Consider the following 70,156-nt stretch of genomic DNA (forward strand, 5'->3'; position numbering starts at 1 on the left):
CACCTGCTCATTAACCCAAACAGCCAATCACGTGGCAACAGCGGCATTTAAGCTTGTATGGTGAAGACAAGCCGCGCGCTGAGCATCCCATAAGAAGGAAACAGGAAGTCAAATAAGTACGTTTTACAAGGAAGGTCTGCAAAAGAGCATCTCTGAGCGCACAGCTCCACTGTCACAGATCTCAGCTTTGGGATGTGGAGGGACAGCCGATTCCCATCATGGATGAGGCGGTCATGTGATGATATCATGATGATGTCAACATGGAGGAACGTTTCCAGCAGCCTGTTGAATCTGATGCGTGAAAGACAAAGGTGTACCTAATAAAGTGTCCAGTGTGTGTTCAGTGCAATATGAGGTCTGAGCGTGGAGATGTGAGCTTTCAGGGGGGCGTGATAAACGAGTCCTCGGTCTCCTAAATGGAGTTTTAATGGTGGAGATGGATCTGGATCTCCGACGGGCTGGCTCAGCGCCCGGGAGAAGCACCACCAGCCCCCACCCACCTCCATTACCACACTCCTTTCACCCCCTCCTCATCCTCACTTGTCAAATCGTTATTTAAATGTTCGGTGCTCGACGGGAAAAAGGAGCTCTTTGTGTGATCGGAGAGGAGGAGGAGGGAGGTCTGTTTGACATGATGGTAAAAGGACTCTGGTGTCATCACAGATTCACCTTGCCGTCTCGCCCGCCCCGCAGGTGAACAGTGTGACCCATTATTGAATCAGCCTGACCTCAGTAACACTGCTGATCAGTTTCTGGGCTTACCCAGATTACCCAGGATACGCTCACTGATGGGTGACTGCAGGCAATGAGGGTGTCGTTCCACAGCGAGCCCTCACTCGCCACAGCCTCAAAGCACCGAGGCGGCATCGGCCAGAATATTCACATCCATGCTTCAAAATTTGACTTGAAGTGAGGTGACATCACAGCGGCATAGCTGGACTGGCCATCGGGCATACTGGGCAAATGCTATGATAGTGAACTTTATTTTACTCATAAGGTTAGTTAGTAGAGTTGCCAACCGTCCCCTTAAAAACGGAATTGTCTCGTATTTCATTCAGAGAAAATATTACGCGTTTCGTATTGAGGTGAAAAGGAACAGTTTGTCCCGGACTTCAGCTACAATGAAAAAGACACAAAGCTGGAGTTATTCTGTCTTTGCTGCACAGCTGCCTCTTCTTCTCTCATTCTCCCCCCTCCCTCTCCTGTTTCTACTTCAATCATGAAACTGATCAGTGATCAGCTGATCGGCTCTCTTGCTTATTTATCGCCCACTTTGTGCCAGAAAGAGGAAACCAGCGGATGTCGCGCTAAACAACAGCAGCACGTTTAAGCTTGATCAGCTGTTGTTAGAATTTATTTAATATTAATTTCTAGTATCAGCTGATGTTTGCTGGAGCCACAGCTGTAAAGCTGCTGGTCATGATGTCGGTTTGGATATGTGGTGAGAGGGAAACATGAAGATGAAACCAGGAGATGTCCTTACTGGATCATCAGAGCTGTGATGGAGAAACAGGTTTACCTTTTAGGTGACATGGATGAGTTGAAGTTATGAACTGTTTCTGAGAGACAAATAACACCAGGATCCTTTTCTAAGCAGCTGACAGCTGGTAACTGTGCAGGGGCGGGTCTAGCAAAGTGTTGCCAGGGGGGCATGTAGGGCATTAACAGGGAGAGGGGGGCACAAAGAAATACTTTTCTTTCTTATTCTCATTTAAACTGCTTTTAACAAATAATTATCTGAATCTTTTATCTGATGTACAACGTATAGAAATCATACATATACCAACAAGACAGTACATCACTGTCACAACAGCGTTTGTTTTCATTCAAAGGCTTTTCCTGTAATACCTGGGGGGCCGGTCTCTAGTCAAAATGCCTGGGCCGATTTTCTGTCCCAGTCCAGCCCTGCACAGCGGCCAGCGGGACACTGGTGTGGCTCGGCCATCGCCAAATCCCTCGCTGTGGCTGCTGATGTCTCCAGATTTCTGAAGCAGACAGTTTGCGGTTTGCTTCCTCTACCTTGAGCCTTTGTTGGAAAATAATTTCAAAATAAAAGCTGATCAGAATGTTTGAATGCTTTTAAAGGTTCTTCTTCCCCTCAGTAGCTTTTCCTTCTCACTGTGTCTTTTATTATTATTTTTATTCTTTATCATTGTTACTTCTTTTATACTAACCATATATTTAATTGTTAGATTGCTTTTACGTCAGCTGTGTTTAAATGTGCTACAGAAATGATCTGAGCTCACCGACTCCTTCATGAACTTTGCTGGTCGTCCAGCTTTCATTTGGATTTAAAGCTGTTTTGTTGCTTCTCTTAAAATTTTACATCTTTTGATATTTTAATCTTGTGACAAAGTGGATGAGCAGCTGCAATGCTCTCCATTTGTCCCATATGTGTTTACCTTTTATTTGCACATTATACACATTATTCTGTTTCTATGTATTTGCTATGATTTGCTATTTGTCATGTAACATTGCTGCACTCACTATCCCGGGTTTGTTTGCGGAAGCGTTCTGTTGCCGGCAAATTAAACATTCGGCAAATTAAGGTAAATACTCAGTTACACGCTTCTTTATATTTTATTGTGTTACAGATTAAGTCATTTGTTCATACTTTGTTCTGTCTTCTCAGTCTTCACGTGGGTCAGGTGTGGGGAAACGCCTGCTTAGCATTTCCTCATTTTAAAGTCCTGATGATGTCACACATGACATCAGCAGGTCAAACCAAGTGGAGATGCTTCCTTTTGTTTGTGTCCAGGTCTGAAGGGATTTGTTGAATCTTTTTCTTTTCATTAATACTGCCATTTAGTTGTGTAAACGTGAATATTAGAAGTGAGAGGTTTTGTGTCTTTTTTAATCATCTGTGTAGAGTTTTAGATCCCTCAGTGTGAGTGAGGGGTACTGGCTGGAAATTGATGGCCCTATTTAAAGCCAGTCTCTACCAGACTCAGATGAGAGAGGAGAGGTGAGCTGTGTTAACAGAGCCATGGTCTGTTGAGTTTTGTTAATTAAGTTACTTTGGGGGGAAGTTTTGTTAAGTTGCACATTAAATTGAGTTCACTGTAAATAAATTGCTCACCTCTGGAAACCTGAAATGTCTGCTAGTCTGCTTTCCTACCACCTTCCTTGACGTTCGAGTCTGACTACTTCACAAATCTACTTCTGAACTTTTTCAGTAACCACTGTCCAAAGTGGAGTTTGTATATTTTAAAAGCATGAACAAAAGAAAAAGGATGAAAAATATAAAAAGTCAGGGAGGAGCTGCATTAAATGTGGTTTTCAGGGAAATCTGTGAAACAATAGTAGAAAAGCAGTGATGCGAACCCTGCAGCCCATTCAGAATGTATTAAATCAAGACTACGACAACTTCTAACCTGAGGATGTCCTTCTCTACCTCTGAAGCAAGCCTTCCTCATCCTCCCAGCTGCCTCTTGAGCCTTCAGATATCTACAGTTTTAATAATGCCCTGTAACTGTAAACATCTGAAACAGGGTCATTGCTGTGAGGCAGGAGAGGGCATGCAGACGTGTTCTAACGACGAAGATCTCAGACGTCTGACGTACGTTCACTCGCACCACCGTTAAATGTAAACGAGGGTCTCTGAACCTCCTGACTCAGTCGGCCAGAGGTCAACGCTGTGAGTCAGAGCTGAGTCACGAGTCCATGCCGCTCTGACCAATCAGAGCACAGAGAGACGGAGCTGGAGGGCCTTACAGAGCTGATGGTAAAAACCAGCTGGGGTCTTCTAAAAGATAACCGAACATTTGGAGGTCTGCCAGTTTAAAGTCTTTTAAAATGAATCGAGCTTCTCAGACGCATGATACTCAATCTGTCCATGTTAGCATGCATGCAACTGCTAGCTAACATTAGCTGAGGGTTGGATTTGAACCTCCAAATCAAAGAACTCCTTCACGAATCAAATGTTCACAAAAATCAAATCTGATGGTCTTTGTTTGAGAAAACTGTCTTTGTTCTGGCTAATGTTGGCTAACAGAGTACTTAATACCCAAGATAGCAGCTAGCTGGCTAATACTGTCTCTGTGTGAAGCTACATCAGTGTTAGCGTTTGTCTTCATTTTTCAGGGGTTGCTTCCCCAGAAAGGAAAACGACTCTGAAAGTTTACTTTGTCTTTATAATCGAGATTAAAATCTGAGCACTTAATAAATCTTAGATCATCTTTGCTGATGAAACACTGACACTGGAGTCACACTGATTCATACCTGTTTTGATCATAATTGATTGATCATCTATTAACTGTTGAACCAGTGATGGCAATGAGGCTGAAAAGACGATAATATACATTTGACCGTGCAGGTCAACTGTATATGCAGGCCTCCATGCAGGTCTGGTGTTTATGACGGAGGTTTGTCTCTGTCATCACTGTGGAGGGGTTTTGGTCCACTCGTCCATGCTGCGTTGCTTCAGCTTATTCAGCTTTGCAGCATTCGTGTACGCACAGCCTCTCGCCAGGTTGCATGCAGTTCATGGACCTCTGTCTTGCTGATGACCCAGTTTTCTCCAAGTTCTCTCAGTGACTGCAAGACGCCCAAACCCTGATCCCTCCACCGCCGTGCTGACAGCTATTGTGAGGTGTTTGGTTTCCTCCAAACGTGGTGCTGTGCATTATAAACAAACAGCTCCACTTTGGTCTCATTTCTTCTTCCTTCAGGTGCAGCTCTGCAAAGTGAAGCCGTAATTTTTTTTTTTGCTTTCTCCTGCAACCCAAACAGTCCATCCTCGTTCAGCCTTAGTCTAATTGTGCTGTCATGAACTTTAACCTGCTAACTGTAGAGTCTGGTTTTGGGGTTTTCTGCACACTTAGGAAGATTGTGGAATTGTGTTTACACACCTGAATGTTCCAGACCTTCAAAATGCCAAAAACTTCAGCTTTTACAGAGACGATCACACTGATGGTGATCAGTTAATCAATGCAATTGATTAGCAGCACCTGGCTGCTGCTCATCCTCTTAATTCTTGTGGAAGCAGTAAGGATGGACGCTTTCACAGGACTGCGCAGGCAGTCAGCAGGTCCCTCGGGTCAGGAGAGGTGGGGCCGGTTATTCTCAGTTTCTGTTTCATTTTGCAGTTTTCTCTGGTCTGAGTTTCAGCTCTGTAAATAAGCGACTCACCTGGCAGAGTCACCTCACCTGCCTGACTTCCCTTCACTGATATTTGACTAAGACTACATAAAGCAAGTCGCCTTACATGGTTTTAAATTAACACGTAACACAGTTTCACAATGAAATGCAGAAATTTCCTTCAGCAACACTGGAAATGATGAGTCAGAAACCAGAATTCAAACAGGATTAATCTGCTTGGAAATTTAATACGAGCTCAGCAAAAACAAATAAATGTCCTGCTCAAGGTCAAATATCAGGACTTACAGAAGACTAAAATAGTTAAAAATGGCAGCCAACAGAAAAAAGCAGAAATAAAGTTTCTCCTAATCTGTAGTTCTGATGCTTATCAGATAAAGACGGACTGAAAGCTTCCGTCAGCACTGGGAAGTCTGAGGGATCTTCCAGGAAGGGGGACGCTACTTTCCAGACATCTGATTGGCCAGTGGGTATAGGTTTTGTTCCTGCAGGTCTCTAATCTCAAGCATAACCGACAAACAGACTTCTAAATTCATAACATGACAGGTTGGTGTAATTTCAGCTGATCAGTTATTGTCATTTATTGGTGACGTACTACACTGTCATTGCAAACATGTTGGATTTGTGTTTGTTCCTGTTCTGCTGAGGAGTCTTCAGCAGTGAGTAAGCGACAGTTTACCGCAGCCTGTGTGTCACACTGTCAGCAGTGTGTGTTCGGACTGTTTAACAGTCAGGACTGCTGACAGCGGCTGAAATATTCACCATTTCATTACATCTGTCATCACTGTTTGAGCTCTGTGAGCTTTAAAGTGGAGTTAACACTCTGTAAAATACTCCATCCTGTACTTCTGTCAGTCATTCAGAGGATAAAAAACTTTCTGCACATTTAGAAGGTTTTACTTATGCAGCTGATTCATAAAACCAATTACAACCAAAGGAAATCCACCAAATATCAGCCTGAAGCTCCAACCGTGGGAAGCTTCCCAGCAAACATGGTAGGAACAGCGATGGTATCGTCCCAGTAAAAACTGGTCTCTGTATCACTGCGAGAACCGAAGCACAGATGAATGATTGTGATCAGAACCTGTTTTTATATTTGAACCACACTTTGAGGCCATTAAGCTTACCTTACATCTAAATTCTATCCTACTTGTTGCCATGGTAAACTGACCATGTCTGGACTGTCACAGGTCAAAGGTTATTTGATGTCCAGCAGATGGTGAAATTCCTTCTTTGTCATCAGCACATTTTTCATTTTGGAACCTTTTTCAACCCTGACTGGACAGCAAGAGAAGCTGGGCAGCTGTTCATCGATGTGTTTGCTGGGTTGTATCGATGAAGCTCATTTGGATTTGAAGTTTTGTTGGTGTTCGGGTCATTTTACAACAACCTGCTGGTGAGTTTCCATGATGTGAGCTCATTCTGCTTTGGAGACTTTTGAGAAGTTTAACATCTGGATGCTACGCAGAGGAATAGCTGAAGATTCCCAAACAGCAAACGTTTTGAAGTTCAGTAACCATCAGCTGATCTTTTCTCTGTGTCTGATGTTGGTTCCAAAAGGAAAACTGGGCAGATGTTGAAGATGTTACGTCCTGGACATCTTAGTTGAATGTCCACCTTGAACATAGCTTGATGTCCTTCAGGAATGTTGCTATCGGTTTTTCTCGAGTGCCTTCTGGACATCCTTCTCTGCCTTCGGATTCTGATCTGATATCTTTATTTAATGTCTGCTGAATGTCCTTCTTGGACTTTCTAACAACAGGAAATCTGTGTTAAGTTGTTGTTTTTTAATTTAAACCTTCTTGATTGAGAGAATTGAGCAAAATTCCAACCTTTGGGGATGTTTGTCCCCCCACTGATCTGACAGACTACACACTGCTTAGGTCATATAACAGGTTTCATATCAATGATATCGGGGACAGAGGATGATTCCTGTGACAGTCCAGATATGTTAAATTCACCATACAAATGAGACATTTTACTCATACATCACCATAACTGGTTTCAGTCTTTTCCTCTGGTGATACTGGTCTGCCTGAGATGGCTTTTTGTGGCCAAATTACTCATCAATCAAATTGTATTGGGTTTAAAGAGACAGAAACATGCATTTTATTTCTACATTACAATGAACAAATCAAAGGTTTTGTCCCATCTGTGGGTTGGTGTTGGCGACCGGTATTGAGATAACATCAACATTTCATGCTTGCTTGGATTTTCTTAAATTATTTTGTAATCCATGCACTGCTTTTTCCTCCAGTTTCAGTAACCCTGGTGGTTCTTTGCATATCCCATCACGTCCTGGTAGGTAGGCGAGGGGATGTAGCGCTCGCACAGCGACCCCTCCAGGCTGGGACCGCACACGACAGACAGGCGGACCAGCACTGAGCCGTGCTTCAGCTTGAACTTCTTGTTGATGTTTCGACCCATCGTGGGGATGACAGACACTTTCCCCAGCAGGTCATCGTCCCAGATGCTGTCCCGATCCCAAACCTCGAAAACAACGGGTCTGTGGAGGAAACACAGAAGCACTACATCAGAGATCACCTGATTCTACTTGTGCTTCTCTAAGCTACTGTTTAGGAAATCTTTTATTTTGGTTCTTGAATACCTCACGCTCTTTTTGATTTGGACATTTTAACATGCACATCTATGAGGACTGACTCACTGCTGGAACCTCAAGTGAATGCTAGAGAAACTGCAGGTTTTGGTTTACAGCCCAAAGAGTGGCTGTAAGTCTCAGATCTTGCAGAAACTGAAATTGATTAGTAATAATTAGTGTTGCTCACTTTCGTTCTTTGAGGTTGATGCTTCCAAAAGTAAAGAGGTAGTTCCACTGGGGGAAGTTGTTGTTCCAGATCACTGGCGTCGTGCCTCCTTGGTTGTTGTAGAAAACTTTAACATATCCGTCTGTCTTGCTGAAATAGTCGCCCCACAGTGCCTCAGCTCGGACCACCGTCACGTTCATCTGAGCTACACCTGCCGCGGCAGGACAGCAATGGGAGTCAACCATTCGATGACCTTGACACTGGCACGCGCAGTTCTGCTTCCGGTGGCCAATCTTGCAGTCGACGGGGCAGTGGAGCGGCTTGGCGCTTGTGAGAATGTAGTCACTGATGGCGTCTCGCAGGCTGGCCTTTAGGATGGGATTGTCTCTTATCTAACAAAGAGAATAGAGCTTTTAAATAATCTGGTTGAGGCTGAAAGTAACAGATTAAGAGTAAAACCAAAAGACTGAATGAGGCTCAGACTGATGCTAAAAGGCAGCTAAACTGATGCAAGTTATATTTGGTTAAAAAAAACAACGATGCTCTTAAGTTTCTACTTGATATCTTTAAACTGTACACGTGTCTGTATGCAGACAGAACAAATGTGACCTGAATATTGTGACAGTTTGTGTAAACATTGCTTTGGCCTTTAAAATGTCAGCAGAATATAATGCTTGGGGATTTAACTAGCTATTAAAATCTGTTATTAAAACTATAACCATATTTGTATAAATCGCACATGAAAAACGTAAGCATTAAAAAAACGCCACTTTAATAAGAAAAACTCAAGAGTTGGTTGGGCTTTTCTTCACATGATGCATAGATATATTTTAGAGCAGCAGCACCCTCCAGTTGCTGAAGTAGTTGTGAACATGGCATAAGGAGGAGGTTAGGGTGGAGAGATGGGTCACCCAAACAAACTTTCATTTTTAATTCACAGTCAGCAGTCAGATTTCTTTTAACCGTGACTTTTATGACTCAAACTGCCATGGTTACCCAAACCCTAACCAAAACCATCTGAAGACATTTAAAGGGAAATAATAACTTTATCAGCTCAGTTTACCCTTCATTTGTTCCTCACCAATAAGTGCAGAGGGCTGATCTGGTAGGAAACCACTCCTGGGACACTCTTCAGAGACGCAAGCCATTTCTTATACCCCTCAGACCCTCTGGGATTGAACAGGATGTCCGTTATACCCCCATCTCCGCCCAGCACCTGGGTCTTCCTGTCGGAGAAGGCCGTACTGAAGGTTGAAGCGGTTTTAAGGCTCTTGCTCTTCCGGCGGCAGAACTCACTGGAGGCGTGAACAGGGATGCCCTTAATGGTTGCGCTGGCTTCGGCAGACAGACAGGTGCTGACAGCCTGGATTGACAGTCCAGACATGGAGGTTTGGCAGGTCCGGATTGCGGTCATGGAGTGAACCCGACCCCCGAGTTGAACTCTGCGGATAAAGTGGGTCCCGTAGATGGAGATAAACTGACGGAAGGCGGAGGTGTTTTTGTGATCATAGGTGGAGGGAAGGTTCTTCAGGGAGACCTCAAACTCTTTGCTCAGTGGGGGACGGGAGTGAAGACGGAAGCTGACGGTAAAGAAGGTAAGGGTTGACTGAGGCATGCAAGAATACAGCCACACAGGAGCACAGAGGAGGGACACCTTTTCAGGACCGACACAAGCAGTCACCTGGATAGGTGACGTCAGGACAAGAGAATCAAACTCACGTGTAGTATTTGCATTTGAATTCGTGGCTAGTGAAGCTAAACTTATCACTCCGGCTGCGAGACTCTGCAAACGTTGATGACATGGAGTGAGATCCTCCGATGGCGACACCAGCAATTCCCTTAATGCCGAGGCCCACCTGAGAAGAGGTATACCAGAAACATGAGACATGGTACTCAGAGAGTGTTGCAATCAACATCAACAAGAGAATTTAGCATAAGCAAGGATCGTGTTTAACTTCCAGGGAAGAGCAAAGCGAAGAGTTTGATGTGGTCCCTTTGATCTGATTTACGTGTTGATTCTATGTTTTATTTCAAAATCATAGTCCAATATTTCTGTTAACCATGACCGCAGTGCTGGACTGAGACCATCAGAATTTACTGAGCTCAGAGATCACGTGAGCGGTAGACTCGGAGTTTGTATTCCAGGACAAAGTGAGTGTATTTTGTTCAAAAATGGACCAATATCTATTTCCTAAAGCTTGTCTTACACCATTACCCCCCCCCCCCCACCATAGAATAGATTAAAATTAAAGTGCTCAGTTTGTGATTAATTTGAAAGCTGTTGAAAAAATTAAACTGAGCATTTTGTTAAGAGATTGATGCTGACACGAGTGTTTTATTATAACATAAAAATATAATACTAATAAAAAAAGTGTTGCAGCTCTCTCTTTATTATTATTAATCGCCTAATTCAGTCAGTCAACTGTATGGTTTCCCTGTCAACCGATACAACCAATGTAAAACTAGGAAATCAGTAATTATCATAATAATCTTTATTTCATTTAAAAGTTAAATATATGCCAAACGTTAATACAAGTGTCCATAAAACACTTAAAATTAAAAAATAATTAAGGACTGCTGAAAATATGAGAGAGTGTTATTAAAAAGTTTTGGGATTATATATTATTTTGAATTTGGAAACTTAAACGTTTACAGGATTATAATTTTCTTAAACAGTGTGAATTAGGATGACTGGGACATGAAGTTGAAGCAGCATTTCATCTGATTAATGTAAATCAAATTACTTTAGGGTGGGGTAAATATTCATAGGTGTGTTATCAGTGTTATGTCCTGTCCACCCTGTTACCTGTGGGGGTTTTCCCCCAGGCTCAGGTCGCCCCCTGCTGGACATTAATAGAATGCAAGCTTAATGGGCTTCTGTCCATCTTTTATATGCAGTTTGTGTGTGTTATTTGCTGAAGTCAGAAACTCTTCAACCTTCCAGCTGACTCCCAGCGATGAACTCCTCTCCTTCATCACTGACTGGCTGGACTCAAAGAGCTTGCTGCTGAGGCTGTGCTCGCACTGCACCTGAGGACAGAGAGCACGCTGGGTGATGCTGTTCACATCGACATAAACACCATGTTTACTCTTCAAAGAGGAGAAAAGGGGGTTGGCTAGAACTTCTGTTATGTTATAACTTCTTCAAGTTAGAGAGACAAGTGACTGTAAAGTGGAAACAGCTTGCAGGACAGAAACAACTGGATTACACTGCTAACACATCTGTACAGACACATGCTAACACAAAGCTAGCAAAGAAAACACAGTGAACATAAGAATAAATGCATGCAGACCCGAGCACAGCAGCCAGAGCCTGAAGGTCAACAGGTAACAAAGGCAGTGATGATCAGCCTGCAGCTTCTGTTTCTACCTGTTTAAGTGTTCACTGTAAAATCACCATGGCAACCTCTTTGAAGTCTCTTTGGGCTGATGTTCATCTTTGCTTTGTGCTTTCAGCTTTGAGCTCATATGTAAAAACTAAAAGAAAGCTTGTACACGTGTCCTCATTAGCATTGGGATTTGTGTTGGTCTGCGGGGCAGCAGAAGCTGCTGGTTGGCAATTGTTGATTAGCTCCCACGGAGACGCCGAAGGAACTGAACAAGGTGGCCATGGATTTAGGATTCAGTGGGGCAGGAAGGATGCTTAACAGGGTCAGGACCTTTCATGTACTCCATGGTGAGGATGTTGAAAGATTATAAAGAATGACTTCATCAGTGATGTACTGAAATGGTTGATGACACGGGGTGGCGATGAAGATGGTGTCAGTTGTGTCATCACCTGTAAAGGTCAAACTGAGGCTGGTGATGATTTTAGCACTGTGTGTCCAGTAAGAACTCCAGCAGGCAAAGCAGAAACAGCTGGAGAAAGAAAAGAAACACTCAGCAACCTGCACTTTGTGAAACTCCGTGGCCACGGAATATGAACCACCTCCAAGGAACTTGGTAAGGCACAGGGAAGAATCAGATCTTACTCTGAGCACATCCCAAGGACATCAGCAGACGCTGAACCAAAGTCGAGACAATAGTGATGTTTTACATGTGCTTCACATCAGCTCCCTGACAACGTTTAGTGCAGCCACAAGCCGAGGAGGAAGCATCTGAAGGCATTTTCAAAACGTTACGATTTGAACGGCGTTCCGATGTCTGATGAGAATCTTCTGGGGCATTTGCGTATGGAGGCCAAAGCCAGCAGAGGTGACTGTTTGTACTTTGAGAAGCAGTTCCTGCATATGGATCCTGAACGTGGTTATGATGTGGCAAACGATTATTGCATTACTTTGGTAAGGAGCTCCGGAGTGCTGCTGGCTGGACAGAAAGACCTTTGCTGCCGTCAGTGCTTAAGATGAAGAACCCGAATTTCTGCAGAAGTTGACACCAAATGCAATAAGAGCAGAAATGTGAAAGCTGAGGAAATAAGAATATTTAGAGACATTAACCTAAACTTTGTTTGGTTTTATTGCTTTCATTTAAACATCTATCGATTTAGAAAATAGTTAAGAATGAAATCTGTAAGATTACAACAACAAAAAGGAAGTGTCATCAGACTCTGTGTTGTGTCATATTTTTGTGTTAGCACATGTCGTACATTTTAATTACTTTTTTAACCCTGTTGGAATTATTGTGCGAATTATTTTGAAATATTTAAAACAAAGTTTAAAGAATGAAGTCAGTCATGCAAGCGCATGTTGACAGTGCGAGAATGACATCAAATAGATGTGAATATTATTTTTTCTTTCAAGAAGTCAGTTTTAATAGTTCACATAAGCTGTCTGCATAAATAAAACGTGTGAATGTGCTGACCTTGATGCGCCAGTCGAGCACTGAAACGGGCAGCTTCTGGATCTGTGGGAGGAGGACAGCATTTCTCTGTGAGTGAGCAGAAACAGCAGCGGCACGACTGAAACTGCTGAAAGAGCTTTGGGAGGGGAGGCACCTGGTTGAGGAGGCGGTTGTGGCACACGGTGCAGTTCCCCTGAGCACCCCCCACCATGTAGTCCTTCACGTTGACCACAAGGGCCCCGCTGGTCTGCAGCTTCACCACATCGAAACCCTCGCCGACCAGATTGTGACCCGGCACGAAGGGGACCTTCTGACACTCGGTGAACGAGCTGGTCTGACACCCCAGACAGAGAGGGAGGAAGACGAGGAGGAGGAAGGAGGACAGCATCGCAGCTGGGAGGAAGAAGAAAGTCAATCGCTTACATGTTTCAGATCAGCAAGCACATTTCAACATTAGACAAAGACAACCCGGGCTGGACGGGTCGATCATAATTCATGCTGCAGAATAATTCCAAGTCAACAGGAACCCGGAACACTTAAGGTCAGAGGTCGTCATTCCACAATAAAAAAAGAGAATGCCAGCCCACATGAAGGGTTTGGCCTAGAAGACTGAGATGCTTCGTGTTGGAAAACCCTCCAAGAGTGGGCTAAAAATCCCCCACAGTGACGTGAAAAACTCACTGAAGGAATAACTGACTGCAGCCGCTGCTGCCGCGGGGGGAACAGCCATCGGGGTTGGGGGGCAGTTTGCACACAGGGCAGGTAGGTTTGATATGTTTGTTCCCTTAATGAATGAAATCGTCTTTTAAAACTGCATTTTGTGTTTACTTTGTTATCATTGTTCAATATTACGATGAGTTTGAAGATGTGAAACATAAAAGTGTGAAAAACATACGAAAAATAGGAAATCGAGACTTTCTCACACCATCGTTTCTGCGTGTGTGATCAGCTACGTGTGCAGATGACACACATTTATAATCATTTATTCTATGAGAGCAGGATATGACATCACGTAAAACACGATTCAGATACAAAATCAGCAATTTCATTGATCTCTGACATCTGTGTCGATCTATATATAAATAGATCGTATATATGTGAATGAAATCATTTTATATTTCAGAATTTACATTTTTCATGAGAAAATATTAAAAAAATAATGTTTCTATTTGTTTTAAATGTAAAGTTTTAAACAACATTTAAACATTTTATTTGAATTCATTTTTGTATTTCTGTCTATATCCTGTGTTTTCTGTCACATAAAAGCCAATTTGACATTTTATAACTTTGACATATACGATGCAGATTTTTTAAAAGAAAACAAGTAAAACTAATTCTGTGTTTTTTAGATATTTAAAGTTACATTAGCGTTAAAAACATAAGAAATGAGAAAGGCGGCTGACCTGCTGATGATGGCGATCAGTGAAGTCTGCTGTGCGAGGAGCAGCGTTTAAACCCAGACGTGGCTGCGTGATCACACCTCCACACAGTGAAGAAAGTGTCGCACTTCTTCAGTGTTTGACGTGTTCGACAAAATATCCGTTTGCAGTTTCAGCTTTTCTGGGCTGAAGTGTTTGGTGGTGGACGACCGATCACACTGTCAGAACCACCCAAAGAACCTTTGACTTTGGGACACAGTCTAACCATCGTCCCCTCTTTTGTAAACTTCTGCCTTTTCCATTCTTTTGGGAATCTAATATTTCTGTTAAGCCTACAAGGTGTAAAGTTTTTAGTGAAACATGCGTCTGAACCATATCCGTCCTTTGCCTTTGATCATCGCTGAATGATTTCTGCCTCACTAACCTCCTGAACGTGACGCTTCTACAGTTATTAGTTAGAAAATACTTTGAGATTTGTTCAAGTCATCAGCTGTGGAGTCTCAACCTGCAATAATCATAACATTTATACTCACTTTATTAATTCCCTTCTTACTGGATGATTAATAATTCAATTAAATGACTGAAACATTGCGACCTTTGACCTTTCTGTATTTCTCATAACTAATCATCATTAGAGTGAGTACCTCTGCAGTTTGCAGGTCAGGTGTGTTAAAGCCCAAAGGTCAGCTCCATCTCAGACTCCACAGGCCTCAGTCAAAGGTTAAAGGTTAAAGTTCATGGCAACACAATTAGAAACAGACTGAACAACACAGCTTGTTAGTAAGAGCTCTTCACACACGGCAGCCTTATAGGAGTGAAGGAGACCAGGAGGCTGTGTGTGTGTGTGTGTGTGTGTGTGTACGTGTGTGTACGTGTGTGTACGTGTGTGTACGTGTGTGTGTGTGTGTGTGTACGTGTGTGTGTACGTGTGTGTGTGTGTGTGTGTGTGTGTGTATGTGTGTGTACGTGTGTGTGTACGTGTGTGTACGTGTGTGTGTGTACGTGTGTGTACGTGTGTGTACGTGTGTGTACGTGTGTGTGTGTGTGTATGTGTGTGTACGTGTGTGTGTGTGTGTGTGTGTGTGTATGTATGCACAGACTCAGCAGAAAAGTTGCAGTTGTAGTCAAACTGTTGTCACGACTGTGAAACCACAAAAACAACTTCCTGAAGAAGTGATGACAGTTTCTACACCAATTCACAACAGTCACCTCAGTGTCAATGGCAGAGAGAAACCCACCAATCAGACGATTCCACCCAAGCAGCACTCAGTGACAGTGGGGAGGAAGAACTCCCTTTTAACAGGAACAATCTGGAGATGTTAATTAATTAAATTATTTATTTGTTTTTTTAAATGTAAAGATTAATTTAAAAACTAATTAAATTAATAATATTTATGAAACATCCAACAGGACTTCAAACAACTTCAGAAACAAAAATGTAAAAACATTACAAAAATTACAATTTAACACTGCATCAAAAATATGAAAACACCTTTAAAGATGAGAAGAAACATGAAAGGAAGAAAGAAATTTAAAAAATGTAAAAAACAGACGGAGAAACGTGTAAAATTCTGAATTCAGAAAAAGTAAAAATACTCCAAAGATTACAGTTTTAGGTCCTTTGAAGACTTCCTCCTCCTGATGTCTCTCTGCTGTCTCTTCTGCCCCCTGCTGGTCTGTTGTCACATTGCAGCAGACTTTCACCTTGGAGGAGGCTGAAGGGCAGTGTGTGTGTGTGTGTGTGTGTGTGTGTGTGTGTGTGTGTGTGTGTGTGTGTGTGTGTGTGTGTGTTCTTCCATCTCTGTGAGGACAGCAGCTCCGTAAATGACTTCAAATGACTCATCGTCCCTGTAAGGACTAAAAATGAAACCAGTCCTCACAAAGACAGCCTGACGAGCGCGCACACACACAGTGGGGTTTCCATCCCTTCCTGTGGCCTTCTCTGCACTGATCGTTCCTCTTTTATCTTTTGTTTCACTTCCACAGTTCATGTGTCTGGCAAAGCCAGAAATTTAAAAGCCAGAAATGAAACTGAGTGCGTGAGCTTTGGTCCCAGAGCTCAACTGAGTTTCCTCTCCTTATACTACAGCACTGTTTGACAGTCTGAGAGGAGCAAACACAGCCTCACAGTTCATTAACCAGATGTGTTTTTTATGTTTTAAAATGTTTAAAGATGTTTGAATAGACTTGGAAGAAAAGGTTTTATTATTCCTTTTACTCCTAAAACCATCATAACACTGTAACTTATTTTAATATTTAAAGTAAGTATTAATTAGACGGACCAGATGTCAGCTCTTCCTCATCATTTTAACCCTTCAACAGAATCATCCAGTCGACTGGTTGTAAAATTACAAAACAATTCTCATGTTTTGGGAACAATTTGAGTTTCCTCCCTGGTGTAAACAGTAACGGAGTTACAGCCATTAAAAATGGCCGAGCACCGAGCCAATGGTAACAAAGGCTAACCTCTAAACTTGTTTGGCTCCTGCACTTCATTTTTTCCCGTCTCTGAACATCCGTCACCCGGCGGCTGGTTTCTCCACGCTTCCTCGCGGCCATGAGTCAAAGTTTCGTCTTTCTCTCAGAGTTCATGGCTGATGTGGAGCGAGGGGCCCGCTCCATTTTACGAGGCCTATGTGCGCTCGGCTCCTGTAGTTACAGGGATTTTACTGCGTGTGCCTTGGACACCGGCCCGGGAACGCTCGTCTCAGAGTCAGAAATGATCCGGAGAGAAAAGAGGCCCAAACAGCCTGGCTCCTCCGGGTTTCCGGCTGCTAATGGAGACAATTAAAGGCAAGAGTTCATATGTGAACGCGGCCGGGCAGATAAAGCTGGAGGAAGGAGTCTCCACGAGCCGACCCCGTCCCACCGAGTCCTCTGAGACAAGGCCACTCGTTCACTCTGACCTCGCTCACCATCAGCTACACTATGAATTATGGGATGTCATTATGTCCTCTCTTTTCATAAAGGATGCTCCAGTGTTACCTACCCTAAGGAGGTAATGAAAGAAGCACTGAAGCTCCTTATTCAGTAAAAAAGGGAAAGAAATGTGTCAATAGTCCCAAAGTTTCCTACTTATGTCATGATTCTATTTACCGTCCTTTTGCTTCCTTCTTTCTCTCATGCTTTTCATCTGTCCTTCCATCCTTCCTTCTTCCTGCCCTTCCTTTCTTTTTCTCCTTTCTTGATTCCTTCCTTCTTTAATTCTGCTTTCTGTCCTTTTTTTCTTCTTTGCTAACGTTTCTTCTCTCCTTCCGTCCCTACATCTGTCCTTTCCTTCTCCTTTCTTTCTTCTTTCTTTCATTCGTTCCGTCTCTTTCCTTCCCCTTTTCCTCACTTCCTTTCTACTTTTACTCCTTTCTTTCCTCCCTAATTCTTCCTTCTTTTCCTGTTTTCTAACTTCTTTCCCTTAATCCTTGATTTCCGTCATTCCATTTTCTTATCCTTGTTTCTCTCTTTCTTCCTTCCATCCTTCTTTTCCTCCTTCTGTCCTTCCCTCATTAAACCCACTCTCATTAGGCTGCAGATACTTCAGGAAGTAACTAAACTCAAAGGCAGGAAAAAGTGGGATTACATGGACCGTGAAGTGTTGGTGGGCGCGTTCTTCAATTCTAACTTCCATTCTCAGTTTGTTAGGAATAAATCTGACGAAGCTCCGCCTCCTGAAGTCTGACGCTTGTGGCTTTAATGAAGCTAAAGTCTGACGGTCAGAGGGTTAATTCTCCCTCTGTTGTGTCTGCAGGCGGAGCTGGCGTGCTTGCCTCCTGCACAAACACAAGAGTATCAGATGAAGCACATCTGTCACAGCTGGCATTATGCTGACAAAGAGGAAATTGATTTTTTGTTCCCATCACAGGAGAAAGCAGCAGATGGGTTTGCTTTGAGAAGGACTTATGAATTATTGGTGAGCGCCATCCTCCACCAGCGATCTGAGGAGGTTTCTGTGGTCTCAGAGTGAAGAAGAAACCAGCAGCTCAGAAACAACCTCCATGTTTCTGTGTTAAAGTGATGTTTATAGTTTCATAGACTAACTGTTAATTCAGACTTAAAACCCAATCAGTGGAATAAAAACGTCTCTAAACATTTTGAATTAAAAAAATTTGAATTTCGGTTAATTAATTCTGACTTTAAGCCCTGCTTTGAATTCGTGAGGCTAGTTTTAAGTTAACGTCTGTTTATGGTGCTGATGTTTGTATTCCAAAACAAATTTAACATAAATTAAGTTGTTTGAATTATTATTTATGTTAAGATTTAGAATTAACTATTATCAAAAACAATTTAAAGAAACTGTTTAAAAATTTGACCTTTCACTTTGTTTCTTCCATAATTCTAATTTTAAAAGTTTAATTAAAAAAACAACTAATTTTGACTTCCCCGTCAGTTAGACTGAAGCAGCATTTTTTAACAATAACTTAAGAATTAATTAAAAAATATACTTTTTCTTATGCTCGAAAAATCTCGTCACGAATGAGCTTCCATACTGTGGCTCTGCTACGATGGGGCTCGCGACGTGTTTAAGAGCATTTTCGTGGATCTGAGGCCGGAAGTGAAAGTGCTTCTTCCTGCTCAGATTAAACTGAAGCTCCGACATTAACGCGGCCTTTTCCTCCTTTATGTAAGTGACGCGGTAAACAACACAAATAAGGAGGAAATGATGAAACCACTTCCCGCGGCTCTCCGTCTCACCAACCGAGCCGCCCCTGCCTCTGCAGCCGGCGGAGGGGAGCCCCGCGGCGGCCTGGAGCTCCTGGAGGCCGGGTCGGTAGGACGGAGAGCTGCGGGAGGGGGACAGGTGCAGCTCGGCCTCTCACGACAACAAAGCCGCAGATGATCGACGGGAAGGCCCCGCCCTCTTCTCAAGCAACGATTTTACGTGATTGCCGTAGTAACTCTAGAAGAGGCGCACGAGACTTTAGGGGGCGTGTCGCTTCTCTGCGGCATGCGCTCAATCAGAGAGAGGTGGGGAAGGGGATGGGGGGGGGGACTTATGTTGTAAGTGACGTAATCCCGAAATAAAGGCGCAAAAGCAGCATCCCTGCAGGTCCCTGACACCAGAGCAGGGCCCGCCTGTGGGAGCTGGCCTCACCCAGACCTGCAGACACAGATCACATCTCCCAGCAGCCAATGACAGTTAAATACACCCATCTGCATCAGGTCGTCATGAAAGCATCTGATCCTGAGTCTGTTCTGTTTCAAATCCGTGTTAAGTGTAAAAATCTGTCAGCTGTCTGAGTCAAACCGAGCCTCAGATGTGAGCGGTGAAGTGAGTCACTCCACCTCCTCCCAGCCCTCCAACACACAAATATCCACTGCTTCTGCCTTTAACAGTGAAAATGATATCGACATCGGATCAAAGTCCTGGTTATCTAACACATCGATACACAACAAAGATTCTTCCATCTCTGACGGCACATTAAAGATACCTCAGCAGCACACTTGGATCAGGCTTCAGGTGACTCTGAGTCAAAGCTTTATGAACTCTGTGAAACACGTGTTTGAAAGTGGCTTCGTTGGTCGACAGAAAAGAAAGATGGCTCTTCAATGGGAGTGAGCGTGTCTCTGGTGGACGGGCAGCTCTGTGTACAGAGCTCATGAGCCTACATAAGACTTGTTTTTACTGCACAAACAAAGGCTGACTCATTTCCAATGCAAACCTGCGACGCATGTGGCTCAGAAAACCGACAGAAACCAGGCTCCTGAACACAGCAGGAACCCGGCACGACCTCAGCCTGAACACCTGCAGAGGCACCGAGCTCCTCTGATTTTACTAACTCCTAATTTAAGATGTTTGGGGTGGGGCTCAGGAGGTTGGGGGTTCACTCCCTGCGTCCTCCAACCTGCATGTCGAAGCACCCTTAGGCAAGATACAGAACCCAGAGTTTCCCCGATGCATCCATCAGAGAGTGTGTGTGTCTGTATGTGTTTGTCTTGATGCTTCCTCTCAGAGGTCGATTTGAGTCTAACGAATAAACTTTAACAGTCGTATAAAGGTGCTCTACTTCACCATGGTAACACTGCAGGTGTGAGGCTATGTGCTGTCTCACAGAGCGTGGATCGTGGCCTGCGTGAGGGGACAGTTTGTAAGTAAGTAAGTAAAATTTTATTTATATAGCACATTTCTAGATAGAGATCACAAAGTGCTTTACAAGATATAACAGATTAAAAAGACAAAATACAAACAAAGTTAGCAAAAGGCAGTTTTAAAAAGATGTGTTTTTAGCTGTTTTTTAAAAGTAATCAATGAATCAGCGGATCGTAAGTCCTGAGGAAGGGAATTCCACAGTCTGGCGGCCACAGTAGCAAAAGCTCTATCACCCCTAGTTTTCAGTCTCGTATACTGAATGACAAGTAGGCCCTGACTACTCGACCTCAGAGACCTACTAGGGGCATAGGGCTGTAAAAGTTCAATGATATATGGTGGTGCTTGTTGTTGAAGAGCCTTGAAAGTTAAAACCAAAATCTTAAACTGGACTCTAAATTCAACAGGAAGCCAATGTAACTGCATGAGCAACGGTGTTATATGTGAAAATTTAGAAGCTTTCGTCAAAAGTCTTGCTGCAGCATTCTGAACGATCTGCAGACGCTCCAAAGAACCTTTATTTAAACAAGTAAACAGGGAATTGCAATAGTCCAGTCGTGAAGAGATAAAAGCATGAATAACAATCTCCAGTTCGGTATAGGATATAATAGAGCTCAATTTAGAAATATTTCTTAAATGATAAAAGCAAGACCGAACAAGAGATTTAACATGACTATCTAACGTAAGAGCAGGATCAAGGATAATCCCTAAGTTCCTGACAGATGGTTTTACAAACGTTGAAAGAGGACCAAGAGCATTTATTATACTGGGTATATGTCTATCTGGGGCACATAAGAGGACTTCGGTTTTACTTTCATTTAGTTGGAGGAAGTTTTCAGCCATCCAGCCTTTAATGGTTTCCAAGCACACATTTAAAAGCCGCAGCTTAGAAGCCTCTTCCGGTTTAAAAGATATATAGAGTTGGATATCGTCTGCATAACAATGGTAACAAATATCCTCAAAAGGGCTCAAAATGTGCTGAAGAGGGAGTAAATGAACTAAAAACAGTAATGGCCCTAGCACAGAGCCTTGTGGCACACCAAAAGACAGGGACGCAGAAGATGATCTATACTTAGAAACTGCCACAGAAGAATATCGTTCAGAGAGATACGAGGAGAACCATTTCAATGCAGTCCCAGAGACACCGACCCAGCGTTTCAGCCTGTTAAGTAAAATATAGTGGTCAACAGTATCAAAGGCCGACGTAAGATCCAACATTAAGAGAACAGAACATTTACCTGCATCGCTTTGTAACAAAATGTCATTAGAAACTCTAAGAAGGGCTGTTTCAGTGGAATGAACTTTACGAAAGCCAGATTGAAATTTGTCGAAAATACTATATTTATCTAAAACTGCTGTAAGCTGCTTAGCCACGATCTTCTCTAGAATCTTAGCAATTAACGGAATTTTTGAGATCGGTCTATAATTGCTAGTGAGAGATGGGTCCAGCATAGGCTTTTTTAACAAGGGATGTATAACAGCAGTTTTAAAATAGGCAGGGACTATGCCCGAGGCCAAGGAGGTATTAATTATAGTAAGAATGCAAGGACCAGTAGAGTAAAAGACATTTTTAAATAATGATGCAGGTAAAAAATCAAGAGAGCAAGAGGATAATTTTGTTGCACTAACTATTTTTCCCAGCTCTGGTAGTGAAACAGGTGAAAAACCTTCTAAAACAACAGGCCGAGCTGGCGTGGGAACAGACAGCGCAGACGCTGAAAAAGACAGGTTTTTCCTTATGTTGCTAATTTTTTCTAAAAAGAAAGCAAGAAAAGTTTCACAATCTTCAACAGAAGAAATAATAGCAGCAGGTGGAGCAGGAGTAATAATATTAGTAATAGTATCAAATAAAACTTTAGGATTACCTCTGCTCCTTGCAACCAACTGAGAAAAGTAAGCAGCCCTCGCAACTCTAATAGCATTGTTAAAGGAGGCTAAAAGATCCTTTAAATAAAGGAGATGAACATTTAAGTGAGTTTTCCTCCATAACCGCTCAGTTTTACGACAATTACGTTTTATAAGACGAATGTTGTCATTTAACCAGGGTACAGACTTGGAAACAGGCACAGGTCTCATTTTAATCGGACAGATTTCATCTAAGATTGAAAGACAATGATAATTGAATAGATCTATAGAAAAATCAACATCGTTTTGTGGGGATAATGTTAAATTAAAAACATCAGAGAACTTCTGTGCTGTGGAGGAGTCTAAAGTGCGGGAAATAACTGTCCGATGAACAGGAGACATAGGCTCATAAAAAGACATATTAAAAAAGACACAATAATGGTCAGAAATAAAAATGTCCTTAGAACAGATATAATCAATATTCAGACCCAAAGAAAAAACAAGGTCCAGTGTATGGCCTTTGTTATGTGTGGGGCCAGATACATGTTGGATAAAATGAAAAGAGTCCATGATACTGGTAAAACTCCTAGCAAAGAGGACATTAACACCATGAAAACGAGCTGCTGGCTCATTGTTAGTCAGTGCTGCTGGTTTCAGTTCTGCAGCTGTGCTGTTTATAATGTGTCAGCTGACACTGAGGGACACGCTCAGCAGCAACTTCCTGTTCTGTCTCACCTGGATTACTGAGCATGTGGCAGGAAAATTCCTGTTGGTGTGCAACACTCAGAGATGGCAGCGTTTCAAAGCTAGCACTGCTCAGCAGTTTCAGTCCTCATGGTTATTATTTGTGGATGAGTACACGGTGAGACCTATCCCACTATCCCAGCTGCCAAACAGCAACGGGCGGGAACGCCCCACGGAGGTCGCCCATCTGCACCCTGCAGAAAAAGTTCATGACACATCGGGTTGACCCAGACTGCAGCTACTGCGGTTGGTCTGCAGCATTGCTTCCTAAGGAGCATTTCACCCACTGTTTGAGTTTATCTGTGAATAACAATCAGCACAGAGAACCACAATTACAGCTTCAACGTGAGGAGTCACTAATACCAAAGCAACTTCAGGCAACTGTTGTTGTGATTTGGTGCTAATAAGTAATCCTGAAGTGACTTGAACAGAGAGACTGACGAAGCTGTCGGGAACGTGCAAACTGGAAAACCATGAGGGACAAATATGTTTGACCTGAGAAACCAGAGAGCAAGGACCCAGGAGCAGAGGAAGTCCTATCATTTTATTTTCCATCATCTGATATCGCTTCTAAATCAGCGAGAGAAGACCACACTAACACAGAATGCTAAGCATGAGCAGAAATACCAACAGTGATGCAAAGATTCCCCACAGAAGCCTGAATCCGCCTTTGTATAACGTTGGGATGCTAGCATTAATTAGCATATGTCTGTGTGATGCTCCCTGTGGATCAAGCAGCTTGCACACCTAGCATGCTAGCATAAGTTGATAACTCCACCCTCACTTCGGGCTCCAAGATCCAGCTCGGTGACGGAGGCGAGGCTTCAAAGGACGGAGCTCACCGGCAACAGTAGCCCGTGGCCATCTTTTATATACAGTGTGTGCTGCGGCTCCACTAAATGCATAAGGTCACAGAGTTTAGGATTCACATTAATTAATAATGGTGCTTTTGTGTGCTGGAACACGTCTATGAGCAGCTGCAGCAGATGCTGAGGCTGGTCCCGGGTCAGCTGCAGGCTGCAGTCTGATGTTTGGGAATGACTGATGTTATTTTCTCACAGCCAAAATGGCGTGACTGACTGCAAGGGCGCGAGCGTGGGCCAAGACATGTGGGCGGGAAAATGCTGCTGCGCCTCTACTCGGGTCTTTCCGGCCTCCTCCGGAGCGGCTGAACACGCGCGACTCACAGAGCAGCAGCAACCGCAGCAGCAGCGCCGAAGAGCCGCTGGAGGAGCTCCGCGACCCGCCGCCGATTTTAACCCAGATTTCCGTCGGGAACTCGGGAAGGCGGTGGGCTGGGGGCTCGGGCACAGAAGAATGAGAGAGCCCTCTCACCGCAGGGCGCGCAAACATGAACGGGGCCGTGTATATGTCGTTCTTCCAGGGCCAGCTGGAGTCCGTGCTCGAGCAGGTCGTTCAGCTCGCTGTCCAGGAAATAAGCAAGACGGTGGGCTCCAGCCTGAACGGCCTCCTGCTGGAGACGGCCGTGAAGGAGCAGGAAAACCGCCGGCTCGGGCTCCAGCTCCAGGCGCGGGAGAAACGGGGCCGAGCCTCCGCTTCAGACGACGGAGGAGGAGGAGGCTCCCCGGTGGCTGGTAAGAACAAAGCCGGGGAGAGGGCGGATAGCGGGCGGGCGAAACCCGAGCAGCAGCCCGGGGGACAGGGCACGGGGCCTGGCGTGCCCACCGACACACGCCGTCTGGAGCAGAGAGGACGAGTCGTGGGTAGGCACCCGTTACACAACACACACACACACACACACGTTTCACTTCCTATTAATCCCGTTTTCCAAAAGCAAACAAACAAATATGCCTGCTGGCCAGCAGGAGGCGCTGTGAGGCAGCCCTCGTGCTCCACACTGTTTCACTTTAGTTCTGACAAATTCAACGTAATTATGACGTCATCCATAACTGAACAATCAGCTTCCAAACAATAACGCCGTCCGACACAGTGTTCGGTCTCAGGTGGACGACAAACGACGTGTCGGACGCCACCTCGGCGTCCTTCCAGGTCGACTTACGGTGACCTCGCCTGGACGTCAGCCTTCAACAAGAAACCGTAAAGCACCGTGTGGTGGGACGCCTGAGCGCCCGCTGAGCCCTGATCCAGGAGCCTGCAGTGTTCGGTGGACACGAGTTACTTGATGATTTGTGAACGATTCCACGTGTTTTAGTGGTTTTTTCGTGACATTCGGAAGCTCGCTGGATTTGACATGTATTTCACGGGCTCGAACTGGTTTCCATGGAAACACTGCGACCAGTCTGAGAGCAGCTGGCTGTGGCGTTTGGAGGCGATGCTACGTGTTAGCACGTGCAGGTGTGATGTCATCTTTTCGATGAAAAAAGGTGACGCCTGCAGGTGATTGGACGAGAACTCTCGTGTGCTGGGGGAGCATTTCCATTGGTTCTAATGTGTCTGTGACACAGGTGAAGCTGGACGCAGTGACCCTGCAGAGAAATGTGGACTTTGCGTGTAATCGTCCGTCTGAGCGTCACGTCAGAGACGATAACGCTGCAGCTTCACGAGGAGAAGTCGAGGAACTCGAGTGTGAACGTGGCAGGGCTGAAAATAAAAAGCGAGGTGTGCAGCCGAGGATCGTAAAACAAGCCACGCCCTCCCGCAGGAAAGGAGTTGTGCTGGTGAGGAGGAGGGGGGCATGCAGAAGACCGCAGGAGAAAGGGAGGAGGACATGCTGACTATCAACCTGACGCAGTGACTTGAGTGATGCCTCAGTGACGTTTCATGGATGTCGGGTCAGATTCATCAGCCGGAGCACGACCGCTCCGGGCCACGGGTGTCCGCAAGTGTGGCGTTCCTCATTTGTGGAGGTGGGAGGAGCCTGCCGGAGAATCATGTGGAAAGAAAAGACTTCACAGCACGAAGCTGATTCGGCCGGTGGCACGATTTCAGTACTCTTCCACACAGGTGATGACCGCACAGGTGCCCGTCCTGTCGGGTCATGATCACCCTGCAGGAAGCGGCTCGGCTGGAGTCAGAAGGAGGTCATTACAGACTGGCGTCTCACGCCTACGTGCTCGTTTCAGGCTGAATGTGTCGGCACATTGTCTGTTGGCGCCCTGCGCTCTGACAGAGTCCAGCTGCGTTGGTTCACTCTGAGGTTAGACTCGTAACTGTCACGCTGCTCTGAAATCCTCCTCGGTCAGTGTTTCTCTGTGGATGATTCACCATGACGCTGAAGTCGGACCCGAGTGGACTCGTGGATGCAGAAACTGAACCCACCCCCGCACGGTATGTTCGCCTTACTCGCCATTACAGTCAGGTCCCTGCGGCAGGATCCTCCTGAACGCTCGCTCAGACAGACCCAAAGAGCTCTGAGCTCTGCTCATGCTGTCTTTGCAGGTTTTAAACTGTGAGCACTTTGATTCAATAACATGATTTTTTCCAGATGTTTACATAATGATCTCACTGCACAGCAGGTTGGAAAAATGTCTGACGAGCAAACGTCCGCCCGCTGTTCAGCAGCTGCCGTGTTTAAGGATGAGAAACATTTAATTTATCACACGAGCGGGAAAGACGTCAGGAGTGTGAGGGACTCCACTTTATCCTGAAATTCCCACAAAGACTCAAGGAAAAAACAGGAAATGATTTGAATCGGAGTAACCCCACGATGAGCGCCCGCTGTGCTGAGGTCTTCACGCCACACACACACTCTGTCTCTCACTGCACTGCAGCAGCGTCCACATGCAGGGACATGTGAGCAGGAGATAAAAGACGCTCTCTCGCATGCATGCACACATCTGTCGACTGCAGCACACAAACACGCTGCTGAGCCCCACCCACGCCGAGATTACTAGGTCACCGTCATGCATCACCAGAGTTCAGGATATCAGCGATGGCGGCGTCAGAAAGCATCAGTTCACTTCCTAACGTCCTCATACACACCCCACAGGTCAAAGGTCAAACTGCTGTGTGTGGATAGAAAGGATGACGATGCTGAAGGGAAAAGCTTTGACGGTCAGACGATGCTTGACAGCTGGTGAACCCGGTGAAAGCCTGAGTTTCACAGAGTGTCACTGAAGTATCCCCAAATCGTAGCGTGCTGAAAATCCTCTGATCCGCGACGGCTGCTCGGCTGCAACAGCTTTAATGAAAGTCGTTGTCACTGTGACAGAACCATCAGCCAACCAATCAATCGATCAATCAAAGTTTCAGAAAATAGTTGTTTTAGTTGTGTGAAGCTCTGCCCTGCTGGGCGCTGTTCAGCTGGCCCTGCAACCTGTTTCATCATGAACTGTGATTTCACAGCCAGTCTCTCCAATAATTAGCCCCGCCCCCATCTCTGTTCCACAGACCAGCTGAAGTCCGTCATGGAGCACGTCCTGGACTTCGCCGTGCGTGAGCTGACGAAGATCGTGGAGGCGTCATTCGACGACCTGCTTCTGGAGATCACCAAGATGGAGCGAGAGCAGCAGCTGCTGGAGAAGAGGCTGGGAAAGGGCGCTGAACGAGGAGGCGGGGACAAAGGGAAAGGCGGCGGTAGGGGGAGGAGGGGCTCGGAGAACGACTCTGTGTCCCCGAGCGGCTCAGAAGACGCCCGTGAGGAGGTCGCTGTGGTCACTGCGTCCAAAGAGACGCCGCAGACACACGGTGAGTGATCAGCTGGAAGGAACTGAGTGTCGTACTCTGACCGGCTGGTTGGTTGTGATTGGCTGTCAGTGAGCCTGACTGGGTGTGGCTGGTGTCCTGTTTTGTGTTTCCACAGGTGAGTCAGATCAGGTGTGTGGAGTGACTGTTATTTTAGCTGAAGCTAACCTTCCTCCTCCCCCTCTTTACCCCCCCCCAGTCCCGGAGCGTCCCCCCGTCCTGTCTGTCTCTCAGGACTGGGTTCCCATCCTGGACAAAGTCTTCGGTCAGAAGTGGTGCAGCGACGTCTGGAACGTCAAAGAGGTTGGCGGGGGTGGAGGAGGAGGAAGTGGGCGGGGGTTAGGAGAGAGTGTGACTCATATTGTCCCCGCCCCCACCCCGGCAGTGACCCTGGAGCCCTCCCCCTCCTCCCCACAGCAGGACCCCCGCTGGACTCCTTTGGAGGACATGGAGGTGTTTTCTCCCGATGAAGATGAAGCTGCGGGCAGTCTGATAAGCGCTGCCGCCGCTGTCAGACCTCCACCCGGACCTCCACCCGGACCCCCCCTCAGCCCCACATGTGAGGCACCTGCAGTTTATCCTCAGTGCTTCAGAAAACAATGTAACATTAACAGGTTTATGTGTGATTAAATAAGAAGGAAATACTCAGTAGTAACATTTTAACATCTGAGAGCGTGACAGTGAAGTTTACGCTTCCTAAAGCAGCGTGAATGGAAACAACTGGATCCTATAAAAAGAGCAACATTAATGATCAGTTATATGTACTAATATGTATTTTTCCAGTATGTATATGTTTTCATACATATATGTATGAGTATTGCATGGCTGCGTTTTAGTTTTGGGTGCGACCTGTCCAGGTGTGCCCTGCCTCTCACCCTGTCACAGCCGTGATAGGCTCCACCCCCCATGACCCTGATAAGGAGAAGTGGGCGAAACAGGATGCATGATTTTTAGTTTCATGAATAAAAAGTCAGAAAACTTAGTGTTTGTAAAAATATCTGATGATGTTTTTATTGACACTGAGAGGAATCTGAAACCGTGACCTTTGACCTCGCTCCCTCCTTCAGGTCAACGGTCCTCAGCCTCCATGCTTCATCGCCTCCTCACGCTCCCCTCCCAGCTGCTTGATGACGATGAGGAAGCCACCGCCAAGGAGACGCTCGGCTGTCTGGCGTTTGACGGCTCCATCAGGCCGCAAGACGCCGTCGAGCCGCCTGCTCAGACTGGCAGAGAGGAGGAGGAGGAGGAGGGAGAGGAGGAAGACGAGGAGGATAAAGGGATGAAGGTGAGGAGCGCACAAGAGGGCAGGAAGCAGACAAAGGTTGATTTTTAATGTTTAGATGGCGAGCTGACATCTCTTCCTGTCTTTCAGCGGAAGCGGCGGCGGGTTTGGTCTGAGTGCGAGGAGTGCGGCCGCAGGTTCAGCCGGATAGCCCTCCTGAAGGCTCACCGCCAGACTCACAGCGCTGGAAACGCCGCCACATCATCGCCTTCATCGCCGCCCGCCGGAGCTGCCTCGCCACTCCGCTGCTCCGACTGCGGCAAAAGGTTCTCCTCGGCAACACGTCTCCACAGCCACATCCGGACTCAGCATCACAGCGACCAATCCTGATCTGGGACCAGACGGTACGCAGGCGAGAGCAGCGGGACGTTTTATTCTGTTACACAGACAGTTTGGAAGGCCACAGGAAGTAACTGCAAAACTGACCTCTAATCAGAGCGGCCTGCTCTCATTGGTACCCCCGGAGCAGGATCCCGGGTTCTGAACGATCCGGCTCAGCGACAGGAAACGTTAGAGCGAAAACGTTCTGCCAAAGTTTTTTTTTTTCTAACTTTGATGTTTGTTTCTTCAAATATTTAAAATTCCTGAAAGTTTTCAGGTCTCTAACTTTTTTATTTCTCAACCAGAAAAACTTTAGACAAAACAGAACACAGTCGCGGGCTGCGTCTGAAGTTCGTTTCGATTATTTTCAGATTATTTTTTTAATTCAGTAATTTTTCTGAAATTTGAGCTCAAAACAGAAAGAAATCTAAAATTGTCACGTTTACTAACGTTTGGTCTGGAACAAACTGCTGAAACTGTTTGATTTCAGTTTGACAGGAAGACGAGCGAGGAAAAATCTGACATTTATTTGAAGTTTATTAGAACAATTTCAAAATTAAAGCCTCAAATTCAGGAGGAAGATCGGTGTAAAGTCTGCATGTCTTTGGGTTTATACGGAGGCCAATTCGCACATTTGAGAACCTGGAAACGTTTTTTGGAGGTGACTCGACAGCGTGAATCTGAACCAGTGCAGAAACTTTTGAGGCGGAGGAGGTCAAAGGTCAGGGGTAACTGAGGGAAAACACGCACACATCCTCCTCCTGTAAATTGTAGGCTTGTTTTGGCTTCTTTGCTCACTGCCTGCTGGTTTGTGTCTGTGCGGCGTGCACACGTTTTCTACTCGTTTGGTTTTGAAGTGCCCTTTTTTAGGTTTCTCTTTGGATTATCGTCGAGTCCATGTCTGTGGTTTTATCAGCGTTCCTCGATCAACTCCGAGGACGAAAACACACAGGGAAGGAACAACTTCCTGTCCATCGGAGGGGTCTTCAGTTCCAATGCGAAGCTCAGCGGTGAGCTCCTTCCTCCTTCCATCTCACCAACACAAAATGTGTCACACTTGCAGAATTTCTTTGTTTTCTCATATTTTGTTGTTCAGACATAATTGAACTCCATGAAGCTACGAGTCGCCTCAGCGTTAGCATTTTACCCACAGCTCAGACTGGTTTAACCAGCTGAGCTCACAGCAGTCATATTATGGGGTGAGGTGAAGCTAGCAGCTACAGCCGCCTGTGTCACCAACCACCTATCTGAGGCCACGCCCCTAATAATGCAACCTTTAAACAGGTGAGTTGTGAAAACATTCTGCCCCGTACAGGTTCTACAAAGGAGGAAATGATCCACAGAGACCAACGTGTTTATTTTAACATGGGAGTCTAGGGGGGCTGACTCACTGCTGCCTCTGCTGGGCGTCAGAGGAACTGCAGTCAGTTTTTATCATGAAGGCTGGATTATGAGATTGAAACTTTGACTTATGGTAAATGGTAAATGGCCTGTATTTATATAGCGCTTTTACTAGTCCCTAAGGACCCCAAAGCGCTTTATATATCCAGTCATCCACACATTCACACACTGGTGATGGCAGCTACATTGTAGCCACAGCCACCCTGGGGCGCACTGACAGAGGCGAGGCTGCCGGACACTGGCGCCACCGGGCCCTCTGACCACCACCAGTAAGCAACGGGTGAAGTGTCTTGCCCAAGGACACAACGATCGAGACTGTCCAAGCCGGGGCTCGAACCGGCAACCTTCCGATTACAAGGCGAACTCCCAACTCTTGAGCGACGATCGCCCCCCCTTATTCTTCATTAATTCAGGATTTTGTAGGCTGTGAAACATTTTGATTTTATAAAGGCAAAATCTTCACTTTTCTTGCACAACTGGGCTTCCGTAGGTCATCAGCTGGAACTGATTCTAAGAATTGACCTTTGGTAAGTCTGCTGTGTCCTCTACGGAAGCCCATTCCTACCAAAAAACATAACATTGGGTTTCACTTTGAGTGGCAATTTTTTTCCCCCTGAATTAAATTTTTTTGCTTTAACATTTGCATTCTTACATTTTTCATTATGAATTTCAAATTTTTCACTCTGTCAAATAGTTAAATGCAACGTAAACATCTGTTTTAAGTCTTTTAGTGTTCGCCAAGTCAAACTCTGAATAAGAAAATCTAAAAATTTATTCTGCGTGTCGTTTTCATGTTTTGCTGGAGGAAGAGGATGGAGGGAGGAAGGATCAGGTGACAGGAAGTTATTCATCCTGGGAGTTAGTTTTTATCTCTGAGAAACGTCAGCACGAACAATCACAGAATCCGTTGTTTCACGCTGTGTAAATGTGTGAACCTTTTTTTCAACTCTGAAGCAATACGACGGCGAGCTCTGCAGAGCTCCGTGGTTCAATTTGAACAAGGACCAGAAATGCACAAAATGAAACCGTCTGCGAGCCGGGGCCGTCTGACCGTTGGAGGATCCAGAACTCTGGTCACCTCAGGCGAAAATCAGACTTTTTTTTTTTTTTTTTTTACTGTCCTGTCTCTACTTCACCGACCGCTTCGTCTCGTTTTCGTACCTCATTTTTCAAGTGTTTCTTTGACTTCCTGTTTCCATGAGACCTCATTACCTCAGCTGAAGCGCAGCGGCGAAATCTCACCTGATCAACGAGCAGATTTTAGTTTTTTCCCCAGGCCTGGTCTGACATAAAAACCACTCGACATGAGATGTTTCTTTGTTTTTTAGGACTTTATTCTTTGAAGGTTTGATTCATACGGAATCCAAAATCTGACAAAAAATGTTTGGTTTTTTTGGTTTTTTGATATCAAGTTGAGTAAATAACTGTTTACATTAGTGAAGAATTTAAACGTGTATGTAAACACAGTAAAAATGAAATTCTTTTTATTGTCAAACAGAAGTTTAATTTTCTGTCAGGACTGTGGCTGCTCCGTGTGTACAAAATCAGGTGAAAAGAAAAGCTCGCTTTTGTGGTTTTTACGCACCGGCGGCAGAAGGATCGGACGTTCCGTTAAAGTTCAGAAAATCCTAATCCTGAGCTCAATTTGGCCGATCTCTCTTTAAGGCTTCCTCCTTGTGCGCCTCCTGCAGCCGTCCCTCGCTCTCTCCTGTTCTTCAGCTGACGGATTAACCAGTTTGCCCTATCCCAGCATCCTTCTCTGCAGCAGCCTTTCCATCAACTGTGTTGGCCAATAGGAACGTGGCAGAGCGCCCTCTGGTGGACAGACTCCAACATTGGCACTCCTGACGTGGCTGTGCGGCGTTTCTTTGGTCTCTACTTTAGTTTTCATGTATCAGGGGTGGTTAAAGCTGTAGACAGATGAGGAATGCCAAACACCGGGCGGCGGATAAATCAGGACGTAAAAGCTTTTTTCAGCTGCTCCGTGAATCCTCGGGTCTCCGTGGCCTTCCTGACAGAAGCCCAGAGCTCTCCTTTTACTTCAGATGTGTGAAGCGCTAAATTTGCACTGTTATTATTTTATTTAATATGATTTTAGGGTTCTGGACCTCTAAACTGTGCATATATGAACAAAGCTACAAAACTGCTTTGTTCAAATTTCTACATTTCAGTAAAAACTGAGAACTTGTTGGACTTTTGAAAACCTCGTGTGGCTGCTTGTGCTGACAGAATTAACCGAACCCAGAACCTAAAGTCCAGACTGTATTCTTCCCATCGGTCGGGCCGGATCGCTCCATTCGTCAGATTTTACTTCCTGAGAGTTGAAGCCTGAAGCAGCTTCACTCGGCATAATGGGACAGAACTCTGGGAAAACTGGGCGGAGGTGCCAGAGGAGATGACCTGAATGAGAGATCACAGGTTTATGATGACGTCAGGCCTTTTTTTCTATATGTCACACAGCTGCCATCACAGGCCATAAATAGACTGTATGTAAAAGATGTGCATAAACAGTGGTCAGCGCATTTATGAAGAGTTGAGCTGACGGATTTTACCGTCTCAGCTTTCAGAAAGCAGACGTGATGCAAGACGATGGATTTCTGCACCGACTTCCGTACTTCCTGTCCCTCCGTGACTGATGGGACCAAAATCTCCAAAATAAACTTCCTGTTTTCTTCAGTCAGACCTGAACCATAAACACATCAGAACAGGGTTTGCTGAGCTCAGATCAGCTGAGCAGGATGCTCATTTTCCCATTCGGACCAGAGGAGCCGCCTCCTGCTGGACACTAGAGAACAGCCTTATGTCCATCTTTTATGTACAGTGTGTAGGAGCAAGCTTCGTCTGTTTGACCTTAATGCTGCCCTGAAGAGTCGGACCACTGATCGTTGGAGATATCATGTGACCTGTTTAACCAATGACAACTCCTCCTGTCCTTGTTTACACAGAGGAATGCATCTGCCTAGAAACAAACATGATATTAGAAATAACTTTGAAGAGGAGTGGCGTAACACTTTGTGTTTAAAAACCTGGATATCAACATAAATGCGTGATAATACTGTCATCATTTGTTTATGTGCTGTTTGAGGCCCATGTTGGAGCTCCATTAAATCTGATCTAATCTCAACGCAAAATGCAAACTCTTTCCAGATGGTGAAAATTGAGTGAAACCCTGATCTCTTAAGTTATAATTAATGAGTAACATTTCCCTGCTGGTGGTCTTTATTCATTTGTTATGTTTGCAGCTGACCAGATGCATTTCTCTTCCAGAAGAGGTCCGTGGCTGTAACGCATCGTCGTATCATTTCTAGTACTGAAACATTCATGCAATCTCATTGCAGAGCTCTTTTTTTTTTTTTCTTTTTTGTTAGCAGTGAAAAGTGGTTGTGTGGTACTCGTACTTCAGTCCTTTGTAGTTAAAACTTTGGGTGTGAGCAAAAAACTAATAAAGATCCTTAAAAGTTGGCGAGGAGTTCCTCAGGGAACAGACATGTGAATGAGGGGCGAACGGGTTTGTTTTCTTTTGTTTTTTTCATGTTAATATTTCCAGTTGGAGGTTTTCCTGTAAGTCAGGCTCTTTGTGAAGACATGGGGGAACTTCATTCGGGGGTGGGTTTGTTTTAAACTTTAAATATGGATTTCTACTTCCTGTTTAACCTTGATGAACGCTGTATGTCAAAGAACAGTTCATCTCATTTTTTGGATGTGATGCAATACTTTTTATAAAATGTTCCCTGTTTTTTTTATTTTATTGGTTTTTTTTTTTTAATGGACATCAGCCAAATGGTAGATTGAATGCTTCAGGATTTGTTTTTGTTTTTTTAAAGGTCAGACTTGATGTGACCTTTGACCTTGTGTGACCAGTGTCAGTTCTGAGTGAGTTATCAGACTCTGATGTGTTGGTTGTTTACTTTGTGCCTGGTTTTATCAGCGCTGCATGGGCTGAATGTCATTAAACACCAACTTACAACGGTCTGCCATGATGATGATGATGAAGGCTACGGTGGCTGTTTTAAAAAAAGAAAAAAAAATGTATTGCCTGTTTTAGTCGAGCAGAATGGGTACTTTGTAGTGTTAACATTCAAAGGAAACAAATAAATGTTCATAACTACCGGCTGGAACGCTGACTGTTCTTTAACCTCCTAAGACCCGAACTCTTCCACGGCAGCATTTTTGATTTCTCTTTGATATTTGGGCATATTGGGGGCTGATGAATGTAAAAGCAAAGAATTACCAGATTTTTTTTTTCCTTATTTTTGTTTTTAAGAAAAATAAGAGCCACATATGAGGGTATTCGTTTAAAATTTTGATAGAACAGTAGCAGCATAATGTCCTCGCAAGTGGATATCAGGCCCTTGTAGAGCAAAATTGAGTATTTTGGTCTAAATAACCCCATATGTCCACATATGTGGACGCAGGTCCTAGGAGGTTAATGTTATTTCACAAATGTTCAGCAACTTGACCTGGTTGCTTCAACATTTAAACAAAATGCTGTTTAAACAGATAAAATAAAAAAAAAACCCTCAGAGACAAATGCTGTCTTGAAATATTCGTAGTCCACGTATGTATGAGGTTAAAGTGTTTCCAAATTTAGACTCAAATACAAAATGTTCATAAAGGCTAAAAATACCAAACTTTGACACAAAGCTTCTATAAGCTGCATCGCCTTGTCACAAGGGGGCACCACAGTGGGTAATGGTAAATGGTAAATGGCCTGTATTTATATAGCGCTTTACTAGTCCCTAAGGACCCCAAAGCGCTTTACATATCCAGTCATCCACCCATTCACACACACATTCACACACTGGTGATGGCAAGCTACATTGTAGCCACAGCCACCCTGGGGCGCACTGACAGAGGCGAGGCTGCCGGACACTGGCGCCACCGGGCCCTCTGACCACCACCAGTAGGCAACGGGTGAAGTGTCTTGCCCAAGGACACAACGACCAAGGCTGTCCAAGCCGGGGCTTGAACCGGCAACCTTCCGATTACAAGGCGAACTCCCAACTCTTGAGCCACAATCGCCCCCCAACAGGTGGTAGGTCCACCTGTTTGATTTAAAGTGACCCCTGAAGGGGATTTGGGTCTGTGGAATCAAACCACACTCACTTTCACTTTGCCCTGAAACAAACACCTTGCCACCCCCTTCCTCAGCCAGTATTCACCTGATTGGCAGGTTTAAACAGCAGGTGGGTAGGGTCTCTTAAGATGACCATATAAGGACAGCCAATCTGTGTGACTGTGATCAACATTAACAATGAAAAAAAAAAAGTTCTGCATTAATACAAGGTGTATCAGAAACAGTCATCTGATTTCAAAAGGCTTTGAATAAATTTCAAGTTTTACATACACCAACTGGCAACTATGCGAATGACAGCTGTTTCATACACCTTGAACTTGTTTCTGTAAAATTCTGAACTGGTAGCAGGACAGATGGCGTGCTCTTATTTTTGATATTTTTTGCAGGAAAAAAGTATTTTATTTGAAAGATATTTTCAAACACGCCCACCTGCTTTTGTTCAGCTAGCTGACCCCAGTTTTAGCAGCTGATACCCGCCTTAATAAAAAAAAAAAGACGCCGACCCCATGGACACGTGCTGACGTCACTCGCCTGCACTTGACTGCCTTGACCCGGCTCTGCGGGCGCGTGCTGTTCCCTATTGATTCATATTAACACACCGGCGCGTGCGGATGGAAACAAGCCGAGATCAAAGGGAGCGCGAGGGGACGACGGTGTCTGTGTTGCAACAATGTAGCGAGCGCATACCCGCCCCGCGCGCGCACACACCGAGAGCTGTACCCACCTACTACCGTTGTCATAGTTACCTACATACCCGACTGAACGGGTATGTGCACGAGCGAGAAGGGAGGGAGGGAAGGAAGGAAAGGGGGGGGAGAAGCGAGAGAGGAAGGAGGGAGGAAAGGAAGGTAAGAAGGAGGGAGGGAGCGGAATTAGTCAGTGATAGAGGGGAGGAGAGGAGGCGAGGCGGCGGGTGTTCTGCCGAGGTGGACGTGGCGGGTCCGGCGGAGTGAGCTACGAGTGACGGGCAGCGGAGCCGAACCAAGGTGGACAGCCAGCCGGCCATGAAGCGGACCACCCGCAGGTAACGTCCGGCCGTTATCAGCCGCTTGCTCGGCGTCGCCGCGTCGCTCCGCTCGGTTTCCTGCCGTTTTACCGCGCCGCCGGACGCTCGATGACCGCCGTGCCGCCGCTCGGGCTCCGTAGTTTATTGGCTCCTTTTGTGTTGCGATGTCAGCCGCTCGCCGTAGCGCCGGAACCCCGTGGAGGGGGCCAGGCTAACCGCTGCCCCCGCTGCGCCCTCTCCCCGCCTCACTCTCACTTTCTCCCCCTGCTAGCAGTAGCAGCAGCAGCGCGCTAGTTTAGCAGGCTGCAGACGATAAACAAGATGGCCACTGGCTAGCTGCTAGCTAGCTAGCCAGCCAGCCAGCCAGATAGACATGGCAGCCTGCCCGTCTTTGTAGGGCTGTGAGGCGGCTGCGGAGCGTGTCCTTCCGCTGGCAGCCGTGGGTTTGTGTGTGCGAACCACAGTAAAAGTTGTGCAGAGTTGGCGAAGAATGTGGAGGTGTTAGAGCGAGAGCGGAGAGGAGCAACCTCCGGGGAGAACCACCGCCAGCAGCCCGGGAGGCAGGCAGTGCGGCGGCTGCGTGGCGAGTGGAGGGGCCACCTGAGTGCTCGCGGGGTGACAGGTAATATGGAAGGGAGGAGCAGGTAATGTTCACCTGAGCGGCAGGGAGGCTAGGAAGCTGCAGCACTGTGCACAGAGCGGCTGTTCTACTTTACCTGAAAACTTTTCAGCGCATGTGTGTGGGAGGCCGCTGCATACACACAGCTGCAGCAGCTGACTGTCTCTTCTAATCACATCCTGCTCCTGCAAACAGCGCACCTCTGCAGGCCGACCTGTGCCCCATTTACATCTGCCACCACATCAGCTTTGTCTGCATGATGGCGGTGACCGGCTGACTGCAGTCTTACTGTTGTCATGCACCAGTGCAGAAACGGAACCGCAGCAGCTGTTTATAGGGATGTTCCCAAGAGTCATCTCTAACATTGGCGCTGGTATCTGCTCCCCTGAAAGTGTAAAAATTTTTGCTGTAAAGTTATTCAGACTGAGTTTTTCAGGCGTGCTCATGCTGCAGGTGCAGCCTCAAAACCTCAGTAGAGTCTCACCAGTCGCCACACATTAGGCGCCAGGGCCGGACACTAACGGTGGTGGCCTCAAGCCCCTGGGGGCGGGGGGAATCCCAGGGAATCCTGGTTTCAAACTATGCTTGCATACCTGGCTTTCATGCTCAGAGGTGCTGCAGTGTTGGGGGTTTCCTCATGTCACTCTGATTGGCTTTAGCTGCTGTTGTCATGGTAAGCAACTCCTCTGTCTTCTCTCTACAGGCTCGTGATGGTCAGCCGTACCTGCTGACATCTGGCTGATCTTTCACTACGTCATCGTTTTCCAGAGGACGCTCTCAGGGACTCCCAACCCCCCCCCCCCCCCCCCCAGCCCCTCCTCCTGTGAGGGCCAGCAGACTTCACCAGCAGGAGGGGAGTGGAGGAGGAGGAGGACTTTTACGTGTCATCCTTGCGCAGGGGCCATGCTAATCTTCTCTGTATCGTATCCAATTTAGCGTACGCGCTTGCCGAAGCAAGCACGAGGAGGACTTTTACCAACCTCAGCGATACCTCAGGTGTTGAAACGGAGCAGGTGAGGAGGATTAGCTCCGCCCCCTCACCATGACAGACTTGGAGAGTGAGTGCCTGAGCCTGGGCCTGTCCCCTGAATGCGGCTCGCCTCCCCTGCCGCTGGACTCCTCCCTGCAGGTGGACTGCGGTGCCGGGCCCGTCGGCTCAACCCCGACGCCCACTCTGGCCCTCCTCTCCTCCGACTGTCCCACGCCCACGCTCAGTTCACTGGCGGCGGAGATCGCAGAGCCGCTGGTGATGCTGCCGTGCGTGAAGAGCGAGCCGGAGGACTGTGACCTGGAGCCCATCAGGACCGTGGACCTGTCAGAGATCCAGCCGCTGTCCACCGCCGAGCTGGGCCAGGACCAGATCAAGATGGAGATCAGTGGCCTCGACTACATCAAGTCTGAGCACCACGGGAACCACCACCTGGGGCCGTTTCACCACAGTGACGTAACAGAGCTGGACTACAAGTTGCACTACGAGCCGAGCTCAGTGTTCGACTACATCTCCCAGGTAAAACGCCAGAGGCCGGCAGCTGAGAGCGACGACGCTGTTATTGTGTTATTATCGTTATTGTCATTCGTGCTTTTTCAAAGTATCTTCATAAATTGGGTATAAAGTTTTTCACATTCTGTGAATAAAAGCGCCCACCAGAGTCCATTTAAAGTTCTGCTGATGTAACAGAAACCCTGAGGTTGTTTATCCTGTCAGAGCAGCGTAAAAGGCTCAGTCCAACTCAGACGCCGTCAACGCCAAGCTGTTTTTTTTTTTTTTGTTTTTTTTTTACTTCTGTTGTGTTTGAAAGGTCTGAATATATTATATAAAGATGTGGCGTGTGTTTTGTTGTTGGTGGTATCTTTGTAGAAGTTTTGCGATCCAGCCGAGGTGCGCTGTGAGTGTGCGTCCACTTCATGTTGTTAGTGCGATGGACGCTCTCACCTTTATGGACATCTGAGGTGATGTCGGGCGCTTCACGATTGCAGCTGCTGCCTTGTTTTCCTCGGCCTTCGTGCGGCTGTTATGCTGCAGGTTGTCATGTTTTGTCGGACGGTGCAATCAGTTACGCTCTTTGCGAGTGCTTCACCTTCCGCTGTGGCTTTTGGTTGCGTCCTGTTTGTTTATCTGACTTTAATCTGGTGTGCAGGGGACAGCTGTGATTGGCTCATGTAGGAAGAATGAATTGTCACTATTGGTTGATCGTGTTTAATTAAGTACGGGGAGACAAAATCACGGCAGAGATTAAAATTCAGTAAATCTGCAACCCTGAGAATTTTGCCAAAGCAGGAGGAGCCCAGGGGTCAGCTCAGGGCTCAGGTGTGTGGTTGGCAGGTAACTTGTCGCACACCTGAGGGTCAGAGGAGTGTGAGGAGGCCCTGTGAGTAAACCAAAGCATACAGAGGTTATTAAAAGTGGTAAGAGCAACACAACGAAGTGATAACTGTGACTTGAATAACTGAGTTTAATTTTTGCCATATTTGAGAAGTTGTAGTGTTTTTAGACGTGCTCTCCCTTTATGAGACTCTGGACCTGATCTGACGACAGCTGTACTAAGAGAAGCTCCTGTGATGACGTTCACAGAACTCTGGTGATTTATCCCCAAAGTTGAAACCTGTTAGGACAGCGGTCCCCAACCCCCGGGCCTTGGACCCATCATTTGGTACCGGGCCGTGCGAGTTCAGGCTTAGGTGTGAAATGTCTGGTTTTCAGGGTTTTTATCGGTTTTCAGCGTTATTTTGTTATTGTTTTGATCGTTTACTCGGTTTTCCTGGGTCTTTTCACGTGTGTTATGAATAAATCTTCTTTTTTTCGGTGCCGGTACTAGTTTTATTTTGTTGTATTTATCCGCGACACCTTAAAGGCCGGTCCGTGAAAATATTGTCGGGCATAAACCCGGCCCATGGCGCAAAAAAAGTTGGAGACCGCTGTGTAAGGAGATCAGAGCATTTTGGAGATGACTTGGAGTCAGAGCTGTTTGTATATGAAGGAAAGGGCCTCAGTGCTTCCTTTATGACAGGGATGGGGGGACTCCAGGCCTCGAGGGCCGGTGTCCTCGATCCAACACAGCTCATTTAAATCTCCTGAAGTTGTAATGAACTAATCATGTGATTCAGGTGTGTTGACCCAGGGAGTGATCTAAAACCTGCAGGACACCGGCCCTCGAGGCCTGGAGTTGGACACCCCTGCTTTATGAGCTCCTTTAGTGTAGTAAACACTTGAGGGTTCATTTATGAAAGGAGATATTTCCATTGCATAATTCATAGCAACACTGTCAGACTGAATTGAACCACAATTAATGATAATCTGGGTTTTTATTATCTGACTTTTTACTACAACCCTCATTTACAAACACTCTTTCCTGTGCCTAATCACCTTGTCTAACATTCCCACTCTCGCACTCTGGGTTCAGTATCTTGCCCGAGGGCACTTCAGCCCACTGACCTTCTGATTGGTTGTCTCCCTACCAATCAGAAGGCTGTGGCTCTTGGTCAAAGTGCATAATAGGTTCTCTGCAGTTTAGTAGTGTCTGCTGTTGTGTTGCTGTCTTACATGGTTGTTGTGACTTTTCTCTTTTGTGAGTCGGGTCAGCGATGGAGGAAATCGTAGATGACCCACAACATGAAGTGGCTTCCCTCCGCTGGTGTCCTTCACTGTGTTCATGATGATGTTTTTATGATGAAGGTTCCTTCTTCGTGTAGATGGTTCCACATTTAAGCTGCTCAGTAAGAAAATGCTGTTTTCCTCGGATCAGGAAGAACCTCAGTGAGCCGCTGCAGGTCTGTTGCTGTGGCATGGAGGGAGCTGAGGTTATACCAAACTGTCGTCTAACTGTTGTTAGACGAAGCTGGGAGCCGTCGCTGCGAGGAGCTCCGAGAGGACTCTCAGCTTCTCCTCATCATCGGGCTCACGACTGCAAATCCTTTTAAAGCAAACACCTGAGCTGATCCCACTCCTGTTTATCTCATTTAAACAGCTCAGAGGGACAAACCACACACTGCATCATTCTGAACACTTATTTGAATATGAAGTAGGGGCGATATGGCCTAAAATCCATATCGCGATATAATTTGAAGCATGTGCAGTAACGATATATATCACGATATATTCTTTTCTTCACTATAAGGACTTAAAATCCTTTAATGTTCTCAAAAATCGAGAGTGTGCCTTATGTATGAATTCTGGTTGTGCTTACTGACCTCGAACCGATTTTGGCAGAAATCTGTTAAAAAATGTTTTAGTACAACTTTGGTAAGCAGCACTGTTTGATGGATCGTCAGAGCATTACGCTGCCGTAGTGAGGAGCTGCGCGGAGTAATCTGGGTCCAAAACTCCGTCTTCTTCAGGTCCCAAAGTCAAACGAACACTGAGAGTTAAAAACGTCTAAATTCTTTCATCTTTAATTAAATAATCAGCGTTGCTGCTTTAGCAGGTGTAACAATTAAGTTTAACATCCATGAAAACAGAATTTATTAAATTTAAAGGAGTTAGAAGTTAACAGGAAGTTAGCTCGCTAGTTTCCACCTAAGCATGATATAGCATGTTCTGACTGAGAGATTTCTGAGAAAATTCAAACGTACAGCTCTGCTATCACTTCCAACATAAATGAAGACAGAAAACTAAACAGCAGTGGCGTTTGCAGGGTTACTGAAGTTGGGCTAGCTGCTATATAATGTTGTGCTACGTGATTGCTAGCGACACAGCTATGTTAGCATAACATTAGCACAGTGAAGCTGGAGGATGAACGCCAACTTTTTTCCACTCGATAAAAGTTAACGTGAGGGATTCTGGTGGTTTGGGACAAATGCAGTCGCATAGCAGGATGCTATACACGGGCCAAACTTCAGTCAGGAGAACAACTGAGATCATTCATCCACAATACGAGGTTAGTTATTAATATACTGAAACAACATGGGAACAGAGCAGCTGCGAGAGAATTCAGCATTAATGAATTAATGTTACGGAAGTGGAGGAAGCGCAGTTTTTGGCTTTCCCCATATTTCAAATGTGCTTCATCTCTTTGCTATGACTGTCGCCCGCCATCATTTGCAGATGATAATGGTTGTAACCGCTGCGATGCTTTTGACCAAAACAAGCGCAGCTTGATGACATCATCAACATGTGCTATCGCGATAGAGCGGTATAGTCAAAATTTCTATCGTTGGCCAAATTTATATTGTTTATATCGCCCACCCCTGATATGAAGCAGAGTCTGAGCTTTAGCCCTGAGGCTAGCCATCAGTTTAGTAATCGGGTATTCTATTGATTGAGTAATTGGATACTTTTGTCTTTGAAAATGCAGTGTTATCTATAAAAAACATTTCATTTTGTATTTATCTGCTATGTTTCTTTTAAAGAAAACATCTTCGTAAGAAATTACAAGTACAGTGATGTTAAAATAAGATGCATGCCTTAGTTTTGGCTGTGTGTGTGTGAGCGCCTTTAAAGAAGCACATGGTGGCTGCAATGAAGGAAGTCGAGCGTGTCGGCATTCTCGCTATCGAAGCAAAAACTGTTAGTTTGAATAATCGAGTTATTTGATGAATCGTGGTGAGGCTGCTGCGTCATTGTCCGAGGTCTGAAAGCAGATCAGGGCTGAAACTCTCAGACAGCCTTTCATGGAGGCCGGTCACACAAGACTCTCTCAGTGTGTTTTTATCACAGCCATGTGAAATTTGTCCTTTTAAACAGCTGAATTCACAATAAAGTCATTCTCACACTGTGTGGGCCACGCCTCTGTGAACTCAGGTGTTTTTAAGCCTGAGTGGCACAGGCGTATAAAATCCAGCACCTGCAAACTGGAAGTGCACAAAGAGCCGTCCATGGAGGTATCTCAGGCCCGCGATGTGAACGTCCCACACACACTGACGTCTTGTAGGAAGTCTTCCAAGATCTAGTGGGGGTTCATAAAAGCTGCAGGTCTGTGTGGACAGAAAGGGTGTGATTGAATCCCCGCCCACATTAATGCTGTCTAGTACTGACAGTGATGCTTCCTCTGTAGTCTTTTATCATGCAGTTTACTGTAGAGTCAGTTGAGCAATAGCAACAAAGAGCAGAGAAATGCAAAGATTTGTCTGAGAACAGAGTGCAGACACGCAGCAGTGTGAAAACAGCAGAACAGCATCAAACATGAGTGCATGAACATCTGCTGCATCAGCAGCTGAAGGTCACAGTTCTTGTCTTCCTTGAGGTTTTGTCGCTGAGAGCAGACCAGAAATCAGAGGCTGATTTGCTGTTCTTTATCATTTAACCTGGAGAAACGGTTTGTTGCTTTATAAGAAATCATCACTGTTTGAAGAAAATAAGAACAACCCAGGTTTCTCTTCAGCTCTGTAGCCAGGCTGACAAACAGAGCTCTGTTGAGCCAACCATCCCTTTAACGTTAACGTTTAACGTTCATAACTTCTTCACTAATAAAATGTTGGTCAGCAGACCTGATGTGCTCGATGCTCAGGTTGAGCAGATGTGACTGCAGCTGTTTTCTTGTTGTAGGTCACTGACACTCTGGAGTACATCAAGTCGGACCACCACGTGGACCTACAGTGTTACTACACCACCGATCTGAGCGCGCTCAAGTCGGAGTACCCCGAGACCAACGCCATGTCCGCCCACCTGCAGCACAACGGCCTCGAGTCCATCCACATGGCCGAGCTGCGCACGGAGCTCAACAAGCTCCGCCCCGACTCCCTGCACTTGGACAGCATCGGCAAACCGGACGCTGAGTTCGGAGGGGGGGCGCTGTACGAGCTGCAGCCCACACACGTGGGGAAGTCCTCCACAGAGGCGATGATGGCGGCAGGAAGGGCAGGAGGGAGTCTGGTGGTCACGACTAAAACACAGAGCCCAACGGTGAGGAAACCTCGCAACATGCAGGGTGAAAAACCATTCTCCTGCACGCAGTGCGGGAAAAACTTCAGCACGCTGGGAAACCTGAAAACGCACCAGCGCATACACACGGGCGAGCGGCCGTACACCTGCTCACAGTGCGGCAAGAGCTTTGGCCAAGCGGGCAACCTCAAGCGGCATCAGCTCATCCACACAGGCCAGAAGCCGTACGTCTGCGCCCACTGCCCCAAAGGCTTCACCAAAGCCGACGACCTGCGCTCACACCAGCGGCTGCACACCGGCGAGCGCCCGTTCATCTGCACCACCTGCGGCAAGAGCTTCAGCCAGTCCAAGGAGCTGAAGGCGCACCACCTGAGCCACACGGGCGAGCGTCCGTACTGCTGCCAGCACTGCGGCAAGAGCTTCACCAAGGAGACGAGCTACCGCAACCACGTCCAGATCCACACCGGCGAGAAGCCCTTCACCTGCTCGCAGTGCGGAAAGACTTTCAGCAACTCGGGCGTCTTAAAAACCCACGAGAAGATCCACACGGGCGAGCGGCCGTTCGGCTGCACGCAGTGCGGGAAGAGCTTCGGCCGTCTCGGCCACCTGAAGGCGCACCAGCAGATCCACACGGGCGAGCGGCCGTACGCCTGCCCCCAGTGCGGGAAGACTTTCAGCCAGTCGGGCCACCTCAAAGCACACGAGCAGATCCACAAGCGAGAGCGAGCGGACACGGCGAGCACCAGCAGTGACGGCGGCAGCAGCGCCGTGGGCAGTGACAGTAGCTAACTGCAAACCCTTTAACCTCCGGAAAAACAAAGTATTATTCCTTTTTTTTTTTTTATAAATACGATATATAAAGCTTTTCCTCATGAGTTTTTCTTACATTTTCATACCTTTTGTGCTCTTTTTGCATTTTATCTGTGGGCAGGGCGGACTGACGCATTTGCTCTTATGCAAGTGTCTGTGTGTGCATACACGTTATATACCGTGTGTCTGGGGTGGCGGGTGGGTGGGGCTGTAGATAATCTTTAAACTGGACTGACTGTAGAGTACCAGGACTTATTTTTGGAGACCTTAACAAGCACAAATACTTAAGAGACCAACAGTTTGAGTACTTCATTTTTGTATTTCCTGTTTTTTACTGACTCAGACCAGCAGTTCCTGACAGACCGTGACCCCGTTTACCGAAAACTGCACACTCACGGCACTGACACGCCATCTCGGTACGCTCTAAAGGAACACGAAAGGGTCCAAAATCCCAGCCTCCCATTCTACAGCGCGCTAGAATCGGGCTTCGTAGTCCAGTCACTCTGTGTTGTCGCTGATAACTGATGGAAGCTTTATCCTTCCTCTGTAACTTAAATCTATGTGACCCGAACAATATCGGCTGCAGTTCTGATTCATTCAGGTTTCTGTGAAATATCTCACGAGTCTGCTGTGCTCTCCACCGTCCCTGCAAAGAGATCAGCCTGGAGAAATAGTTTGCTGCTTTATAAGAAAGCCCTTCGCAAAGCCAGAACATCTTACTATTCATCACTGATTGAAGAAAATAAGAACAACCCCAGGTTTCTCTTCAGCACTGTAGCCAGGCTGACAAACAGTCAGAGCTCTGTTGAGTCAACCATCCCTTTAACGTTAACTAGTAATGACTTCATGAACTTCTTCATAAATAAATTTTTATCATTAGAGAAAAAATTACCAGTAATCATCCCACAGATGTAATATTATCTACAGCTACTCTTAGTACCATTGATGTTAAGTTAGACTCTTTTTCTCCAATTGATCTTTCTGAGTTAACTTCAATAATTACTTCCTCCAAACCATCAACGTGTCTTTTAGACCCCATTCCTACAAAACTGCTCAAAGAAGTCCTGCCATTAATTAATTCTTCGGTCTTAAATATGATCAACCTATCTCTAATGATCAGCTATGTACCACAGGCCTTCAAGCTGGCTGTAGTTAAACCTTTACTCAAAAAGCATCTCTAGACCCAGCAGTCTTAGCTAATTATAGGCCAATCTCCAACCTTCCTTTATATCAAACATCCTTGAAAGAGTAGCTGTCAAACAGCTAACAGATCATCTGCAGAGGTTTATTTGAAGAGTCAAAGGAGCTTGCAAAGAAAAGCGTCTGGACTTCTTTAAGTTGCTTGAAGACGTTTCACCTGTGCTGCAGTGGTTTGTATCATATCTATCTAATAGACTCCAGTTTGTGCATGTAAATGGAGAGTCCTCTTCACACACTGAGGTTAATTATGGAGTTCCACAGGGTTCAGTGCTAGGACCAATTCTGTTTACATTATACATGCTTCCCTTAGGCAGCATCATTAGAAGACATAGCATACATTTTCACTGCTATGCAGATGACACCCAGCTCTATCTGTCCATGAAGCCAGATAACACACACCAATGAGTTAAACTGCAGGAATGTCTTAAAGACATAAAGACCTGGATGGCCGCTAACTTTCTGCTTCTTAATTCAGATCAAACTGAGGTTATTGTACTCAGCCCTGAAAATCTTAGAAATATGGTATCTAAGCAGATTCTTACTCTGGATGGCATTACCTTGGCCTCCAGTAACGCTGTGAGGAACCTTGGAGTCATTTTTGACCAGGACATGTCCTTCAATGCACATATTAAACAAATATGTAAGACTGCGTTCTTCCATTTGTGCAACATCTCTAAAGTTAGAAATATAGAAGCTGATCACAAACTTAGTTACTGATCAGAGCTCAGATTTTTTTTTACAGGAACTAACTTTTTACAGTGTTGCTGTTGTAGTAAAACCTACAAACTAGCTGGAATGGTTTGGTCTACACTAGGCTTTTATTTTGAAACTCGGTGGAATCTCTGTGCCTATTCTGTCCTGCCGGGGGATTGTTAGTTTTTTTTTTTTGTTTTTTTTTTGTTTTCTTTCTCTTATACTTGTCAGCCGGAAGTGACTTGAATGCGTGGCGTTCACTGACAGCAGAGCGATCAGCGGTCCCGCTCGTGGAAAGGGAAGCTCGCTGTTCTTCCAGTTTTGATTTTTCTCATTGATTCTCGAGGGTAACCTTGTGGGCGATAAACGGGTGTAGTGGGTCATGAGGTTGAGCCACAGCTGCAACATGAAGCCCCTAACAGAGCCTTCAGTATTCTCATAAGTGTACGACGTTCGTGTCTGCGAGCTCGCGTGAATCTGACCTTGGACCGACTCTGTTACAGCGTTGTAGTTTTTATGTGAAAAGAAGAAACGTCGCATTTCTCGGTGAACGGGGTCTGACCTCTTCAGGTTCGTCCATTTGTGTTTTTGGCAGTCAAAGTACTTAAACTCAGGTGAGAGTACTTCCTGCCAGTTTACTAGTATTTTACTTGCAGGTGTGGGTACTCGCAGGATGTGGATGTACTGTTAAACTCTTTGATCTTTTCCACGTTTTTATTGAGCAGTATTGATTGATCGGGACACGGCAGGCGTCTTTTTGTTGCTGATGATAATCACGTGACGGTTTATTATTATTATTATTATTATTATTATTATTATTATTTTAAATAATTTGTTAAAGTCAGTTTTTACCGTTGTTGGGCTCCAGAGGACCAAAATTCATCATCAGCACAAAGGAGCCCAACCCCCCCCTCCCCTCCCGTCTAGATCGCTCACTGTGTACAAATCTATTGATTATGTCATTCCTACAAAATAAAATGTAATAAAAGTTAAAAAAAGAGAAACAGAAGGTGGAGGCAATTGAGCATCTTGTACTGGAAGAAAGTTAATAAAGAAACTAATGATACATGTTGCAGTTTCCGTCTGTTTCTGCTGGAATGTGTCGGCTTGTTTTCAGAAACAGGAAGTCTGCCGTCCTCACAGAGTCATGAAGGGGGGGGGGGGGTTTATCTATTGAGACCAAACAGGTTGTATGGAAACAAACTCAAAAGCTTTAACATGGGAGTCTATGGGGACTGACTCACTGCTGCCTCTGCTGGACACCAGAGGAACTGCAGGTAGGAGCTGCTGTTGTTCGGTCTCTAACGCCGAAACATGTCCAGCAAAAATGCTGAGAACTAGTTTTTGAAACATCCTGCAGGTATCCACCTTCTCAGAGTAAGAGCTGTGCCATAAAAATATGGATGATTGTGAATAATAAGCTGGAGTAGTTCATCTTACTGTGATCGATTTCTTTAACAGCTGATGCAAAGATGTATATGTTTTGAATTTCTGTTCATGAAGCAGAAGAAACAGTTGCTATGAGGTGAAAAGGATGTGAAGGTGTGTTTTAAAAATACTTTTTACTGCCTTTGGTTGATATTTGAGAATAAAGACGTTTCGTTTGAGTAACGCGGAAGTTTGTGAGCACAGACATTCATTTCAGACACTTTTTGGGTTTTGTTGCGTTTTATTTGTTGAAGCGGAACACAGAAGACCTGCAAGCACAGCAGTAAAGTTTCACCAGCATAAGCCAAGAAAATGCTTCCCCTCACAAACCCTCCATCTTTAGACCGCCTGTGGTTTCCTGTGAAGCAGGAAACTGGTATGATGTGAAGGTGAGAAGCGATCTTCAGGTGGAGGTGTGCACTCGCCCAGCATGAAGGACGGTGAAGAAAGGTGGAGATCCGACTCCAACCCCGGGCAGGCAGACACGTGATTGGCCTCAGATGGTTTCCTCCACAACCTTTGTGATGATTGTTTTGGTTGTGGTGGAGGTAGAGGAGGAGAGCGAAGATCTGCGTGGGAAATGAGACAAAGCTGGTCAGAGATGCTCGTCTGAAAAGCAGAACCCGCTCACACGTTTACAGGTAGGTGCTGTAGTGCAACTCCCAAGTTTCCAACATCAGTTGACCAAAATGAGCAGAAGCCAAAACATCTACAAACTGAAGTAAAAACGAGTGCCAGACGGTGGTTTTGTGTAATGCCAGTTTGCACCACAAGAGGGCACAAAGAGGCAGTGCAACTTCCTGTGACCAGCAGGACAGGAAGAACATGAATGTGAGTTTGGACACTGTCAGGCTCCTTAGATAAACACTCTTTTTCTTCTAAGCTAACGAGGAGCTTAAATTCTGCATATTCAGAAAACTGTGGTGAACAGTTTACTTCTATTTTACAGAGGGGAATTACACAATGTACCATTAAAGGTACATTGATCAGGACGTTCCAGATTGAACTAATGTTAGCAGCCGATGGTAACACTAAAACTAAGGATATTTCCTCTGTATATTTAAGTTTTCCAAGTAACCTCTGTAAGGAGAAGGAGGAGAGAGCAGGGCCACAGAGAGCCGAGGCCGTCCTGGTGAGCTCTTCTTACCCGCCTCCCTCTCCGTCGAGCAGCCTCCTGTACTCGGCGATCTCCAGCTCTAGTCTGGTCTTGATGTCCAGGAGAATCTGGTACTCCTGTCCCTGCCTCTCCAGGTCTGCTCTGAGCTGCACCAGCTGCTCCTCCAGACTGCTCACCTGCACAGGTGAACCCGGTGTGAGTGTAAAAGCTGAAAGCAGCTGACGGAACATTTGGATGCGACCCCATGAGAGCAGAACTCACCCTCATCTGGAATCCTTCCATCTTCATGCCGTAGCTGCCCTGGACTTCGGCGAGTTGGGCTTCAAGGGACATTTTCTGTAAAAACATGAGCAGGTCAGAGACAGAAGCTCTACCTGTGGATGAGGTCGTGACATTGGGCTACATTTCAGCCACCTCTCTGCAACTCAGGATTTTAGGAATCAGAGGAAACGAGGCCACGATGTGAAGATGTAACTGAACCAGCCTGATGTTACTCCCCAGGGAGGATTTTCTAAAACCCAGAACTTAGGACCCTCACAATTCCTGTTCTTTGACTTTGTCCTTTGACATTTTGAATGAGGACCCCTCTGTGCCCTCTTCTAACTCCCTCTGTCCAGCAGCCTCGGGCACTAACATTAGAGAGACTGGTGGCTGCTGTATTCTTGTTTATTTTCAGGGATCAGAACTGACCCTGAGCTGGCTTTCCTCTGGCTAATGTTAGCTAACAGTATGTTACCTGCTCATAGGGCTCGATGCTTGGACCACTGATGTTCAAGCTCATCATTAACCGTTTGACATTTTTAATGAGTTGCTCTCATTAGATAAAGTTATTATTAAAAATGTATTGATGTAATTATGAGTTAAACGGTTCATCTCACCATGCTGAGCTGAGACTGGAGCTCAATCTCCAGAGCCTGAAGCTGACTCTTCACTTCCTTTACTTCCACGGTTGATGTCTTCAGTGTCATTTCTGTGGCTGCCACCTCCTTGGTGAGGACCTCCGACTGAAAGAAGAAAAAGAGGAAGTAGTGAACAAAAACGAGCTGCTGCAGGTTTCTGTTGAATAGCAGAAAGCTGACGTACCTTGGCCTGGAACCAGCCCTCTGCGTCTTTGAGCGCTTTGGCGGAGACGGTTTCGTAGTGCTCTCTGATCTCCTCCATGACTTTGTTGAGGTCCTGCTGAGGAGCAGCGTCCACCTCCACATTCACCTGACCGCTCATCTGAGTGCGCATGGACACCAGGTCCTAAAGGACAGGGAGGCGGGGCTAAGGATACCAGTATGTTTTAACATTGCGTGTGAGACGGATCTGCTTACCTCCTCGTGGTTCTTCTTCATGCTTGCCAGATCGTCCGTCAGGGCTTCGATCTGCATGTTCAGGTCAGTCTTGGCCACGTCCACCTCTCCCAACAACGCCTTCAGCCCGGCGATGTCGGCCTCGACCGACTGACGCATCCCCAGCTCGTTCTCGTACCTGTTAAAGTTAAAGACACAGAAAATAATGGGTTAGTTCTCCATCCATCCATCCATTCGCTTCCGCTTATCCTTTTCAGGGTCGCGGGGGGCGCTGGAGCCTATCCCAGCTGTCATAGGGCGAGAGGCGGGGTACATCCTGGACAGGTCGCCAGTCTGTCACAGGGCCAACACACAGGGACAAACAACCATTCACACTCACATTCACACCTAGTGGCAATTTGGATTATCCAATTAACCTATCCCCACAAGCTGCATGTCTTTGGATGGTGGGAGGAAGCCGGAGTACCCGGAGAGAACCCACGCAGACACGGGGAGAACATGCAAACTCCACACAGAAAGACCCCGGCCTGATGGTGGAATTGAACTCAGGACCTTCTTGCTGTGCAGCAACAGTGCTAACCACCGTGCCACCGTGCTGCCCTTAGTGCTGGGTTAGTTCTGATGAATAAAATCCAAACAACAATTCTGTGAATAACTTTTATCAGCATTTGGTGTTTGTGCTGATTTCGAGACAAAAACCAGAACTCTATTTTTTTCTTTTAGTAATCTTGAGGCTCGTTTCTACGGATTAAACAGTTAAATGTTCAAATAAACTTTAATAAAGAGAAATGAATCTTAGACTTTCTGAGAAACATCTGCTAAAATCATCTTTAAATTCTAACAAATGAGCTCCAATGAGTTCTCATGTTTATCTAATCTAAGTCTAATTTTTGCTCTTGCTGGACGATGTTTGGGGGATTTTTCTGGATGAGAGAAAATCAAAAAATCAGACTGAGGAGTTTGTCTGTTCTTGATGTTTTTCTACCAGCAGACAGCAGAGGGGGCTGAAGAGAGGCAATATCACAGTAGGGAGGTTTTCACTGTCAGGACGTCTATTTCAGAGCATTTTTCTGTCAGAAGAAAACGGCAGCAAGAAAGTACAAAGAACACATGAAGAGAAATAAAAGGTAAAAAAAGAAAAAAAAGGAGCCACTGACTTCAACCTGAAGTCGTCTGATGCGAGCCGGGCGTTGTCGATGCTCAACATGACGGTACCTTTGGCGATGATGGCATCCTGGATCTGAAAACCAGCACAGAGCCACAAAAAAGGGAAATCAATCAATGGTAGATTATCAATAATGCTAATCAGATGATGCCATTCAGTAAAGAAGGGTTAATAAATCAAACATTACAGAGAATAACAACAAAGCCAATCAGATCTCTTCACGTCGTAACACGCCCATCAGTCACAGCAGCTTCTTTAATGTGAAAAACCAAAGCTCGTGTTTCCTGTTGGAGCCAAACGAAGACCAAAAACAAGTGACTGGTTTACAGGTGACATCAGTCTTGGAGGGCGTGGCTGCTTCACTCGGAGCACTCTCACACAGGTGTGGTTCACCTCAGATCTCCATCCCCTCACTGGGAGCCTCCCACCAGATTACTGACACTACTCTTCTTTCCAGCCTCTCGGTCAAAAGCTGCTGTGATTACAAAGGTTTTCTATTCTTTCTCAAAATCACCAGAAGGTTCGAGTGCTTTTTTTAAATTGTAAAAGTATGAATGAAGCCCCAGCAGTGCAAACATCTTTCTGGACTGCACTGTGAGTGGATTTGTTAAAAACAAGAAAAATCAAATGTAGGTTTTCTCCAACTTTAAATATGAGTTTTTCAGGCACAACAAAACATTGTTCACTTGAGCTTCCATGCAATTTCAAACTTTATTTTTATGTCTTTTCATAAAACATTATGTGATTTCATAAATGTAAACTTTAAAATGTGGACCAATAGGAGCGGAGACCCCTGAACACCATCTGCCCCGTTTCCTCACCTTGGCATGCAGCTCGGCGATGGTGGCGTAGAAGGCGCTGTAGTCCCTGGCGGCCGGGCCAGCCTTCGTCTCCACGAACTGCTTGATCTTCAGCTCCAGCTCGCCGTTGGCCTTCTCCAGCGACGCCACTTTGGTGAGATAGTTGGCGAGACGGTCGTTCAGGTTCTGCATGGTGAACTTCTCGTTGCCGATGACGCTGTCGTCCATCCCTGCTCCTCCGCCAAAGCCACCCCCAAATCCTCCACCTGCAGCAAATCCTCCACCTGCACCAAATCCTCCACCTGCACTGAAAGCTGCACCAGCTCCTCCACCGAGGCCGCCACCAACGGCGAAGGTTCTCCCGGCCTGTGAAACCCTGACACTACCGCCTCCTCCAGCAACGCTGTATGAGCTCATGCTTCTGGATGAACGGCTGCTGCCAAAGCCTCCACCGATGGAGCCTCGTGAGAGCATCATGGTAGTCATAGTGATGGAGCAGAAAAGAGGAGGTGCTTGTCAGTCTGTCTTCTCCGGTGGAAGGAGCAGGAGAGAAGTGAGGAGAGAGTGAGGAGGTCGCTGCTTTTAAAGCTTCTCAGGTGGGCTGAACTGCAGGTACAGGGGCAGGGTTAGGGGGGAGGGTCGGGGAGGGCAGGGCTGGAGGGGAGGGCCGCGGTCCACAATGTCCTACCTCCAGCTTGAATTCTTTTCTCCGACTTCATTCGGCACTTTTGCACACCATGACATATATTTACACACATATTTTTGTCCTTTTATATTTTTATGTATATTCATGTTTAGCCCTATATCTGTAGCTCAATATGTATCTATTGATATCTCTGTTTCTACACTTCATGTTATATGAATGCTTGGCGTTTGTTGTATGTGTGCTGCTGTGACCGCTCAGTGTCCCTCTGGGATCAATAAAGTCTCTCTGATTCTGATTCATGAGACACAAACGGGAGAGACGTTTTCCGTGTGAGGCACGGCAGAGCTCAGAGGCTTCATGTTTCCATGTTATCTGTCTGAACACGACAGCAGCTGAGACCAAATCTTCGTCCTGACCCGGCTGCTCTGACAGATCCTCAGCTGATCTGCAGAGACACAGAGAGCACATTCCTCCATTATTAACTTCTCTCGTTGTTTGAGGGGAATTTTTGCTTCTTTCCCGTTACACTCGTTACATCCATCAACACACACAGCTGCCCCTCCCTAAGCCTGCAGTTCCTCTGACATCCACTAGAAGCTCCAGCAGTGAGTCAGTCCTATAGACTCTCATTTTAAAAAGTTAATTTCATCCATTTTCTTCTGCTTCTCTGGGGTTGAGTCCTGGGGACAGGAAGACAGGACAAGGACAACTATATGCTTTAGCAAAAAGGAAAGTTTGAAGCCTAATCTTGAAAGTAGAGATAGTGTCTGTCTCCTGAATCCAAACTGGAAGCTGGTTCCACAGAAGAGGGGCCTGAAAACTGAAGGCTCTGCCTCCCATTCTACTTTTAAATACTCTAGGAACAACAAGTAGGCCTGCAGAGCGAGAGCGAAGTGCTCTAATAGGGTGATATGGTACTACAAGGTCATTAAGATAAGATGGGGCCTGATTATTTAAGACCTTGTATGTGAGGAGCAGGATTTTGAATTCAATCCTGGATTTAACAGGAAGCCAAAACAGGAGAAATCTGCTCTCTCTTTCTAGTCCCTGTCAGGACTCTTGCTGCAGCATTTTGGATTAGCTGAAGGCTTTTCAGGGAGTTTTTAGGACTTACAGTCCTAAAAACTGGACGAATTACAGTCGTCCAGCCTGGAAGTAATAAATGCATGAACTAGTTTTTCAGCTTCAAAGCTGCCGTCGAGTCTGTATTGAAGTAAACACAGTTGGGTTGAAATGGGCGTGTGTGGAAAAGCATTTTACGCATAAAAACATGGTTTAGAGGAAAACATGCAGAGTGCATTAATATGTTCATGTTTTCACCACTTTACAGTCACATCTGCAGAAACCCATCAGATTCTGTTTTTCAAAGGTATGAAGGTGTGATTACATCAGTGCCTCTGGCCTGCATGCTATAACTTTATATAACATGAAGTGAATATCGTGTTCTATCACTCAGCACAAAGAGTCTTCAGTTTGATGATGACAGCAGCTGGAATGCCCTCTGGCACCCAGCGCTCATCTATCACCTGTCAACGTCCTATTTAAGGTGCTCACTGTGGGAAAACGCCCCCGGCTTAGCGTCTGTTTGTAGGATCGTCATGGAGAGCAGTATCTTAGTGACTTTCTTTTGTCACATAGAAGCGCTCTTTGTTGTATAAACTCTGTGTGAAGTTAACCTCTGCAGCTCAGCCTCCACCTCACAGCAAGCAACATTTCGTCCTCGCTGGAAAACGTCTCCAAACGCATCACGGAGGCAGAGCAGAGAATCTCAGATGTAGGAAGATGGGGTGACTGACCTCGCGGGAAGACTGGCTGAAGCTGAGGAGAAGATTAAGATCATGGCAGGGGCGATTTTAGCCCATTTTTGGGGGTTGCTTCACCCCCAAAAATGAATCAAAGCACCCGAAAGACTTCTTATTTTTTTGACAATATTTGCTGTTTGTGGGACACACTACTAAAAATACAAAAAGCATACAGTACTTAATTGAGATGGACAACAAAAGTATAGATACCCCCCCTCCCAAAATGGTTTGTTCCAGCTCTCCCCTGCTCTGGCTCTGGCGCCGTTGCTGCCAGAGCGATGGCGGCTGAGACGCAGCAGAGGGAGGTGGAAGAGCCTGGCTTAAAACAGGACATGTTAGCTGCCTTTAACCTTGCGTTACTCTTTGTACAGTTGGTAGGAGTCAGACCATGTTTCTTTTAGCTGAAAAACATGACACCAGGTAACCTGCAGTGTGGGAAACGTGTTTCCCCACGATGTTTGCTGCCCTACAATCCGTCCTGCTCTGTAGTGAAATCAGTGATATTTGACCGCCCTGTTGCTCCCATTGAAATGTATACAGCCTATTTAAAATCTAAAACGTAACATTGTCTGTAGCCTGCTGTTGTTACCACTGTCCTGTTTGAAAAGGAATGAGAGAAGCTGCTTATTTTGTCATATGTGCCGATATTAAACCCAAGGTACTAACTAGCTAACTGACTGGATTCCCATTAACCTTATAACTGCTGTTGTGTGTGTGTGTGTGTGTGTGTGTGTGTGTGTGTGTGTGTGTGTGTGTGTGTGTGTACAGAGACAGTCAGGTTCATAATGGATATGAGGAAGTTTTTTCAAAAAAAGGAGCCACGTCAGGTAAAAGTGTAAAAACAAATCATCCGTCAATAAAGATTAATGTTGGATCAGTTTCAATATTTATATCTTTTATTAGATGTTCATGTGGTTTGGTTATTTGCCTTTTGGTTGAAAGTACACTGAGAGGACTCTTTGTTGGTGATCTTAATAGTATTTTTTAATCTAATTGAATCCAATCTATTTGTGTATGATTGTCAGTCCAAAGAGGGAACGTGAGGAGAAAGTACAAGGTCAGGAAGAACCAGGTGAGGACACAGACAGGGAGCAGTGACAGGCAGAAACTGTTAATCCGGCAAAGGAAAAAAAACAAAACAAACTAATTTTACTCACAATCTGGAAGTTGTGTTGTATTAAAGCTGCTATACAGAGTCTGCAAAACAAACTGGGTTGTCAGCCCTGGCACTGCGTTACCATACTGAGCTTCAGTCAGAGGAAGTCACGGTTGCCAAAACCTTTTTGAAGCTCGAGAGTGAGGCTGGTTCCATCCCAGATATGTTAACATTGTACAATCTTCTGGATAATCAGATCTTCCCCACACTGAAAACTGCTATTCAGGTTGCCCTAACAAACCCAGTTAGCAGCTGTAGCTGTGAGAGGTCTTTTAGTGTCTTGAGTCAGCTCCATACCTGGCTGAGAAGGACCATGGGTCAAAGCCGACTCCAGCACCTGGCTGTGATGTCAGTTGAGAAAGATGCTTGAGAGACTTGACCACCAAAATGTGACAGATTTACCAACCTCAAGCTGAGGCGACGTAGGATAAAAGAAAATAAAAGATCTGCAAAGCCATGGAAGTGCAGTAAAGATCTTTTCATACATTGTACCAGAGGCCAAGGTGTCTCCATTTATCTAATTTTTTAATAATATTTTGTACATTTCAAGCACTCTTCTATTTTTGGAGTGTATTTTTATATATCTGTATTATATTATACGAACACTTTAAAAGTGAATCTCTGTCCAAAAAATGCTCTCAGTTCACTTTTTACTCACTGTGAGCATCATTTTCATCATCAGTTTTTATTTTTTAAATTCCAATCCATTCTTCTTTGGCAGCATTTAAATAACCTTGATCAGATTTGATGGTTTTGTTACAGACTTTTCAAAAAAGTGTTTTGCTTTTCTTGCACAAATGTGGGTTTAAATTGTGTTAAAATGTACAAAACAGTGATGTCACGTTTTGTGACGAGGACCCAGGCACAGAGAGACTTGATGAATTTAAGAATCTTATGATTTAATAAAGAAATTTGCAGACTTGCACAGAGATTGTAAAATTATGATGACTGATAACGGAGACGAAGACAACAGACGATGAGGACAGAGAGGAACAGAGGGAACTCGGGACAACTGGAGACATTTAAAGATGCAGGGACTGACAGAGACGGGGAAAACGTCTCATCGTGATGAGTAAAGTTGATCTTGCCTGGATGGGCAGCTCTCTGGGTGCTCAGCACCCCCAAAGCTCTGATCCTAGAATCGCCCCTGGATCATGACAAAAAGCTTGGATGATTTAGAGAACCGCAGCAGGCGCGACGACATCCGCATTATTAATCTGAAAGAAGGCGCAGAGGGTGAGAGTCCTATTCAGCTTTTTGAAGCCTGGCTGGGGAACAGCTCCACGGGTAAAGCCCGCATTAAAATTGACTCACCCCAGGCCGGTGATTATTAAGCTCCACAACTCCAGAGACAAACCACAGATCATGGCAGCAGTGAGAGCGGCCCCGGAACTTCACTACGACGGACAGCGGATCTTTATACACCAGAAGTTTTCCTACGCAATCCGTGAGAAACGTTAACCTTAATTGACAAGGTCATCCGCTTCAGAATGCGCTACCCAGCGACGCTTGTGCTGAATCACAATGGCACTGAACACAAGTTTGATTCGCCTAAAGATGCACAAAGTTTCATCAATGCGCTGGAAGACAACTGATACTTGTCCCGTACAAACTGTGGCACTGTTGGATTTAACTTACAACATGCCATTGGTTCAGCTCGCCATAAGTCCACAGTGTTTAATGCAGCTTGAGGGAAAAGAGACAGTTTAAAGGTAAAATAGAAATTTGTTCATTCTTTGTACCTAAAGTGGCTTTAGGGCCAATATCTAGTATACAGTACTGATTGTTTACTCAGTCTTTAATTTTGTTTCACAACTGACAGTAACCCGATTTGATTCAGGTTTGGGAAGCGGGGGTGTCTTCTTTTCTTTTTCTCCCGTGGAGTGAAACTTCTTTTGGCTACACTGGTCTTGTAATACCACCCAGTGGGTGGCTTTTTCGTTTTGTTTGTTTTGTTTCTGGCTTGTGATATTTTGACGTTTATCCTAATTCCTATATTCTCATGCAGTTTGTTGTGTGTGTAAGGGTTCCTTTGCCATTCGTTTATGATGGTGTTGTTCACGGCCAGTCCAGACCATGGGTTAAATCTTTTACAGTGTGTTTATTATGATGGGTCTTTTTTGTTTGCTTCGGGTTGACAATCTTTGTCCAATGACTGACAACTTTTACAATGAGTAACATAAACTCTCAATGTCAAGGGAATTAATCACGTTATTAAGAGACGCAAAATATTTTCCTCACTCAAAAAAGATAGAGTGCAGATTGCATTACTGCAAGAGACTCACCTCACAGATTCTGAACACACTCAAGCGTGATTGGGTGGGACAAATTTACTATTCCTCTTTTAACTCTAAAAGTAGAGGCGTTGCAATATTGATCCATAAAAATCTACCGATTACTCTAAATACTATTGTAAGGGATGCAGACAACGATTTATTCTGATTACTGGGCTTTTATATGGGGAACAGATTCTATTAGGAAGTGTTTATGCACCAAATACTTTTGATAGATTGTTTTATTCAAACCTTCTGGCAGAAACCTCCTCTGTGTGTCCCAATCACGTAATAATTGGTGGGGATTTTAACTGTGGTCTGAGTCCTGAAACTGATTATAATCCACCAAAATCTCAACCACCTTCAAAAATGGCAAAGGCTACAATGGACTTATGCTCAGATCTCGGCCTTTTTGATGCCTGGAGAGTTTGTAATCCACATGTGAAAGCTACGAATACTTTGGAAACGAAGTTGGAGACACTAACACGCAAGGTAGAAGAGCTGGAGAATAATAGCCAAAGAAATAATATTCGCTTGGTGGGCCTCCTTGAAGGAGACGAGGGCAAAGATATGTGTGGATTCCTAACTAAGTGGATCCCAGAGGTGCTTGGGATTCAGTCTTTCCCAGAACCCATAGTGATTGAGCGAGCCCACAGAATCGGGAGACCCCGGGATGTTTCAAAGTCAACAATAAATCCAACACAACGAAGGTTGTTTGACCCGGTAAAAAAACAGCTGTTAACACTTCGCATCCCGGACCTCCGTTTTGGCTTCATCTACCCAGCAAGGATGTTGATAACCTTTCAAGGGGACCGACATATTTTTGTTAATCCATCTGAGGCAAGTTCATATGTACAACAGCTCAAGCCAAATGGACAAGAGAACGTTACGACCTGAAAGGCAAATGCTCACTTACCAGTAAAGCTTCTGTTGTCATGATTGTAATGTTGGATTTAAGGGTAATTTCCTTCCAGGCCATATAGTCAGTGAATAACAAATATACTTTGAGTATAGAAGAGTCATGGCCTGATTTAATTCTTTTTCGTTGTGGTGGTAATTTACTGTTGTTATTTTATAATATCTGACCATCCATTCTTAGTTAACTTTTCTACTTTATTAGTTTTATTATTAGAGAGCGGCTTTGTTTTCTTTTGTTTGTTTGCTTGTTTGTTCTGGCTGCTCCTCTGCAAGGTATGGATGGATCGGCCGTGAACATTAGCCAGGCCTGTTTAAACTGGGATGGATCGGGTGCACACCAGTATGAATCACAAACGTACTTTGGTTTAGTTTGTCTTGGTGTTCTAATGTTACGCGCTGTGCACCTGTTTTCTTTTGCACTATTGTGTTGCTTTGTTTAGGGTTTTTTTGTTTTTTTTATCTTCAGGGCAGACTTGTACTTGTCTACATCTTTCCTATTATAAATGCTGACAGCTCCAGATCTGAACATAACCTCCTGGAATATTCGAGGGATGAATAAACTGGTTAAACTGAAACTTTATCAGTGTTGATAAATCAACTGGAGTCGATTCAGCTCATAAGCAGTCTAGAAAGGAAGTACTACCATTTATGACTGAACTCAATTAGTTGATGCTTGGAGAAACATGCACCCGGATATGATTACTTTCTCTTGCTACTCTAGCACTTATGGCACCTTTTCCAAAATTGACTATTTCTTACTTTCTGCATCTTTGGTACCCATGGTAACTACATCCTGGTATGATAGTGTTGTCATATCAGGTCACTCCACCGTTTTGTTTCAACTAAATTTACCTAACTTACCATAATTTACCTTAGAATACATTGGAAAGCAAATAGATTATTACTTTGCTTATAACACAAGTCAAACTACGGCGACTATAAAATGGGAGGCCTTTAAAGCTTTCCTGAGAGGCCAAATGATCAGTTTTACAAGCTTTAAACATAAAGCATCCAGGATGGAACTGGTTCATTTGGAGAAAAAGATAAAAGACATTGAGGAAGAGATATTTATATCCAAATCTAATGCTCGAATTCTAGAGTTAAATCAACTCAGAGCTAAATTTAATATTTTGTCATCATATAAAGACTGAAACAGTCATATTATGAACAGGGTGAAAAAGCAAGTAAAACACTGGCTTGGCGTATTAAACAGGCTCAGGTTGAAAGAACATTAAACTCTATAACTACAGATGAAGGACAGATCACAGCTGATCCTAAACATATTACTCTTTTTGTACTTTTTATAAACAGCTATACAAAACTGAGCATTTAAATTCATTTACATCAAAACAAAAAATCTTTTTGGATCAGCTGCATTTTCCTAGACTACCAGAAAACGATATGGATGAACTAGAGCTTAATATAACAGTAGAAGAAATTACTAATGCTATAAGGAACATGAAAGGGGGCAAAACTCCTGATGCAATACCAATAGAAATATTCAAAATATTTAAAGATAAATTGATCCAGCCCTTATTGGATATGTATCAGGAATCATTTGAATCTGGGTCTCTCCCCCCTTCACTTAATGTGGCAACAATCACTCTGTTACTGAAACCTAATAAGCCAGCAACACATTGTAGTTCTTATAGACCAATCTCACTGTTGAATTACGATTACAAGATACTTTGCAAACTATTAGCTATGAGACTAGAGACAGTCTTGCCTAAGACGATTCATTCAGACCAGAACGGCTTTATCCAGGGGAGGCAGGGGTTTCACAGTATACGGAGGGTCATGAATATCATTTATGAGAAAAAAGAGACAATGCGTTAATCTCAATGGAAGCGGAAAAAGCCTTCAACAGTTCAATTCAATTCAATTTTATTTATATAGCGCCAAATCACAACAAAAGTCGCCTCAAGGCGCTTCATAGATACAGAGAAAAACCCAACAATCACATGACCCCCTATGAGCAAGCACTTTGGCGACAGTGGGAAGGAAAAACTCCCTTTTAACAGGAAGAAACCTCCGGCAGAACCAGGCTCAGGGAGGGGTGGGGCCATCTGCTGTGATTGGTTGGGGTGAGAGAAGGAAGACAGGATAAAGACATGCTGTGGAAGAGAGACAGAGGTTAATAACAGATATGATTCAGTGCAGAGAGGTCTGTTAACACATAGTGAGTGAGAAAGGTGACTGGAAAGGAAAAACTCAATGCATCATGGGAATCCCCCGGCAGCCTACGTCTATTGCAGCATCACTAAGGGAGGATTCAGGGTCACCTGGTCCAGCCCTAACTATATGCTTTAGCAAAAAGGAAAGTTTGAAGCCTGATCTTGAAAGTAGAGATAGTGTCTGTCTCCTGAATCCAAACTGGAAGCTGGTTCCACAGAAGAGGGGCCTGAAAACTGAAGGCTCTGCCTCCCATTCTACTTTTAAATACTCTAGGAACAACAAGTAGGCCTGCAGAGCGAGAGCGAAGTGCTCTAATAGGGTGATATGGTACTACAAGGTCATTAAGATAAGATGGGGCCTGATTATTTAAGACCTTGTATGTGAGGAGCAGGATTTTGAATCCTGGATTTAACAGGAAGCCACTACAGGAGAAATCTGCTCTCTCTTTCTAGTCCCTGTCAGGACTCTTGCTGCAGCATTTTGGATCAGCTGAAGGCTTTTCAGGGAGTTTTTAGGACTTCCTGATAATAATGAATTACAGTCGTCCAGCCTGGAAGTAATAAATGCATGAACTAGTTTTTCAGCGTCACTCTGAGACAGGATATTTCTAATTTTAGAGATGTTACACAAATGGAAGAAAGCAGTCTTACATATTTGTTTAATATGTGCGTTGAAGGACATGTCCTGGTCAAAAATGACTCCAAGGTTCCTCACAGCGTTACTGGAGGCCAAGGTAATGCCATCCAGAGTAAGAATCTGCTTAGAGACCATATTTCTAGGCTTTTCAGGGCCGAGTACAATAACCTCAGTTTGATCTGAATTAAGAAGCAGAAAGTTAGCGGCCATCCAGGTCTTTAAATGTATGCTATGTCTTCTAATGATGCTGCCTAAGGGAAGCATGTATAATGTAAACAGAATTGGTCCTAGCACTGAACCCTGTGGAACTCCATAATTAACCTCAGTGTGTGAAGAGGACTCTCCATTTACATGCACAAACTGGAGTCTATTAGATAAATATGATACAAACCACTGCAGTGCAGTACCTGTAATACCTACAGCATGTTCTAATCGCTCTAATAGGATATTATGGTCGACAGTATCGAACGCTGCACTGAGGTCTAGCAGGACAAGCACAGAGATGAGTCCACTGTCAAATAAGAACAGGATCGAATGGCTGTTCTTATTTGAAGTTTTGAAAAAGTTTGGTATTGGAAACAGATTTTTTAAATGGATTCAGTTGATATACTCCAACCCTCAAGCAGAGATTTTAACTAATGGTCTTTTTTCCGCACCATTCAGATTATATCGTGGAACTAGACAGGGGTGCCCCTTTCACCTCTCTTGTTCACCTTGGCAACTGAGCCTCTTGCGATGGCAATTCAGAATCATAAAAACATATCAGGAATTACAGTAATGCTGACCACCGTATTGCCCCATATGCAGATGATGTGATCCTGTTCTGCACCAATTTAAACAAATCAATACCATCCATATTAAGTCTCATTAATACATTTAGTACATTTTCGGGTTATAAAATAAATTTTGATAAATCCGAAATATTATTTTTGAATAAAAATGAACAACAAAATCCTCCAATCAACACTCCCTTTCTGCTATCTGAACATGGGTTTACTTATCTGGGTGTGAAATTATCTCATCACAATTCCTTAACGACGTCAGTTACTACACTTCTAAACAGATGGATGAAACTACCTATATCTTTAATTGGTCGTATTAATATACTAAAAATGTAAATTTTGCCAAAACATCTTTACCTTTTTCAATCAGTATCTCTCTCTCCACCAAACTCTTTTTAGATTTGCAAAAACTATTCCGAAACTTTATTTGGAACAACAGAAGACCAAGACTCAGAATCTCATTACTAAACCTTCCTTATGAAAGAGGGGGTTTACAACTTCCAAATTTAAAGTGGTACTTCTGCTCAAATCAGAGCGGCAATGTTTTATTTTGTTAATGAGCAAACTCCAGTGTGGGTTTCTATGGAGTCCACAGAAATCAAAAGTCCCCCGAACTTATATCTTTACTCAGCCGACAGGAAGACACTAAATAAGCAAACTAAGAACCCCTTTTTAAAAAACACTATAATGATCTGGTTTGAGACACATAACTACTTCGGAGAAATGATCCAACTGTCTCGGTTTACTCCGATATTTGGAAATAACAGCTTTCTTCCTGGTGGGACGGATGCAGGTTTTAGATTTTGGTTCGATTGAGGTTTAAGAAAAGTGTCTGATATATTTAGGAATAATACTCTTATGTCTTTTGAACAACTTAGAAGTACTTTTTCTATTCCTGTCAAACCTTTTTTAAATTTCTTCAATTAAGAAATTTTATCTTAACCACACAAGGTAACAGTTTAGAAATCCCCACCTCCTCCTCTCTAGAGAACACAGTTATAAAGCATCTAAATGGGAGAGGCCGAGTGTTGGAGCCAAGTCCAGGCCAATAATTTCACTCAGTTACATCATGCCATATTTAAGTATTTGTCATGATCTTTAAGTTTCCATTATAATCTTGATCATTTTATGTTATAATGTAATATGCTGTGCTCCATAAATTAATCCTGCTTTATTAGTCTGTTGTTGTTGTAAAGTGTTGGTAGATGTCGTAAAGGGGTGTGTATTTGGCCCGCATGCGGAGGGGTGTGGGTAAAAAAGGTTAGGTAAGCAAGCAGGACGTGGAGCAACAGTTTTCTGACCGTCGCCGTTCTGACCGTCGCCGTTTTAATGTTATTTTTTGGTTGTAACATAAAGGAAATATAAACGGAGCGCCCACCAGAGGCATTTGTTTTGTACCTTTCGATTTGTTTGGAAAATAAATGTTTTGCCCCTTTTCTCCTTCGCCTCGTTTTTTTGCTACCGGAAGGCATCCAAGCGACTGAACAAGAGCACGAGTCAGAAACTTTACGTTCTGCAGAAGCGGCAAAGAAGGACCGAAGGCTGCCGCTACAATACCGAGTTTCTGCATTGTATAAATTATTTATGGAAAATTCCAAAGAATCAACACAGTCTATTTTAGAGGCTTGGAGGAAAGATTTGCAAATGGACATATCTGATGATGAGTGCTATAAATCATGCTCCTTGGCCCAGAGTCAGACAATTAATGTGCAATCTAAACTACTTCAATATAAATGGTTAACAAGACTCCGTCAAAAATGCATCATTTTAACTGAAACATCCCAGACTCCTGTATTAAGTGTGGAGTGGACAGGCACTTTATTTCACTGTATATGGGAGCGTCCACGTGTGAAAATCTTTTGGGAAAAGGTAATAAATCTGTTGAGTCAAATTATTAGCGATGTGATTCCACTTCATCCTAAAATATGTATTTTAAATATATACCCGAATAATTTTGTACCTGCTGCAAACAATAGAGCTCTGTTAACGACTGGACTTTTGGAAGCCAAGCGCTGTTGCTATGTGCTGGAAAAATCAAAAAATATGTGGACTATCTCAGCGGCTTAATGGACTGACATCTATACTATCTATGGAGAAAATAACTTATGCATTAAGAAATAAACTGTACAAGTTTGGGGCTTTATGATCAAAATTCTACAATGTTTTGGAGAACTGCAACGTGCACACTGTGGCCTTAACGGCCTGAAGTGCTAACTTGATTTGTATATCTGTCTAGGGCTGCGCGATATGACCAGAATCTCATATCCCGATATCAGACATCTATCGTCCAATAACGATATAAATCACAAAAATGTAACATTTTCTGTAAATTCTGTGAATCTCGAGCAGCTCGACTTGCTTGAAGTGTTTCCAGCTGCGCATCACGTAGCTGGAGTCGAGTGTTTTAACCGATGCATGAAACGCCGTTTTCTTTGTGAGTATTTATTACACGGCGTGCTGCGGGGAAAAACCTGTTCTAACGTTTGAGTCTAAGGTTTATTTTTTAGCACCTGGTTTTTTACTTCTCATCCGTAAATAATCTGCTCTTTCACGTGATTCAGTTTATTTTGAAAAATCTCAACCGGATCTTGAGCTTTATTGTGAAAAGTTTATGTGGAACATAAACAAGCGGACACGCGATGCTGTTACCGTCGTTGTTGCTAACGACAACGCATAAAAACAGGCGCTTGTCCGTCTGTAGTGTGGTTATATTAAATATAAGAGGAAGAGAAGTTTATTAATACAGCCACTACAGTGACATCAGAACCATGAAAAAAAATTCCCGTAAACAGTTTATTTTGCGACACCACGAAACAAACGATAGCGTGAAATGAAACGACAGACGTTTTTATATCGTCATCAGATATATATCGTTATATCGAACAGTCCTATATCTGCCCTTCCCTTCTGTTATGGTTTGCTTTGTTTTTGTTTCTGTTACTATGTTGTTTTTGTTGTATGTTCACGGTGTATCATGTAAAACCGGTTAAAACCAATAAATAAATGTTAAAAAACCCCAAACAAAACTATCAGGACTCTTTTCCAGTTTATTGTCAACAAGTCTGCGATTGACTTTCAGATTAATCAACATCTGAAACATCCCGAATTTTTACAGCAAGTCCAAATCATGATGAGCGAGACGAAATTAAAACCTCGAAATGAAGCACATCGAGACAAAGAGCTCTCACAACACATGCAAAGACCAACCCAGAGGTGACCACTGTAAATCCGTCCTCAGGTCAGAACGCTAACCTGTGCTTCGTTTTCTGACGTGTCACAGTAATGTGTTTCAGGCTCCACTGAGTATAATTCAGGGTTTGCAGAAACCCCAGCAGACCCGCTGTTGTCTTGTTTGCTTCTTGTGGATCCCTGAGTAAGATGGTAGGGCTGACTGCTTCGGGTGATGTTGTCTAGATGCTGCTGTACACTGGTTCCAGCCTACAACAACACATTAAACAACAGTATTAAGTGACTATCCTCTGACAGTAGATTAGCTCAACTCACTGTCCATGAAAATAGAGGTGATGGAAAGTATATTTTAAACAACATACCTTTGGGAATTTGATGAGGTTATTGACAGCTTGAGATGCAGACATCTTTCCTGGTCTCTTTCGCCCTTGTGCAGATGGTGGTAGCAGATGTAGCAGCAGCAAGATAGTAGACAAGTCACTGTCCCAGCCTACAGACGAATAAACAAATAATTATTCCAAAAATACATTGAATTGACAGAATTACCTATATAACCAACAATGGCAAATAAAAACAGTCACAATCATAGCATTCTCAACTTCAGTACCTGACTCAGCATTGCACATTAACTCCAAGAGCTCTGAGGTCGGGACAAGTCCATGACTTTCCTTTACAACCTTTGCTTTGAGATTGGTGAGCCACCTCTCCAAGAATTTGCTCCCAGTGACCTCACAAAACAGGAGTCGGAAATCTTGTTCTATCTGTAATGCAAAAATACAGAACATAGAGAGGTGTATGATTGAATCCTGCCTACAAATTACATCGGTATCATTTAAATGATAAGTGAACTTACTTTTGGGAGATTTGCAAACTGAGACGCTTCTTTCCTCCATAGCTTTTCTTTGAATGGTCTTCAACCGCCATGCAATGTATCCTGAACTGCTCTCTGGATCGTAGTAATGTTTCTATGTAATTAAATAAACGAAGAAGGACTATGTTATCAACATTTCTGAGGGCAATTATGTATTTAATGTTGAAAAGTTCCCTTTACTTACATATCCATGTTGTGAATATGGGTCTTCCAGATATGGAGACAGAGCAACAATGCCCTGCGCATACATCACTCTTACGTTTTTAGGGGGAGATGTCCTAATGTAGAAATTCAATAATTGACATTAAATATCACAATTAAAAATAATACAATGTTTAAAATGTTTCTTTATATCTTACATTTTTGATTCTTACCCATGTCATTCTGTCATCTCAGCCTCAAGTATGTTTCTCATCCGTCTTCTGGTTGCATCTCTCAGAGATTTGGTTTTTGCATACTCTTAAACCTTTCTATAAAATAGGAACATTACTTAATATTACTTAACATGTCATTAACATTGCTATCAGTTAATTTACACAAAATACATATTTCTTACTAAATAATGAGCAAAACTCTAAAGTAGTGTATGCCTTTGGCATTTGCTTAAAATAATATAAACCAGTAAAGTTAACTTTATGGTAATGTTACCCACTTTTTCTGAAAGTATGTTCGCTTATGTAAGCTAATTAGCGATTATTAGCTTACCGATAAACGGTAATTTAGTTGTTCAAACTGTGCGATTTGACATGTGACAATGGTATTATTTAGACAGCAGAAATACATAGTTAAAATGTTTTAGGTTCATATTAACGCAGTGAGAAGATAACGAACATCTTAACTTTTAGCAACTGCTAGCATGTAGCTACTGGAATGCCATTAAACCTATGGGTAAATGCTGCTAACATGTCCTCGCTCGACATCAGTGAAACTATAAAGAGCTACTTAGTTTAAAAATACCTTTTAAACAATGTGACCAGTATGGGAACGTTAACTGTGGCAGTTCTTCGGAGAAAATTCCCTGCGCATTAGAGCTCTGAGGCCGCACACGCCTGCGGACTGGTAATAATCAACACTGTGTGAAGTCTTCACTGCGTGACTAACAAACTTTACACTGACTTTTAACTCTGATGTTAGAGCTGGTTTACTCCTCATAGAGTTGTAAATACTCTATCTAGGTTAAAATAGGTTTACTCTGAAATATTGACACTCCATTTTTTACTGTGTACATAACAAAATAACTGAGTCGTGATTGGCCAGTCGTGTCCAAAGGACCGTTAAGCTCCAATATTCCCAAATCAAACACAATAAGTCACCAAAACAGAACCACCGTGTCCTGAATCGAGTGCCCACACAAAGGTCGACCAGAAACTCTGTAGCTTTGTCAACAGGTTGAATCTCCACAAAGACACAACCAGCACATTTCAAATAAACCTCCGAGATCAAAACCCAAGAATTTTATCAAGTGGCTGGACAACACAGCGAGTCACTTTCCCGTCAGAGCTTGGTACGGCACTGTAACCGCATCGCTGATCACTTTGTTGTCTGTTTATATTTGATTTTATTTTTTCTTTTATAATGTTTCTCTCTGAATCGCTGCACTGTGTGATCCATGTACGGTGCTCGTGTTCAGGCGTCAGTCTGGGGAACGCTTCGACTGCAACGATTACTCGCTCAAAGTGGCCGACAGCAAAATGAGGTCTGATCTTTGGAATGACAAGAAGTGGATGTGGCTGGCAGTTGAAGATCTGCTACCACATGTACCAGCCCGAGCCCTGCAGCTGAAAACACCACGGCTGATTTACAGGCTCATATTTCTGTATATGCAAACCTGCAGGCATGTGTGAGCACATTTATGAACTATTACTGCTGAAAGTCAAATCTCCAGGTCTCGTTTTGTAATCTTCCACTTCAAAATGTCGACTCAGGTTTAATTTGAATTTAATTTAAAAGAAATTGTCACACTTCTTTGAACATGGCAGCATGTTCAGTCTGCTGGGGGAACGAAGCCAACAGACTCACAACCTTTCCTGGTAAAACACAGTACAAAGATGTACAGACAGACCAGTCTCAGGATGAACCAAACCAACAGCTCCAACAATGAGTTCAGGTCAGAGACGGGTCCCGGGTCATGTCCACAGCTCGGTGACAACACGATGCTGTTTCAGAACAAGAGCATCAGTGTCCAAGTCGACTCCCATCAGTTCAGGTGATTTTAATTTGAAATGTCTCATGTAGCTTAACTGGCTCGCCTCATTTTAAGGTTTTAACATATTACCAGATGACCAGCTGCCACTTCAAGATCATGTTCAGCTGCAGGCTCGACGTGTGCATTAAAAAGGTAGACGACCTTTAGAGTGGCAAAACCACCGTTTGGCCTTAGAGTTCGTCTGTTAAAGGTCGGTCCGTTGGGAAGTACCAAGGAGGTGTCACTGGTGTGCTGACGTTGGGACATGCTGATCAAACTGTTACCTTTTAGATGATCTCTCCAACAACAAAAGCAGATATGAGCCTACAGCTGAGCCTAAGAGGGCTGAAGACTTGCTGCATGTGAAGCATTGATGAGCTGGACGAGTAACTGTGAAGCATCAGCAGAACTGACCTCAGGCTGGTGTGAACGAGAGGAGCAGATAAAAATATGGAAACCAGCGAAACCAAACTGATGGTGCAGCTTCACGTGGGCTCGGCTCAGCACTGCTTCAGTCTGGCTGTCAGCCACGTTTGCCACTTTCAGTTCAGTTCCTTGCTCAAGGGCAGTTTGTGGTAGCAGGCAACCCTAGCTCTCCCACCTATCGGTGTTTATCGTTGCTGCCTTCAGGTTATTCTCCGGTGATTCTGTATAATCAGCTCCAACAATGAGATTAACCACAGTGAGAGGAACAGGTGTAGAGAACATGAAACTCAACTTTCCCTGGAAAGTTTAAGCCCTATGGGAGTGTCCCCAAGAGGGCCGTGGACCTTCTATTGATCCTCTACCTAATCACATGAGCCAAAACTAAAACCTCCTGATGCATGCTCAATCATCTCTCACCATCTTACATGCTGTGATTGCAGCCATTCCCCAACTCTCTGTGAATGGGACTCATGGACATTGATCAGTGGTTGTTGATCAATGATCATGAGAATTTGCATAATTAAGATTAAGGAGCTGACCTCCCAGCCCATTGTTCCTCACTGGGCTGGTTCCAGTCATTATGCAAATGTCCTGTTTATAAGATTGAAACCTGCAGTCAGCTGAGACTGAAGACGTCACCTGGTGATGATGAAACGTTTCTCCCACTGAAAACGTGACAAAGATCAAATTTAGTCCAACAGTTTCTTTAAAACAAAAACCTGACGTTGGCATCGTTGAAGAGTTTGACTTCTTTCATAAAATAAAAATGGCCA

General features: G+C 44.5%; 4 protein-coding genes, 1 long non-coding RNA gene and 1 other non-coding gene across 7 annotated transcripts; 2 read left to right on the top strand and 4 right to left on the bottom strand.

Moving 5' to 3' along the window:
* Nucleotides 1-5,386: 5,386 nt before the first annotated feature.
* On the bottom strand, nt 5,387-13,029 carry prf1.3 (perforin 1.3). Its single transcript, XM_085272737.1, has 7 exons — nt 12,796-13,029; nt 12,663-12,704; nt 10,800-10,892; nt 9,582-9,718; nt 8,944-9,442; nt 7,884-8,254; nt 5,387-7,603 (listed from the first exon to the last, which is right to left on the bottom strand). The coding sequence occupies exons 1-7, from the start codon at nt 13,027-13,029 to the stop codon at nt 7,357-7,359; spliced, it is 1,623 nt and encodes a 540-aa protein (XP_085128863.1). The 3' UTR covers nt 5,387-7,356.
* A 10,808-nt stretch (nt 13,030-23,837) lies between these two features.
* LOC146576872 (uncharacterized) lies at nt 23,838-34,828 on the top strand. 2 transcript variants are annotated; one of them, XM_085272430.1, is made up of 5 exons: nt 23,838-24,283; nt 27,000-27,296; nt 27,493-27,852; nt 28,361-28,578; nt 28,666-34,828. In XM_085272430.1, exons 1-5 carry the CDS (start codon nt 24,040-24,042, stop codon nt 28,903-28,905), a joined length of 1,359 nt encoding a protein of 452 aa, XP_085128556.1. In that variant the 5' UTR covers nt 23,838-24,039; the 3' UTR covers nt 28,906-34,828. The 2 variants fall into 2 exon arrangements, with proteins under 2 accessions (XP_085128556.1, XP_085128555.1); XM_085272429.1 differs by having other exon boundaries at nt 23,839-24,412.
* A 1,368-nt stretch (nt 34,829-36,196) lies between these two features.
* On the top strand, nt 36,197-47,576 carry LOC146576873 (uncharacterized). The gene is made up of 3 exons (XM_085272428.1): nt 36,197-36,398; nt 37,703-38,506; nt 43,481-47,576. Exons 2-3 carry the CDS (start codon nt 38,042-38,044, stop codon nt 44,603-44,605), a joined length of 1,590 nt encoding a protein of 529 aa, XP_085128554.1. The 5' UTR covers nt 36,197-36,398; nt 37,703-38,041; the 3' UTR covers nt 44,606-47,576.
* On the bottom strand, nt 37,860-37,960 carry LOC146576874 (U6 spliceosomal RNA). Its single transcript, XR_014892363.1, has one exon. It is a non-coding gene; the product is annotated as a U6 spliceosomal RNA (small nuclear RNA).
* A 592-nt stretch (nt 47,577-48,168) lies between the features above and the next one.
* LOC146576875 (keratin, type I cytoskeletal 13-like) lies at nt 48,169-52,879 on the bottom strand. Its single transcript, XM_085272431.1, has 8 exons — nt 52,346-52,879; nt 51,517-51,599; nt 50,381-50,537; nt 50,148-50,309; nt 49,943-50,068; nt 49,326-49,400; nt 49,095-49,240; nt 48,169-48,516 (listed from the first exon to the last, which is right to left on the bottom strand). Exons 1-8 carry the CDS (start codon nt 52,808-52,810, stop codon nt 48,444-48,446), a joined length of 1,287 nt encoding a protein of 428 aa, XP_085128557.1. The 5' UTR covers nt 52,811-52,879; the 3' UTR covers nt 48,169-48,443.
* A 12,951-nt stretch (nt 52,880-65,830) lies between these two features.
* Nucleotides 65,831-67,032, bottom strand: LOC146576876 (uncharacterized). The gene is made up of 5 exons (XR_014892297.1): nt 66,957-67,032; nt 66,755-66,866; nt 66,509-66,662; nt 66,264-66,391; nt 65,831-66,150 (listed from the first exon to the last, which is right to left on the bottom strand). It is a non-coding gene; the product is annotated as an uncharacterized LOC146576876 (long non-coding RNA).
* Between the last annotated feature and the right edge of the window lie 3,124 nt (nt 67,033-70,156).

This window comes from Mchenga conophoros, linkage group LG4, assembly GCF_057382185.1.
Source record: "Mchenga conophoros isolate Kocher_MC1m ecotype Shallow Benthic linkage group LG4, M_conophoros_male_GT1.1, whole genome shotgun sequence".
In the NCBI taxonomy this organism is placed as follows: domain Eukaryota; kingdom Metazoa; phylum Chordata; class Actinopteri; order Cichliformes; family Cichlidae; genus Mchenga; species Mchenga conophoros.

What these genes read in the sequence shown, in the direction of transcription:
- prf1.3 (XM_085272737.1), bottom strand. Translation starts at nt 13,029, where the DNA reads ATGCTGTCCTCCTTCCTCCTCCTCGTCTTCCTCCCTCTCTGTCTGGGG. An exon ending in TGCTCGACTGGCGCATCAAG is followed by an intron (nt 10,893 to 12,662) that starts GTCAGCACATTC and finishes CTCTGTCCTCAG; the next exon opens with GTGCAGTGCGAGCACAGCCT. An exon ending in ATCAACCTCAAAGAACGAAA is followed by an intron (nt 7,604 to 7,883) that starts GTGAGCAACACT and finishes TTTCCTCCACAG; the next exon opens with ACCCGTTGTTTTCGAGGTTT.
- LOC146576872 (XM_085272429.1), top strand. Translation starts at nt 24,040, where the DNA reads ATGAACGGGGCCGTGTATATGTCGTTCTTCCAGGGCCAGCTGGAGTCC. An exon ending in AGAGACGCCGCAGACACACG is followed by an intron (nt 27,297 to 27,492) that starts GTGAGTGATCAG and finishes ACCCCCCCCCAG; the next exon opens with TCCCGGAGCGTCCCCCCGTC. An exon ending in ACCCCCCCTCAGCCCCACAT is followed by an intron (nt 27,853 to 28,360) that starts GTGAGGCACCTG and finishes TCCCTCCTTCAG; the next exon opens with GTCAACGGTCCTCAGCCTCC.
- LOC146576873 (XM_085272428.1), top strand. Translation starts at nt 38,042, where the DNA reads ATGACAGACTTGGAGAGTGAGTGCCTGAGCCTGGGCCTGTCCCCTGAA. An exon ending in TGTTCGACTACATCTCCCAG is followed by an intron (nt 38,507 to 43,480) that starts GTAAAACGCCAG and finishes TTCTTGTTGTAG; the next exon opens with GTCACTGACACTCTGGAGTA.
- LOC146576875 (XM_085272431.1), bottom strand. Translation starts at nt 52,810, where the DNA reads ATGACTACCATGATGCTCTCACGAGGCTCCATCGGTGGAGGCTTTGGC. An exon ending in TCAGACGACTTCAGGTTGAA is followed by an intron (nt 50,538 to 51,516) that starts GTCAGTGGCTCC and finishes TAACTTTAACAG; the next exon opens with GTACGAGAACGAGCTGGGGA. An exon ending in TGGAAGGATTCCAGATGAGG is followed by an intron (nt 49,241 to 49,325) that starts GTGAGTTCTGCT and finishes TCACCTGTGCAG; the next exon opens with GTGAGCAGTCTGGAGGAGCA.